Below are 72,089 nucleotides of genomic sequence, written 5' to 3' on the forward strand. Positions count from 1 at the left end.
ATCGAAAAGGTGGTAATGCCACCACCTGGTGCCTGTTCTGAAGGTAAGAAATCAGCCAGTCCCGTGCCAAACCTGCTACCCCGGCCTCCTCCAGCCTGTTGATAAGAATGGGGTGGCTGACCGTGTCGAACGCGGCCGACATGTCGAGCAACACTAAAAAGGCTGGTCGACCATTGTCTACCCGAGATCGAAGGTTGTCCAACACGACCACCAGCGCCGACTCCGTACCATAAGCTGGCCGGAAGCCGAACTGGGCCATCTCCAGACAGATGTTACTTTCCAAGAAGCTGGAAAGAGACCGGGTCACAAGTTTTTCCATGATCTTAACTGGGAAAGGAAGCAATGAGATTGGCCGATAGTTAGACAGACAGGTGGGGTCAAGTGTAGGCTTCTTTAGGAGAGGGGAGACTACCGCTAGCTTCCAGCTATCAGGAACCATAGCAGTGCTAAAGGACTGATGACAGATGGAATATAAAGGTTGCAACATTACTAAAAACTTGACCAGGGGCTAAATCAGTAACGTATACATGATTCTTAATATTATATAGAATTTGCGGTGCTGCATCATTGAAGCACTGCTCCCAAAGACTGATCAAAGTAGTCGACATATGCTTAAGGACATGCTGTTGTACAAAAGTCTTATAATCTTTCATCACACTCCACACACTCAGCATCCTGATTAGCTACTACCCTTTTCTCCTCCTCTCCCATATCAGATCGGACAAACGTCCACCCCATCCATTCCTTAAATTTAGTCCAGTCTCTATCCACATACTGGTGTCCCCCTATTGGGTAATGTCGGGGAATGGAAGAACAAAGAGGGAGCAGCAGGCACTAATGTTGCTGCCGGTTGCGTCGCAGATGTAAGAGCTGGCGAAAGGGACGCAGAGGCAATAGGTGTTGCAGGGGTACTAACAGTCATAGTTACCACAGACTGCAAAGGCAAAGAGAAGACAGGAGGTACTGTGGCCAAGGCAGTCCCATCAACCGTAACATAAGCAGAGACAGAAGAAGTGTGTTCTCACAGCCTGTTAAGGAAGAGTGGGATATATCCTCTGTGAGGCATAGGGGGGTGGGGGTCGAGTATCTAGCAATTGTTCTACAAACGTATCATTTTATTCTTGGGCCACATAAGATTTATCAATATTCAATCGAAACCTCCTATCTTCACATTCAATCCCTATCTCTTGTTTATTTCTATCATGTGCTATAGCTTTCTGAGTCAATGTTTGCATTCTCCCTTCCGGGCCTCATTCTCTACTTTCATTCGCCTCTGTTTAGCCTCCTTTTGCCACGTTCAAAGAGAATCAAACATAGACTGCCTACTTCTTTTTGCATACAACTTCTCCTGTAAAAACCCTATTTTTTGTTCATCAAAAGTGCCCGTCAAAAGTCACTGCAATCAGCATTGTCCCTTGTATATTTGTGCCATAGCGTACTAAACATAATAGGGCTAAGGCCATGTTTCACATACATATCAAAGTTTGGAGTGCATTCTGGAGGCGCCGGCTCACCTTCTTCCAATCGAGCATCTGCAGAGCAACAACGACAACAAGAAACCAAAAACCTACTAAATCCAGGCATTTTCAAAAGTAAGCCAAATTTGTTATGTTGCCTGGCAAAGTGTTCACAAACACTTTGTACCAAAATCGGTCCTCAGACCGTGCCAAATACAAACCAAAAGGGTACCATATCCAGAAAGAACTAAAACAAACTCACCTGGTGAACACAGGTCAAACAAATGTATTCTCCACTGCCGTCTCTTTGGACCAAACGGTCAGATCCAAGGGTTTCGCCATTCAGGACCCCAGTCAGGATGACTGCTGGACAAGGCCCATTCTGGTGGGACAGAAGGGGCAGCTGCGAGCAAACAATACTCCTCATATAGGAATCCCTGATCCGTCCATCTGACCTGCCGATGGCCCCGACCTCCCCACCTGTCCACTAAGAAAGTGACCTGATTAGTGCCACCCAGGTCACTCGCGGCCACCTCTCAGCCTTCTATGCAAATTAAGAGTTGGTCAGACAGTAGAGAATACAAACCAAGTATATTTCTGCAGGAAACCTCGAGCTGAGCCCAGTCTGCCCTGTCTCTGTGGATTGCTGCAGAGGGACTGACATAACAAAACATGGTGATACATTATGTATGATTCAGAACCAATGAAGGCCGGCCCAGACTGGAAATTTCCAGATGGAGACAGCTACCTACACAAAGAAGGTACATAAGGATTAGTTCCAATCCTGAGACCGGGCACACACTATCGCTAAAGCAAGGTGGTTCTTCCTGCCCCATCGCTGGACTAGTGGGAGAAGGCCGCTATCTAGGAGAAAGGTATGCGCTAATAAGAACAGTGTATTCATTAGTACAGCAGGACCAACCTTGGAGAATATATATATATATATATATATATATATACGCGTTTCGGACAGTAAATGTCCCTGTTCACGGTTAACCGTGAACAGGGACATTTACTGTCCGAAACACGTAGGTGGGGAATACCTATATGAAATAAAAACGAAAAGAACTCTTGGAGTGGTGTGCGGCGTTCTTCTTTTTTGAAGGTTCTTTGCTTCTAAATATATATATATAGGTGGGGAACCTATGGAGAAGTAAATTAAGTTTTCAACGTGAAGTGGTGTGCGGTGTCTTCTTTTCCTGAAGAATTTTTGCTTTCGACATTAATTGCGGGGCCGTCCCGGGCCCGGCCACCAGCACCAGCCAGAAAAGCAGCTCCTCTCGTACTGGGACATTTGCTTTTTGATATATATATATATATATATATATATGTGTGTGTGTGTGTGTGTGTGTGTGTGTATATATATATATGTATTTCTTTATTCGGATGCAAAGCAACCATAAAATATACAGTACATCATAAAATAAATAAGCAAACAATTTGTGCTGTTACACAATAAAATATGAGACAATACAAATGGATATAAACAAGCAGCACAAAATCAATCGATTCTAGATGATCTGGATCTAGAAGCGGCAATCAAGAAACTTAACACTGCGCAGAATGTGAGAGGGTTGAGTAACAGCTATAAATGCAGGAGGGCCACTTTAGTGTGCCTAGACTTCAAGCCTTGGAGAATAGGAAAGTTACCAAAGCTGCTTCTCGCAGACACAGAGAGAGATCAGTTTTGCCCATAGGTCAAAATGGTGGCTAAACATAAAATGGTGCTGCGAATGCTAACTTATGCAGAACAATATGTAATATACAAATAAACAACTAGAGAGTCAGGGTTATTAGGTCACTCCTGTACCCCTTGATTAACTATTTTACAACAACAAAAGAGTGACAAAAAACTAAGAAATCATAAATACACGATTCCACAACAAGTGCCACAAAATAAATTGGGTGAAAAAGAAAAAGAAATGTTATCTTTAAAAGAACCCTCACTCACCAACCTGGTTGGTGACATGCTTCATCATTGGGTTCCACTGGGGAGACCGAATGTCCCCCCAGTGTGCTACAATGCCAGGTTTACAGTGGAGCTGGTTCTTTTCTTTGTGAAAAAGTGACAAAAAAAGAGTGATAATGTGAGTGATTTCAAAGATGACTGATTGTAACCTATATTCACTTTAATACAAGGCCAAACAGTATTGGTTAAAAGCAAGTGAGAAACGGACTATTCAGAGCTTTTAATTTGAAACCCCATGTCCTAAAAAGTGGTGGTTGATCCTCCGGTGGTATGCACACGCTAAGGCGCACCCTAACGTGAGGATATATGTGTAAAAAAACAATCTTACTCACGGAAATTGCCCGTGGGGGCTCACTCAGACCTCTCTAGGGCCCGTAATTGCAATCAAACAAATTCTGTGTTACATGGGCTCAAACGGCAGGGGTAATCTTCACGCCGCGCTCCATTTGCAAGCCGACGACTCCCCGTGGACTACCTATTTCGTAGCACTTCCGTGGCCCGAATGCAACAATATGTAACAACACAGCAAAGAATTTTTTTTTATATTCTAACATAACATTGCCTTGCCCTACGCCCTACCTTTTGACTAGGAGATTGCGACTGCAAGTTGAAGCTGGTAGTGAGCCGTCTGTTGGAGCCATTGTGGTGCCAATGCAGTGGGTGCAGTTGATGCAGGTTTTCACAGCAGTACTGTACTACTGCTTGAGCCTTTGTTAGCACCCAATACCAGTGTGTCTGAGGAAACCTGCCCGCAGGTACTAGCATTTCTAAAGAGCTTGTGTGCTGTTTTTTTAGGGGCTTTGGGGGTACTTGAGAATATGAGGACACTGAAGAAACTACACCCTGGGTATGGAATCCCTTTCCCCCTAATCAAAAAACAAAAGTACAGAAATTCATGTAATACATCGGAAGCTCACAGCAGCATCTTTACAAATCTCACTGCTCTATTTCTGGCTTCTTTCAGAAAATGCATAAGGTTGTTACTCAGTAAGTGGCGGAAGCTTCCAGTTCCTGTCTTCCTGTGCCTCCACTTCTGGTTTTGACTTCTTCGCCCCTGGTTCATGGATGTATAAAGGCGGTTAGTGCTGATTCCGGTACTTTGATAGTTGGTAGAGTATAAGAGTGTCTGGTTCATATGCCTCCGACATTGTCCTCTGAGGAGCCATCCGCAGTTGACCCTTTAGTATCTTCTAACTCCCCCGATAATGTGATTGCAGATTGTATCTTAATCATACCCCAAGAAGGTGACTATTGTGAGGGTTATGTGCAGCTTCAGAAGTGTCTCAGAGAAGGTTAAATTGTGATGAAGCTGCTACAATTGTCAACATAGAGGTTCCATTTGGTGACGATTTCACTCTGCCTGACACTGACTTTGACTTGCATATGAATGTTAGAGTAGTTTCCCCCGACTGCGGTTCCTCTTTGAAAGCGCTGGATGAAGGGGGCCAACCTAACATAAATGCCCCCTCTCGATCTTCGTGTCTATCATTACCTCAACTGTACTGTAGTTATCTCTTGGGGATCCCTTTCCGAATTAGCCCCTGATGGCTTTCTCCCGAGCACACAATTGAACACATACAATGCAGGGGGTGGTGCTTAATCTCATATTTTACTTTGCATTGACATTTTGTTTATTCTATTCTGTTTTGTCTTTATTAGTAAAATCTGTAGGTCTTTATTAGTAAAATCAGCGGTAGTGTATCTGACCCGTGCTCCATTGCAGTCAGCATCAATTTGCGCCTAGGTCCCAGGCTACTGCGGCCATTGACCATTATTGCCACTTTTCCCTTCTTGGCACAATTTCTACTTAAAACCTTAACAATTCCTTTCTCTTGTTCTCCTTATTGATTTTTTGTCATTTTCTTTATTAAATTGTACTCTATTTTTCTAATTCTTTTTAGGATTTTCTTTGTTTTGGTTGTTTTGCATTTTGACCTTATTACTGTTTTAGTACTGCATGGATACTGCCCTAAGTTAAGCCTATCTGCTCAGGGCCATACTTACCAGGGGTTGAGCTCAGGTCAATTTAGTGACTTTGAATGGCACCTTGTTAAGGACTGTAATTAATACTTGAGGTATCGGCTTAGCCGCATCGCCGCAGCCACATCACACCCCCACCTGAGAGACCTGCACTGGCTCCCCATCAACAAGAGGATAACCTTCAAGCTCCTCGCCCAAGCACACAAGGCACTCCATAACACCGGACCTGCGTACCTCAACAGACGAGTAAGCTTCTACACCCCACCCGCCAGCTTCGCTCCGCCGACCTCGCCCTCGCCACAGTCCCCCGCATCCGAAGAGCGACCTCCGGCGGCAGATCGTTCTCCCACCTAGCCGCCAAGACCTGGAACACCCTCCCCATCCACACACAGCAGACCCAAGACCTGCTGCCCTACAGAAGACTCCTCAAGACCGGGCTTTTTGAACTGTAGCAGCATTCCCCCCCCCCCCAGCGCCTTGAGACCCTCATGGGTAAGTAGTGCGCTTTACAAATGCTATGATTGATTGATTGATTGACTACCCTCACCCAAGGACCCAATTTCTTACAGTAGCGAGCCTATCTACATGTGTTTGGCATATATGAGATTGTTCTATGTGAACGCGAGGAAAAATTAACTTGAGGAAACAGGTTCTAAAACCCCATTTTCGTCAAAACAGTTACCATATGTTTCCACTGAATGGCGTCAACCAGCTTGGGGAACACACTTTTTCCTGAAAATTCCCCCCAAAAATGTAGCTTTGTTTTTACCATGCCTTGATTCAAACCCAGGTCCAATGTGTTTTTCAACAAAAATCTTATCATTTATTTTTGTAGAAAATATGTTTCTTCTTTCTGACATTTTCCCAAAATACAATTTCATCACAGGAGGCATTCTCAGTTATCAGGTTTCATCATAATGATGGAATACTCTATGTGACAAAGTCCACTCAATTAATAAGGGTTGGTTAAGTGCAGCTACTTATTCACTCAAGGCGCTTGGGGGGCGCGGCTACGTTGAGTGCTGGGGTCATCTGAAGAGCCAGGTGTTGAGGCTATTCCTCGACAGGGGCAGTGTAGGGACTTGCCAGAGGTGGGGGGGAGGTTTTCCCAAGCCTTGGCTGCGAGGTAGAAGGACTTTCCTCCCGTTCTGGTCTTGTAGATGCGTGGGATGGTGGCTAGATAGAAGTCAGCTGATCGGAGGTGACTCTTGGGTACGTGGAAGGAGAGGCGATTGTTTAGGTATGCAGGTCCGATGTTGTGAAGGGCCTTGTATGCATGAGTGAGGAGCTGGAAGATTATTCTTCTTTCGATGGGGAGCCAGTGGAGGTCGCGGATTTCTTGGGTGGTGTCGTTGTGACGGGATGTTAAGGTTCAGTATGGCTGCGGCGTTCTTGGCGGTCTGGAGGTTGTGAAGAAGTTTGTCTTTGCGTTTATTCAACAAGAATGTGATCCAACCCTGATAACTTTTTTTATAACCTAATAGGTATTCGTAAAAAGCTGCTTACTAATGTGAGAACATTTTAGGTGTCCTGTGCCAATTCAACCACTGAGAAAGAGCACAGTCCACATGGGCAGAAAGGACCCCTACAAGGAAGAAAAGCATGTCAACAAGAGCCAGAACAAAGATACAATCCCCAGGACATATCTCCCAGGGCACTAAAATCTTATTATGACTGACAGATTCAAAGACATTGTTCAGTGCCCCTAAATATAACCAGGAGCGACCAGAAACTTTAAGATTAAGAAAAAAACATGTTTTTACTTATAACTCTTGAACAGCAAGTGCCACAACCTTTGGTTTTCATTGGAGACTGTAGAGCATCATTTCAATGGTTCTGCTACTTGTTCTGCCCTGGCTGAGAGTGCAAAAGAAACACAGATGATGTATGGAATGCGGAAGAACTCAAACTTTCACACCCAGTCAAGAGATCTGGGTTACATCCATCTGTTCTTTTGCTCACCATGTCACCCCAGTTTAGGCCCAGCCATATGCAAATCAGTCTTGACCCTGCTCCTCATGGGAACAATCCGGCAAACTACCAAGCCAGGTCCTCCCTGGAACAGATACAAGCATCCTGGGACAGGTTTTGGGGCATCACCCCACATCAGCCAAAGTAGCTTTAATCCAGTGGCATGGTGAGCCAGGGGCCCACGTCTGAGCATACCCAGTGCACTTAGGGCGAGAAACAAAAGATACACAGATGATTAATGGACTGTGAAACACTTCAAACATTTACCCCCAGTCAAGATCTGGGTTAAATCAATTGTTCTTTTTTTGCTCATCATGCCACCCTAGTATAGACCTAGCCATATGCAAATCAGTCTTGACTCTGCTCCTCGTGGGAACTTTGGTTGAGAGTGGCTAGGACGGTTATGCACTTTTTATGGTACCCAATAAAATGCTGCACTATGGATTTTAAAATGTATTGGATGCGATAAAGAGCATCGACTTCGAGTATTGCCATAAAAATGGGGCATATAATGCAGAAAATCCGCCGTGTCCCATTAAATACTAGGCCTTTCCTGCCATTCTATTTCCTCAGTTATGCCCTGCTCGAATGTATCAGGGTGCTGCACACTGTATTTGCCAGTGTGATAAATGTCGCAACACTTGTAATAATGATCCCGTGTGTTTTAGAATACAGGGTCGTAACCGAGGTCTCAGTTTGTACTAAAGAGGTGTTATTTTAAAACGCAACACAATGCAGAGTCCGTCTAGCTTTTGTAGACAAAGCCTCAGATACCAGGGTCGGCGGTTCGAACATGCGAACCACATTAAAAACTGCTCTGAACTCCAACAGAATCCGCCGAAAAGGCAGGACTGTTCTATATGTGGAAAGTAATCGTGTTCAGGTGAAGCAACGCTAACATGGCGTCTCTGGCCTCCGTGTCTTCTTGTTACCTTTCCTGTTTGCTTAAATTAAAGCCACGAGAAGGCCATCGGGCTGATAAAGAGCACACGCTCGTTTTTTTCTGTCTGCTCCCCATAGTTGTGCAATGCCAGGCACGCAGTGCCCGCCAGGTAGGCTCCGGGCTCCTTCCAACGCTGTTGTCTGAAAGGGAACATTTCTGTGGACGTCTCCCGTGGCAACAGGTTGCAGCGCCGCGACAGCAAGGTCACGGAGCGGGAAGGTAGCTGTTGGTCTCTGTCATGTGACATAGTAACAGGTAAATGTAGTCGCCGCGTGGTGAAACCCAGATATAAACAAAGATCCCTGCAGAACTGCTCAGATCCGTTACAGCCGTCTACTGGCAGTCAGCGACTGGGCGAAACTCATGAATAAACTACAGATAACTATATGCATGTGTGCATATACATGACAAACAGAGGAAGAGAAAAAGTGGGAGCCATAAGAGTAAAAAAAGTAAAAAGGAACTCTTATATAATTGGGTGTGGAGGGAAACTTTAAGATAATATCCCAAGCAGTGAGCACTCAACACTTGGCACTTGTGAAAAGCACCTTTGCTAATGCAACGAGCTTGAGCAAGTAATCGTGGAAGCTTAATTCAATAACAATTGGGTTTTAATCAAGTAAAGTCATGAGCCCAGCCGGGCGCATTAATTGGTGCTTGGTTCACCTATATTGGGACATTAAATGTAAATTGATACTTGTATAGCACACTACTCACCCGCAAGGGTCTCAAGGTGCTTGTACGAATACCGCGGTGGAACCCATCCTGGCTTTCCCTGTGAGGTGTCCACTCATGGGCACCCCCAAGGTGGAAGCCAGGCATCCTTAGCGTTGTGGGGGCCGTTGTGGAGATTAAGCAAGCTATTGCCCAGAGTTGCAGAGTGGGACTCCATGATTGGAATAGGCACCGAGGCGAGAATTATCAAGTCGTGGAATTTTGAGCCCAAGACCCACTGAGGCGGGGAATTGAACCCTGGTCCCGGGCTAGACCTCTGCATCAGGGTCTGCCGCACTAACCATTGAGCCACACTTCCCCACGACATTGATCTAGGAGAGGGTTTGAAGCCTTGACCTGGATACAGAACCACAGGATGAGGGCTGTAAAAAGGGCCAAGAACCTACAATTTCTAGTTTAACTCAGAAATGAGGCATAACCTTTAATTTGGTGAGATTCTGAAGTCTTGCTAATTGCTGTACATTTTAACAAAGTAAACGTGCACCACATTTTACCTGACCTGAAGAAAAATTGCTGGGGGGGGGGGTGGCCTTTTAATTTCCCCTGGCAAGCCTCTTGGGAGGTGGCCATTCAAGTCCCTGCATAAACAGGCGTTTGCACATGGATCGAAACTAAGCCCTAACCTCTGAATTGGAGCCTTGGGAGTCTCATCCCCTCGTGCTCTCATCTCCCTAGGTAAGCTGTGGGATATGTCTAGATTTTGTAAGAGGTAGGTTGGTCCAGCTATGCTGGGGCCTTGTATTAGAGGTTTGCAGCACCTGAGCCTCTATTCATCAATGCGAAAGACAGAACCCATAATACCTGTCGCTTGTAAACTAATGCTGGTATTTTGATAGGATATGACAATATTGGAAGATTGATTTATGTTCTATGATTTTCCAACATTGTGCCTGCTATTTATATACAGCTCTGTAAAGCAGGTGCATACATCATTTCAGAGTTTATCATGTTGTCAAACATGATGAAATACTAATTTGCCTTTTTTTGTAGTACATACCCCCAGATGCATCAACAAACCAATTTGCGATTCCTTAATAGCGAAAAATACCGATTCGCTATTAAGGAATTGCAAAATGGAATGCATCAAGAAATCACTTAAAAAATAGAGATTTCTTAAAATTCCTTAATTGCGACTCGCAAATTGCGAGTCGCAATTAAGGAATACCTCCCCATTCATTCCTATGGGCCTAAAGGCCCATAGGAATGAATGGGAAGACAATCTCAATTTGCGAATCGCAATTAGCGATTTGCAAATTGAGATTGCGATTTCAAGGGTGCAGGGGTGTCCAAAGGACACCCTGCTGCACCCCTGAAATTGATATGTGCACATATGTTGCGCACACACATGGCCTTAGGGCATGTATGTGCGCAACATGGAACTTTGAAAAATGTATTTTAGTGCATTTTTCAAAGTTTTTGCAAATTACCACTAAGTTGTACTTCATGGTAATTTGTGTGCCCTATTAGCGAATTCGCTATTTTAGAAACTTTCATGCATTGCATTTAAGTAATCTCAAATTGAGATTCCTTAAATGCAAATAATCGCAATTTAGCGATTTCTAAAATTGCGATTTTTGCGTTTGGGATGATGCATCTCAAATGCAAAAATACCGCTCGCAAAGGGCCAGATTCTCAGAATCTGGCCCTTTGCGAGCGGATTTTGGTTTGCTGAATCTGGCCCATAGTATCAGAGATTTGCTGATTTTCGCTTCAAGAGTAACTATTACATAATGGAATGGTTTTCAATTTAAATGCCTCCCAACAAAGAATGCCCGATGAAGGGCAGGTCTCAGCTCACAGCAATATTTGATTGGAAAACATACTCATTTTTCAGGTTCCATATGAATACAGGGGCAAAACCACTATCAAGCAATCATGAGCTCATCTCATATTGGAGCCATGGTATGGGATATTTATGGAATATCCAGAGATGCAATGTACAGCCAGTTATATTGAGAAGGCTTATAGAATCTTCTATGAAATTTCGAGGTGCAAAGATCTCTTACATTGTTGCTTCAATATCCACTTTCACTCAATGCTGGAGAAATCATGATTTTGTGTTTTTAAAAGATCTGTGACACTTACTTGAATTATAATAATGTTATCATGTCTTTATACTAATTGTTACACATATATACTAGAGAAACCAATCAGCCTTCCTAGTCTGTATGTGTTCTTTCTTTTTTTTACTGAAAAATGGAAAGAGGGCATACTTAAATTGGCCCAAAAAGTTTCAGTCGTGAATCTCCGGCCAACATATAGATATTGTCAGCACTGGGGCATAAATGAGATTTCCATATGAAGCTTCAATTGCTGGAAATCGAATCGTCCTTTACTATAACCCGTATGTTTTTGTGATGAGAAGATTGTTGTATTGCATTTACATTACTACACAGATAGCTACCAAAGTGCCTTTAACTAAATGTGGCAAAGTAAAGTAACTCCACTTTTATTTTTACCCAGCATGAAAAACAAATGTGGATTCCAAAAGGCTGACCAAATAATAATTATGGATTAATACGGATGCAAATGTGGGAAAAAAATAGAAAACGTATTATATGAAGTCTGGTCTATTTTTTTACAGTTCTTGCTACCAGCTTTTTCCGCTTATTGCTGATTGGGGTTTTCAGGATACCACATTCTCATTTTACATATGTACATGGCTGTAACTCTATTTCCACGACTTAAGTAACGCCTTATAATATATATCCCATTGGTGTTGATTTGCTGGTGTAAATTGTGAACTATTGACTCAAGCCACCAAACCACGAACAATGAAATGGGAAATACTTGTTCATTGGGTCACTGGCTTCATTTCACTAAAAGATCACAGAAGTCCAGAAAGAGACACCAGTCATCGAACTACTAATGGCATACAAGGAAAGTTTCCCGATGACCTTTGAATAAGGTCACAGAAATACACTCTTTTCGAAAGGATCTACTGTGTTAGCTAGCTTACAAGTAGGCCATAGGGTTATGACACCATAATTGATTATCTTAGAAATATTGGAAATCGAAAAGGAGCATGAATTTAAGGATGACATAAAGGTTGCCCTTCCGATTTTGGAGGGTAAAGGAAGCTGGACTCCAGACATCCATCTTCATAAGAGATGTGGCAGCTAGTACAGCAAAGTTGAGGCAATTGTCAGTTTACTATAATGATGCTTCTTCCTGGGTTCTCACCGTTGGAAGTTACTTACTCCAATGTTCTGGAAATAAGAAGGAAGCATGGTGGCAGTGGCGTGACCTCCATGTTTATGGGCGTAAACTGTAACGTTTGCAGAAGACTAGCATAGTTTGTAAACCTACCATTGCAAGGTATTGTAAAATCTATCTTGTGTCTTTGTCTATTTCAATTGCAGACAGATTGTGGGGTAGTTTTACCCTATTTTGAAACTCAATGTAACAAACTTCTAATTGCCAATCTCTTGAAGTGTTAATAATGCATATATTTGCATCTTTCGTCCAGGCACTGTTGCCAGTAGTTTTAAGGCTGATGTACCGCCACAATTGTTGCACATAACCATAAAGTCCTTTGAGCTTCATGACTTCACAAGGAGTGACATCAAAGAATAGTTGACTCTCATGAAATTAAGTGATACGTATAAAATATTTAAGGACAGCATTTAAAAAAATGTACAGAAACAAATAAAAGGCAGAGAGCACTGCAAGTTCTGGAGACTGGTTATACTCATACCAGGAGTTACTATTTCACAGAACGTATAGCTCTGTTACTTCTTTTTTATGGGTGGGAGTAATGCACCAGAGTACATCCATCTTTGTTCCAGAAAGTTGAGAGTTTCAAGAATAGAAGTTGTTGTGTAAAGTATTGTGTGACAATTGTGGCTGATGTCGCCTCCGGTGTGATTTTTGTGGTGCCTAATGTCATGTACTGTTACGTATGTTCTTAGTAGCTGCACTTAGTCTGGAACTTAACGTCCCAAACATTGGTATGTGTAATGATTTCGACTTTTTGTATTAAGAAAGTATAATGTTGCTATGCTGTAACATGTTGTGAGTGTTGTGAAAATAAAATACTACAACCAGGCTGCTATAGGCTAATAAGCAAATGATATGCAGTTCTACATACATATACAACTTTGTTAGTAGCTACTATGTTTTCTCAAGTGTATGTTCTAATTTCATGTCGGCCATTTTAGGTACAGCAGTAGCACTATCCAGTCGAAATATTAGTGAACCCTCAAGCTTGCAAACATTTTGGGAAGTAAAGGGCCTCAATTTTGGGTTGGACATTTGAATTTGTAACGTTTGATTTTACAAGTTCGGACAATTTTACCATGCAATGAACATTCATTAGACTCAAGCTTTCCTTACAAGTTGGCTTCCGGTAAGCTTCTCAAATTGAGCAGGATCATGTAACTCTAACAAACACACTTTGCATCAACGTACAACATTCACAAAACATTAATCATGAAAAAAATGTAGAAAGGTTATCATTATTAATATTTATTTTGGAAAAATATTTTAAAAATGAATTCCTTCATTAACAAAATGGTAAAAAAAACTCAAATAGCATTTTCACAATATTTCATAAATACATTTATATACAAAAAAATATAGTCACATAGACCCGAAGTGCCTTTGTACATATTTAACAAAAATTAAATTATAAAAAAAAGAACATCACAAAATACTCAATCTTTACAAGTATCAAGAACGTATTTTTTACAAATTTCAAAAAATAGCACACATTTTTGACTTAGTAAAACACTTTTTTCTCTTTATCAAAAAAGACAACGAAGGCAGTGTCTGTGTGTCTAGTTCAAGAAAAGGGTGGCTCGTAAGAATCCAAACGATACACTTCAGGCAGTGTACATTTCTTATGTAGTACTTATAAAGTCCATTCATTACATACACATATATATCTATATAATTGAACGTACATAGATATATAAACCAACCGTCCATAGTGCAATGGAAATGTCATAAAAGGCAGTGCAACAGTTTGTCCGTGAACACCGAGCCTAGCTCAGGGCGTCCGTCGGGGTTTGCAGTCACTTTCCTAACTTCAGTGGAGAGCCAGCTCGCTCTGAATTTAGTTTCTCAGCAGCAGTCAGTGAAGGTACTCCCTCTCCTCTCTCAGCAGCATTCAGTGGGGCATTTCACCTTTGAGTTTATATATTTATATATAGATATAAAATAGGAATGTATCTTCTGTCACCTCGACGTTACACCTGTAGAGTGCAAAAGAAGGATGGTTTTAGTCACACGCATCTTGACACAGTAGAGAATATTTCAACAAAAGTGCAAACAGGGCCGGCGCATTCATAGCGTGATGATGTAAGGCATCAGGGGGCGGCAAAGGACTGCAAATATGTGGTTGGGAGGTGCATTGGACATAAAATGACCAATCACTAAACTCTATTGATTACAGGCAAATTGGGATGGGCATTGGTGGGGGTGGCGGGGAGGGGAAACTATTGCTTGCTAAACATGAATTCTCACCAAAAATAAGAAAATGTAATGCCCTTCTGACCAAAGTACCCAGCAAATCCCCCTTTCTGTTACCTTCTATCACATTTTTCATATTCCAGGAAGGGGACACAGCTGCCTTACAAGATTTTGATAAAAGCTGGCTGTACCCTGCCCCTTTGCATCCTCTTAAATTAAAAGGAACTCAGATCACACTAGGAAAGTAGGTGAAGAGAGTGCATTCCAGGCCTAAGGGTGCAATGTGACATACTGGTGCTGCTGATACACGCTGGAAGCTTCAAAAATACAGATGGCCTCCTCCAATCCTCAAGTATTAAAGGTTCCAGAGAAATTGGCATTTGCTTTTACTATATTAGTGGACAGCTATAAGCTAGTTCACAATCAAGTTGATAGTTGTATATGTACACCAGCAAAATGGATTAATTACATTCAGCGTTCTAGTTGTTCTATTTTTGTGAAAGTCAGTGCTTTAAATGGGCCGGGACTGTCTGCTATGGAGTACCGGCACTTTTTAATTTTGAGAGGGAAAGTACCGGCTCTTCTCAAGGGAAATGAAATACTTTTAATTGGAGAGTACCGGCAATTCTCAGAAACAAGCAGCTACCTTTCCATTTCAAGCACTGGAAAGAGTTATTGACTCTGTGTTTTCCTTGTAACCTGTTATTTGGCAAATAAAGAGGTCATTTTATGATAGAAAAGGGTCAAAATGTATGAGTCATTAGTTTGGGTGGAACTTTGGAACAATCCTGAATTAAGAGCTGGCTAAGCAACAGAAATTAGTGGAATTTGCTATTTATGTGTCTTATAAAGGAGCACCCAGCAAGCTTAGAGAGCCTGGATCCTGCATTCAAAGCCCACTTTAGTCAAAGGCCTTCAGGAACTTTTGTGCAAAAGTCATAGAATTAAATATGGAGAAAAGAATTCACAGTAAAAGGGAATTGGTAAAAAAAAAAGTTTTTTTTCCGTACTTGAGAATTGTTGAGCGGTTTTCCCAAAAGAAACATTTTTTATAAGTGAATAGTAGACAGGGGAATGGCAGAACAGGACTTTTTCCCTCAACCCCACTTTCAAGTAACTTATTGAACTGGATATATAGGCAAAAAGGCTAAGGTGCAGGGCGAAGGGAACAAGAGAGATTGGTCACTGATGTGGTGCCACTGCTAATATCCCATCAAATATTTGCCATGAGTGCTCACCTCTGTTGCTATGATGCATTCATCTTTTGCCTCTGATATGACATACACCGACTGGTACTTTGTCTCTTTTGAAGTTGAATATAAGGATTCCGGCCGCCTTCGTTCAGATGTTTCACTGCTAAAATTGAATAAACCCAAGGAAATAAAGAGATATGATTAGAAACTTGAAAGATTGTCAACTGCAGCAGTGCTCAAAAAGTGTGTCCAGAGTTTGAGTTATTTCCCCCAGTTGCCTTTAGAATTTACCTTTTTAGTTGCACTGGGTGCTTCTCGTCTGCCTCCGGGTCATTGGCTATGCACTTTGATTCGCGCTTGCCATGCTCCTCCTTCACAGAGTCCTCATGCTTGAGCTCGTGCACTAGATTATAGTCCACTGATGGGTATCTGGCTTTGTAGCCATTTTTGTCTGACGTGCTCTCGCTGTACAAGTCTGCTTTCTTGTTTGTGTTTTTGATCTGGGTCGCCCCGATGACACTAACAGAGATGTCCTTTTCACGCCTGCAGTTGGCCAGATTGTTCATGGTCTCAGACTCACCTCGGTAGGAGTCGGAGTCACGCTGGCGCTGCTTATGCATCTTCAGCCGGAAGCACACCACAACAGCTGCGCACCCAAACAGCAGCATCAAAACCAGGATGATGCCGGCACACACTGCAATCCAAGGAAACTGCCCACCTTGGTCTTCAGTGTACTTTTCAGTGTTGTCTCCAGTATCATGCTCTTGCGGCTGCTCAGGGAGCAGGAACTGGCAGTTCAATCCACCGTATCCCCTGGCGCATTCGCAGACATAGCGGTTGTTTCTCTCGTGGCACGTTGCCCCGTTGTGACAAGGGCTGTGTTCGCATCTGCTGACCGGCGTGCTGCAGTTCTTGCCGTTGTACCCTGGAGGACAGGTGCAGGAATAGTCATTGACCCCATCCTGGCAGGTGCCACCGTTGGCACAAGGGTAGGAGGCACAATCATCCAAGTTGTCGTCACAGTGTCGCCCGCTGAAGCCATCCAGGCACTGGCAGATGTAGGAATTTCCAAGATCGACACAGTGGGCACCTGCAACACAAGGTTGAAGACATGTTAGATAACTCATCAATTTCTCCGCAAAGACACCAGAATCCAATCTGCAGCCAGGCCACATAACATGAACTCGATACACAATCATTAAGAATCATTTTTCACTGGAGAGACAGGAGTATTATCTGACTCCGTCCCATAGCTGGTCTTGCAAAGTACAAATCACAAAATACAGCTATTTCGCTTGAGTCACAACCTCAGCTTCCTATGAGAAAATTCCCTGTTGTTAGGCGCACCTTTTCCTATATTAACAAGCAGGGCACCAAACACCACTAAAGGTGTGAGGAGATATCCTCTCAAAAAGAAAACAATCAAAAAAACTCTTGCTTTTTTCAATGTGGACAATTACAAGCTGCTTAACTCCTGCCCACAGGATAGTTAAAAATGTTCGAGTTGAAGAGAGAAGGAAGGCAGCCATGGAAAAGGGGCAAACAAAAAATCGCGTTCCTCTTTTAAGGTCCCACAATGTCTATTTTAGTATGGGGCAACACTTGGGGGGAAAGTGACTTGTGGAAACACTGCCCTTCTCCTTACCGTTGGAGCAGGGGTTGGAGCTGCAGTAATCGATTTTCTTTTCGCAGTTGAAGCCAGAGTAGGACAGCGGGCACCGACAGCTGTAGCCTCCTTCCGGGTTGTCGGAGCAGCGGCCTCCGTTGAAGCAGGGCCCGTCGGCGCAGGTCATGGCGCTCAGCTCGCAGTTTTTACCGTAGAAGCCTGGTGGACAGGAGCAGGAGTAGCTGTTTTCAAGGTCCTGAAGAACATAACAAAAGGAAGGCAAGATTAAAGGTGTGTAGCAGCACATTTAGGCTTGGACACTGAAGTAAATATGTTACATTGTCGCGGTATTGCAAGCGCTCAATCGCCCTAGCACTCAGGCGCCTGGGTCTAACATTATGTGCCACCATATCACGTCTCTCTGAAAAATGCACAACAGTGCCTCCTGTGTCCGACAGTGGAACTGCAGGCCAGTTTCAGGAGCACAAGTGACGCCTGGGCATTAATGGCGCCAGCGTTTTGTTGTTTCTAAAGATCCCAGGTAACATCTGTCACATTGAGTCGTGATTAATAAAAAAAAAACTGGGACGATACGAACAAGTTTGAGATGAAACGCGAAACTTCGCTCTCGACAAGGTAAAGATGCAGAGTACTTAAATAAACGCCATGCACCCTGCATACATTTGCATAGGAGCCCTGAAGCCCAACCTTTCCGTAAGATTATGCAACTGAAGAAAAAACCCTGTCTCCCGCCCAAAGTCTGATGCATCTGCAGATCTAAGACCCCAGGGTAGGCATCAGACGAGGACAGATAACAATCAGTGCCCGGGGACTCTTTCCACTTGTTGTAGAATGTGAATGAGCCTCAAGTGAATGAATTGCTCCCTCAGTTCCCTGTACTTTTTTGGGCACCTAGGGGGCTTCGTGTGGCATTAAAGTGGCCCGGTTATCTTGCGAAATAAGTGATTCCTAGAGTGTGGCGTGAGAGCCCGGTGCCAGCCTTTGTAAGGGCCCCCTCCCAGCTCCGAGCAGGTGTGCCATGCCCCGCGGCTGCCCCCTTCCTTACCGCGCAGCTGCCTCCGTTCTTGCAGGGGCTGGCTTCGCATTCGTTGACCTCGATCTCGCAGTTGGCACCAGTGTACCCAGGGCGGCAGGAGCACGTGTAGCTGCCCTGGCCGGTGTTGGTGCAGGTGGCGGCATTCTTGCAGGGCTTGTGGTGGGTGCAGTAGTTGAGATCTGGAAAAAAAATCGGATGAGAGGATTCACAAAGGTCCAGGCAAAGCAGTGAGAATTCGCGCCAAGATGCCCAGAGGAGGGGTACCGTCTACTATTGAAATCTGAAATCATTAGCGGCGTCCCTTAGCAATCCCAGCGCCCCCACTAGTCTCGTGTTGTGATCCTCGGCAAATCAGCCCGCCTCCCTCAACCCCCACTTGCCCAATGTATGAAATAAAGCACCGCATGAAAAGGATGGCGCTGCCAGCGCTGAGAGACTCACCTTGGTTGCAGAAGAGTCCGCCCCACCCTTCCTGGCAGTTGCACTGCCAGGGCTGTTGGCAGGTGCCATGCAGGCAGCCCGGGTATCGGATGCACTCGTCACAATAGCGCCCCTGCCAGCCCACTCTGCATCTGAAAGGGGGGAAAGACGCGGTTAGATGTTGACTACAAACAGCAGCGAGCATTAAACTCTGCAAACAAACCCACGCCGAGGGGGACAGGAGTCGGGTTTCCCTAAGAGTCCGCACTGGTGCCTTGATGTGGACCGGGGGGGGGGGCATTGAGTGGCACCGGCAGCCCGGGCTTTCAGCAGCCTCACGTACAGCTATTGTCCGAGGTACTTATTGTGTTTGCTATCATAACAAACAGTAAACCCGCAAGTACAGTGCCGTAAACTCATTAGGGCTCATACTGATGACAGGTCTGTTTGGCTTCCAGACTCTGCCCTTTTAGCTCTGGTTTCAGCAGGATTTCTCGGGTTACCCCGAGGCTCGTACATGGCAAGAAAAAGAGACGCATGTATACTGTCCCTCAGACATCTAGTTTGTTTGACTGTGTACTTTTAGCTATCTATTTCATGTGCCCATTATCTTTCCAATCAATTTACAAATAACGCATTTATTCGCGTGGGTAATTTGGAATGCCACTTCTATTAATTGCTACTTTGGTGAGCTGTTTCTCTCCAAACACACAGACAATTATTATTATTTTTATTTTTTTTAAAGCAAAAGTACTTACTTGCATTCTCCGGGCCTGTCGCAAAATCCGTGTTGCTCGTCGCAGCCGGGCAAACAGATTGCTAAAAGAGAAGAAAGGGAAGAGAGCGTAAGGAGGGCTGTACTATAACTCATCGCGGGTTAACAACAAGTCGTGCTTCTGTGCGCTCTTTTGTCACAAGAGGAGTTTAGTTAACACCGTCCAAACTAATCCCCGGGGCCGGGTGGGGTATTGAGCCCGCCTAGTAACCGGGGCCCCTTCCTTATCACCAGGGGCTAGCCTTCTGCTTAATACAGTTGCACACGGACAAAAGGGGGTCCCCGCCTCCCTCACACCCCTTCTTTTCTTCCCAGGGAGGGTCAGAAGTCCCTTTTTTTTTTGCTCTCCTCCCGCTTCTTCAGTTCTAAACACCCCCCCCGCCCCCCCTTTTTCTGGCCCAGAGTGTGTGCAGATAAGAGTGGACAGCTGGTGCGCAGGGTGCCAGTGCAGGACAGCTGCCCCATTGTCTATTCTCTCCCAGCAGCTGCCCCTCCGCGACAATGACCCGCCTGCCCCCCTCATACGACCGGGGGCCGGGGCTGCTCCCCCAGCAGCCTACAGGCGCCCACATCTAATCTATGCCACGCGCGTGGTTTCTCTGCAAACTTTCTTTCACTTCAGTAAACAGCCTGCAGTTCCCAGAAAAGGAGAAAAGGAGTGGGGGAGGGAGCGAAGGCGCATTCAAAGGGACGGAAAGGGGGGGGGGGGGTGGGGGGGCGTGCGCTGCTGCTCATTACTCTTCTCGAACACCATCAAGTGTGTGATTTCAAAACTTGCAATCGCTTGGATGCTGCCTGAACGAATGTAATGGGCCAAAAAGAACACAAATAGATGAAAATTGTAAGTTGTGGGTAAAGTAATGGAACCAGAGAAGAGGCCGGAGTGGGTGCTGCTAAGGCATGGTATAGGATTGTCAGCTCTTGTAAAGTGCCTACAGAAATTCCTAAAAGCAATTTAAAGAATGGTACCAGACTCCTTCGTGGGTAAGGAGGCTGCAGCGAGTACAATTTAGGTCTGGCCGGAAACTCAGTGGCGGGGCAGGTGGGAGCACCACTGGCACAGGCAGAGGCAGTTCACCCAGGGAAGGGCACTTTAAGCACACCAGAGGGGTGCAGTGGAACATATGGGGGATCCTGAACTTACATTTAGGGACTGTGCCACCTCTAGCCTACCAGCTGCGCAAGGGGGTACCTTATGAGGGGTGGGGGCTGACCCCTGGTTAAAATATCATCAAGAGTGTGGCAGTAGATGGCAGTAGATGAAGACATATTCTGGTTGCAGGCTTATGGACTGGAGTGGTTCCCAAGCACAGGGCCCGCTTTTCCTACCAGTGTTGTTTGTGTGGGGGTGTTTTGGTAAACAAAGTGGTTCGTGTAGGCCCTCCATGAGTACTCACCCTCAGTGCAGTACTGGCCCTTCCAGCCTTGGTTACACTGCTTCTCGCCTCGCTCCCCGCAGGTAAAGTGCCCAAAGGTGTCGTCCCGGGGGCGGCAGAAGACGGAGCAGCCCTCCCCGTAGTAGTGTTCGTCGCACACGAAGCGGTAGGAGTACTTGAGGTCGGTGCGGCCGCTGCTCTGCGAGTCTTGGGACCAGTCCTCGCCCACCGCCAGGTGGCGCTGGATAGCCATGCGACTGATGAGCCGGTCGGGGTTCTCTGCAGGGAAGGAAACAGGAAGTGAGTGTCATTCTCGCGGCAAACCACAGACATATAAAACGTGCATAGGTGTTTCGAGACGTGGAACAAGTGCTTGGGGCTGCATGCAACAAACCACTATGCCACTATCAGGATTGTCTATTTAAGCAGGGGAATGCTAAAGATGTGGCATCATCAGGCAAATCAAACATGGCCTCTTTTCAGGCCCCAGCGGTCCCATCCAGTAATCTAGTATCCCTCCTCCCAGTAGGCCGAGGCACATGGTGTCTGTCGGCCATGACTATGCGGTGGGCAACGTCCTCAGAAGTTCAAGGCACAATGTCAACAAATGCGGAGCGGCCTAAAAACGGACAACATTCGCACTTTATTGTGAGTCAGAAAGCAGTCTGAGGAGAACCGCCTTTATTAAAGGGCGGGGGGGGTAGTGCCCCAGGGGTACCAGTCTAGGGGTGCTTACCTGTACTGAGGTCATCGGGGGAATCCGTGTGCAGAGCTTCAATGATAAGCGAGAAAGTGCCCTGGAGGAGAAAAACAAGGGGTGGGGGAAAGACATTAGAAAAAAAGAGGTCACAGGCGTAGTAGTGTGCGCGCGGCAGAGGTGTGTTTATCAGCTGGGCTCTGTCTTGCTGAATTTAACTGTGTGGTGCATTTCTGATGTGTTTCCTGGCTTACTTTTTTTTACCGCGCCTAGTTAATTCAGACACCAGTGTGAAGAGAGAATAGGGAGCCCGGGGAGGGGGCGGGAAGTGACGGCAGTTGTCATTAATCTTCACGCTTAATTTCCCCAGTTTCACACACTTGGGGACGGCTGTAAAACCAAGCCTTTTGGGAATTTCACGCTGAGCTGACAATTACACAACCAGCTCCGGAGACACAAGAGGGGAGGCATGAAGCGAAACGCTTTCCCACACCACCAGGAATGACACTTGCTGTTTAGGGAAGTGAGGGGGGGGGGGGGGGGGCGCATAATCAAAAGAGAAAGGGAACTGGCCTGCCCCCTCCCCTTGTCAGCACCGCGACTCCCCATGGCCGCCGCTCAAGATGTAGCACCCAGCTGCCGAGGCCTCATCAGTGCATATCAGGGCGCTGTCAATGCCCCACTGTCTGCCATTTCCCTTTGCATTTGCGGCGGCGCGGCTTCTGAAAGGCGATCATCGCCCAGTCGGTGTGTGTGGGGGGGCGGGAGGTATTGACATACATTACTGCAGCGTGCTGCCTGCCCAGGAGCCCTCTGATATGGATCTAAGTGGGATTTGCATGAATAACTTGCCGAAGTCCCTTCCCGATTGAGAAACACCGAGCTACCCCTCAACGAATCTCATTTTAATAAACTAATCCAAAATCATACAGAATTATGTTAATCATTCCTGGCTACCCTACATTTCTCTGACTCTTTGACACAATATCACTTTTTTTTTAAAGAGATCTGTGTGGGGAAAAAAACTGTTGGGAACTTTATTTTGATCGACAACATTTAAGTGTATCAATCAATTGTGTGAGCTTTATTTGCGTAAATAATGGACCCAGAGGAAATTACGCTGGTCCACGGTCACACAATGTGGGCAATGTTGAAAAATAGGAATACAATCCAGATCTCATGGTTACATTCGAGATATGGGTCTTTCGCACTAGTTACTTATAGAATATAGCGTACAACTCCAGAGCAAGTGAGCACACTACACTGATACTTAGATTCAAATGAGATTGGGTGAGAGCAGCAGACTGCACTGCACGTTCAACTACAGAAAGAAATGACAATAGTTGAATTATTTAATCCAGCGAGGGCATGCAACGCTGCCTATATCATGGAAAGTCTCATTTTTTCACACAAATCTCTGCAGTTTCTAAATTCCATGATATGTGAATAAATTAGGTGCAATGGCATTCTCCACTGTATTGAGCTAAATCTCTCTGCTGTGTTCCTAACTGTGGACTGGAGCAGTGTGCTGGCTCATCCAGCTGGAAATGTGTCGCCTTCCCGCATAGCTGGCGAGACGGTTCCCCTGGCTTTACTGTCTCGCCGGGGACACGCTGGCTCTCCGGAGAGGCCAGCGCGCCCCCTGGCGCCGGTCAGAGGTACGCTTGGTGGTTGCTGCACTCACCGGCCAGGTGAAGCCGAAGGCGATGCGGATGGGGTTGCTGAAAGTGGCCTCGCCGCCCTCGGGCACGGTGAAGGAGCCCTGGCCCAGCACGGGCGTGACGGCGCCGCCGTAGGTGCAGGGCGGCTCGGGGGACACGTTGGCCTGGTAGTGCTTCAGGCAGACCCGGAAGAAGGTGCGGCACTGGCACTGCAGCAGCGCCCCCTGCTGGACGGAGCCGCGGCAGCAGTTGGCGTTCCCCAGCGGACCTTTCTTGTTCACAAACTCCTGCAGCTTCAGCTCGAAGAGGCCGGAGCACGACACCTGCCGGGGACAAGCACACAAGGGGTTAGAGCCAGCAGACTCCGCATTTCATCCAGCCTTGACTCCAAAAGAAGCACACGCACTCCAAAGCGCGCTGTAATTGACAGAGCACTCAAACAGACACATCAATGACGCAGTCACACACGGCACTCTGTAATGCACATATTTACACAACCTCCTCATATGTGCCAATATACGCGGATTATACACACTTCAGTACACACACACAGCGCAATAATACTCACATATTGACAAAGTACACGCCACAACACACACATATACAGAGCACATCTTAATGCACGAAGGGACGCAGGCCAAACAGATGCCAGCAAGTAGCAGGCGGAACACACCACAAACACCAATAATGTAGGACCACTTTCCAGAATACATACTACACGGAAAACCAACCAGTCTACACCCCTAGACTGCACGCGCCTGTGTCAAGTGTGTGTACAGAAAGCGTCACACATGTAGATAGATATTGCAGGCCAATTGTGTATAAATAGTGCATGTTCCCAATTCACACAAACATAGAGGGCAGCACTTCAAACGCTATCACTTACAGAGCGCCCACTCCAATTACGCCCAAAGTAAACCAAGCGCATTTCCAACGCACCACCTCGGACTGCACTGCAGTGCACATGTAACAACGTGAACTACTTCATACGAAGGTGATAACAGAAATTCGCAATCGTATCTAATGGAATAACATCTATCTACAGACGTATTCAACGAGGGCCCGAGTCCCCATCCCAATAATCGTGTATCACGTTAAATAATAAAAACAAACGTTTGATATGCGGACATCAATAGTTTCCAGAAAAATCGTGGCTAACTAAACCACACGCCTTTGCATGCTAATTGAATTAACTGCGTTATACAAACGCAATATTCACCACAAAATACATACTCAAACATAGCCTGCACTATTAAAAAACTGTATGCATTCAATGTTTTCATCAACCTAAACAGAAAGGAACTCAATGCAGGCAGCCATAACCCTGCCTTGAAGCAAAGGGGCATTAGAGCAGTAGTAACTAGACAAGGTGCCAAGCAACAACAAGCAAACTGCAAGTCCAGAGGGCGCAGGTACCCACCAACAGCCTGGGAGAGCTGTAAAAGTAGGTACAGACGGCCCGATCTGACGGAGCCCCACACAACCTGCGCGCACCCGCACGACCATGGAGACGGTAGAGATGACAAACTTCAGCTCCTTACCTGGCACAGCACGCACAGGAGGGCGGCACAGGCCAGCAGCGACTGGCGCTCCATCCCGCGGGGCTTTCCCTGCACAGGCAGAGGGCAGGTGGGATCAAAGTCCAGCAAGCTTAAAGGCAACGATGCAAGTGTGCAGAGAAAGCGTCCCGTGCCGGGCGGCGCTGGAGTTTGTCTCCTGCTGCCTCTCGCAGTCTCCGCTCCCCTCTCCTCGGGACCGCCCTCTCGGGGAGTGACAGCTCTCGCGAACGGCAGAAAGGAGGAGATTGGGAGATTGTCCGAGGCTTGCTTCTCAGCGATCCTTTTCGCCTCTCAGTCCAATCCAATCGTTGTGTTTTGGTAAATGTGTGTTATCCCCTCGCTCCTCCTATGCAGGAATCCAGGAATGCGAAAAAAAACATAAAATGCCACAAAATGTTTGCTCTCAAAAATCCCCAAAATGAGACAAGTCAGTGCAGCCTGTCCGCCAAGAGAAGTCCAAAGCTGAAAGCTGGTAGTCCATGAGGTGGTTTCAGCCTCGGGGGGGGGGGGGAGCAGTGGCTCTGCAGGTTGCCCCAATGTCTCTTGCTTCCTCTGTGTCTGCAGATCCAGGGGGTGGGGGCGCCCTGTGAGCCGAGCCTGATGCTGGTGTGGTGGGGGTGAGGTGATGAGGTGAGGTGCCCGCTGCTGTCGGCTCGGTGCTGCGGTAACTGTCTACCCTCGGCCGGCGTACGCCGTCCTTATATCTGGCCTTCCGCCCCGCTGCCTAATGACATGCAAATAGCGCCCGCTGCCCTCCCTCCCCTGGCCCGGGGGCTGTCACAAAGAAGCCACTTTCCCGAGCCCTCCTCTCAATGGATGGGCAAATGGGCAGTGAGCTGTAAAATGGCAGCCCTCCCTTCTTCCCGTCCCACAGAACGGCCTCATTTACATTCCTGAAAATTTCTAACCGCGGGATCCGCCTCCGCCCCCCCCTTCTTCTTGTCATTATGGAGGCCAACCCTTGGTCCTCCACACACGCGCTTCTCTCACCCCCACCACTACAAAAAAACACAACACACTCCCTGGTGGAAAACAACCACTCAGCTTTCTGAGCTCTATAATTACCCTTTGAATTAGCTTGTTGTTTTTTTTTTTTTTTGGTTGAAAGCATCAGTGTGCCCAAAAAGTAACTTAGTTCTGATGGCATCACCCTGAGAGGATATCCTGAGCATGTGGGAGGGAGGGAGGGAAGCAAGGTGAGGCCACCACCAGCATGCCAGCTGGCGTGCAGGATGAGCACGTTTTTCTTGGATTCCTACATCCCTAACAGGAAAAAAATGGAGGGCGTATTTTCAACAGTGTTTGGATATGTTTTGTTATGCTCCACCATTTTAGAAAATTCCTGTACAGTGGACCCCATCCACAACAAGGTGGGGCGATGCAGGAGGCACAGTAGTGCGGCAATACGTGCCAGCTCTTGGGATCATCAGAGTCGAGATCTTGCGTCAGTAGGTCCTGACCAGTCGCGTCCTGTTGGTTGTAGACTATTTTTTTTGGGGGGGGGGCATTTAAAACTGCTGTTTTGCTTTAAACGTAAGTAACTTTGATCCTAAATAGAAAGAGTTGGCGCGCATGCATTCCTGCGTACCTGCGCGGCAGAAACACCATACCACCAGGAACAGGAAGTTAAAAAAGAATATTCAGACTACAAAGCGGGTTCGCACCTAAAATGGGGCATCGCCTAACTTTCCCCCCAGCAGTATAAACAGTGCATTTAATCGAACAGAAATATAAAGAACCCCCCCTCCCCACCCCATAATAATAAAGAAGCGCGCAACTACCGCATGATCTAAATAGATGTCACCCGAGTAAAACTTTTTAAAACTCTGATGAAGCTTGAAAAATTGTTTAAAAACAATAGTTGATGGTGCAACAATGTGAAAAAAGAAAGGCACCATAGCAGCTAAAACATGAAGAAGGGGTGAGTCTGTTCTTTAAAAATGCGCATATGCACTTTAAAATATGTATATACAAGTATTATTCCATCAGAAGTGCCCAGGCGCACAGTGCCACAGATTCCGCAGCAGCATACGCGTGCTCCTCCGCGGCGTCGCTGCCGCATTGTGCGGCGCGCGCCGCCCCGGCCCCGCCCCGCCCCGGCAGCCGCGCTTCGCGCCGCCCTGGCCACGCCCCCGTGTTGCGCTGTGCGCCGGGGGTGCGCAGCTCGCGTGGCTGTCATTAGGGCGCGCTTGTTGTGGTGCGGGAGGCGCGGGCCCGTCAGTTGGCTCTTTGTGCTCTCAGCTGTATGGTAATGCCGGGGCGGGCAGCACCTGCTCCTGGCCACAATGCGAGGGCCCCCTCCCAGAAACCTACTCTTCAAACTGTTGGCCACATACCCAAGCCGCTCCCTCCCTTCCTCACACAGACACTTGTTTTCATACCTGTTTTTTTTGCAAGGCTTCTAATTTGCCAACTTTAATAAAATATGTTTAGCCTCAAAATACGCATTAAGTTCGAGAAGGTCTATTAGCCTTTTAAACTTTACACACCGCTTAAATTTTTATGCTGTTTTGGCGATTCTTGGCCCCACTACATCATTTTTATCCAGTCATTGAGAAGATGCAAGGTGCAGCTTGCCTGTACATGCCATTTTAATTGTAACTGCAATTAAAACAACGTCTCATATTGATTCCTTTCAGGGGCACAATAATACGCTCTGTTCCAATGCCATTACAAAAAAAGAATAATGATATGCATACCATGGAAGAATGATGGTATGTATACTCTGGGGATGCAGTTTACTCGTGCTTCACAACATCTTTATTTCCATCCCTCACACTGTCAGAAATCCCTCGTGAAGGTACTGAACTCAGTTGTTGCATAGACCGCCTTGGATGGGTCCTGTTTCTTCTCCGGCATCCTGGTCCTGTGAGTCCAGGAAACGGGAGGCTAAAACTCCAAGGATAGAAACCTGCCCTGGCTTGGCTAATAATAAAACGTGACGTGACGGAACTCAACTCCCAATGTCCTGGCAGTAGAATAAACAAGTTTGCTGCGTAAAAGGCCACCATCCTGCTCGCCGTGGATTGGCTGCGTGCCGAATTTGGGGATTTCTAGTTTTCAAGCGGCGACGAGAACTCAATTAAAATGTGTGGGGAGAGGGAGCGTAAAAAAGGGGGCAGGACTCCGCGTGCATATTTACTGTTAAATAGAGAGCATAATTGCGGTCTGGGAAGTGGCATAACACCTAACAGGTTTTTTTTTTTTTTAAAGGAATCTGATAAAGATAGCACGTTGGTTTATGTGCACAACCACCTCTTGCATAAAGAAGAAAAGAGACCTAAAAAAAACAATCCCATAAAAAGGTTCCACGCGCAAGGGCTTAAACCCACATAAACTTGCCTCAAATCTTTAACAACCCCCCACCCCCTTTCAGTTTGCAGGCATTTGTTAAGATGACATGGCACAGATTTCCCGATTACTGCTGCAAAGCGTAGCTGAAAAGCATGGTGGAATCTATCGCAGTCCTGCCCAGTGCACGTATTCTTCCTTGGCTTAATTTATGCCACGCGATTCTGTGCCAGTGAAATCAAGCGGAAAGCTCCTTTTTGTGTCCTCCTCCCCCTTTTGCCTTTACCGCCCCCCACCCCCCCCCCCCGAAGCCCCCTCGCCCCCTTTCTCTCCTTCACAGACCGTCCTGACGCGGAGACTGTTTAACTTAAGTGCTGCTCGGGGAGGCTGCAGTAGTTTAACTCTTGCCCACCAGTAGCTGGGAGGAACAAAGGGGGGACTCGAGCCCCAGCCATTCATCCTTTCTCTGCACTTTAATTTTCATTGATTGCGGAGACAAGGGCGGCCCTCCGGGAGCTGAGGCTAGGGGTGGAGGATGGGGGCGGAGACACGCCTTTAGACGCCATCAGCCCCCCTGGCCTGCCATCTGCTCCTCGCCAAATGGCGTTTTTTCACTTCCCCGCTGCATGTCTCCATACTACCCCGCTCACACTTCGGTTCCTGAGCTTGGTTTTGGGAGGCGGGCACAGGCTATACAGGGACCAAGTGGGCCCGCCCCGGTCAGCTGTAGATGCCAAGCAGCACCAGTGCTCAGGTCACGTCAAGAGCACTGCACACTTAAACATCTTTTAATCTTTCACTTCAACCTGCCAGTCAAAAGAAGACAACCGTAGCTGTTCGTCACGTATGTGTAAATGCGCAAGGGGATGAACGTGGACAGTGTGTGTATGGGCTGGGTGTCTGTCAAGATTAAAAGCTGCAGGTGGTTACTTTGAATTTTACAATATTCAATAAAAGTGAAACCGATTTTCTGATTCAAAGTGAGGATCAATTGGGTTTGGAGTTCTGTGAATGCACCGAGGAGCCAATGACCTCGGCGCTCACCTGAATATTTTGATGTCAGCAGACATCTATCACCAATGACATTAGAACAGCAGGGTCGAGTCTCTCCCATGGATAGCAGTCAATGCCAGTTTATGCACTGATGCTAGAAACCACTGCTCTCACCAGGAAGACAAGGCGGTACCTATGGATTGGCTCTCATGCATGCCCTTGTGGGCCTAGTCTACCCCCAGGGCTTGCATTATTGCATGAGCACACTTTAATCTTTGCAGCTCAAAATACAGCTGGCTGTGCTCATGTTATTTTTGTGATGTACAATGTACTAGTGAATGATATATATATATTTTTTTTTCACAAAAAAAATGCAAAGGTTACAGGGATGTTATAGTTAGGAAATAGAATTAAAAAAAAACAAAGAACTTCACTGAAAAAAAAAACCAAAGGTTACAGGGGCGTTATAGTTAGGTTCAGATTTCACTAGTACAAAACCAGTGAAATCCAGCAGTTATAGTTACCTGAGCTAACTATAAGTTACGCCCCGCAATGCATTGCTTATGACCTCACTTATTACATCACTCCTGACATGGCCATTGACATCACTGATGACATCCTCAAGTGAGTGTAAATGTTTTTAAGAGTTTCTTTTTTCTTTTGTGTGCTTGAATTTGGAGATTCTTTATTAATTTTGGTTCTTAGGGACATATGTATGAAGCAAATTCGCATTCGCAAAGGCCGAAATTCGCAGAATTTTGGCCTTTGCGAATGCAAATTAGCAAAATGATATGTATGAAGTAAAATCTGGTGCAAAATAAGGAATCGCAAAATTTGCGATTCCTTATTTTGCAATTGCACTTAAGGAATCGCAAATTTTGTGATTCCTTAAATGCAATGTATGAAGCCCAAAAAATTTGCAAAATGCCCTTAAGGAATCGCAAATTACCACCAACTTCTAGTTGGTGGTAAGTTGCGATTTCCTTGAAAAATGCACATTTCAGCATTTTTCAAAGTACCATGTGACGCACATACATGCCCTTAGGACATGTATGTGCGCCACATGTGCACCCATGCATATTTTAGGGGTGCAACAGGGTGTCATTTGGACACCCTGCACCCTTGAAATTATTCTCAATTTGCGATTTTCAAATTGCGAATCGCAAAATTGAGAATACCTTCCCATTCATTCCTATGGACCTCCTGGCCCATAGAAATGAATGGGAAAGTATTCCTTAATTGCCATTCACAATTTGCTAATCGCAATTAAGGAATACTAAGAATTCGCAAAAAAAAGCGAATTTGTACATACATACCAATTTGCGATTCTGAAATAGCGATTTCTTAAAAATCGCTATTTCAGAATCGCAAATTGGTACCTTCATACATATGGCCCTTAGTGAAGTACTGAAACCCCACTTTTAATTTTTTTTGTTTAAATCTCTTTATTGATATTTTTATTTTAACATTCCAGTACAACAATATGTCAAAAACTACAATTGCCAAACAAATACAGAGTAGATAATCCTTGAGGCGTCCCTGATAACAATTCCAGCAGTATACCATAGTGGTTATGGTGTAGCGATGGTATCTATGGGTGTGAAACACTTGAGAAGCAGTGTGAGCAAATGTGTAGACCAAGCACTACTTAATGTTTTTAAGAGTTTTTGAGTGTTAAACTGATATATATACCTACTACAAAAGTTAAATTAGTATACTAGGTGCACTACCTCTGAGTGATACTACTAACATATTAAGTGAGTAGCTGTGTGACTGTATGTATCCTTGTGTGTATGGGTGTGTAAGTGGCTGTATGGGTGTATACGTGGGTGTGTGAGTAGCTGTGTGGGTGAGTGAGATGCTGTGTAAGTGGGCGTAAGTGGTGGTATTGGTGAGTGAGTGGGTGGGTGTGTCAGTGGCTGTATGGGTAAGTGAGTGGCGTTGTGAGTGGCTCTATTGGTGGGTAAGTGGGTGTGTAGTGACTGTATGTATGGGTGAGTGAGTGGCTGTACTGGAGAGTGTCTGAATGGCTGTATGGGTGAGTGAGCAGATGTGTGAGTGGGTATGTAAGTGGGTGTGTGAGTGTTTGTATGGGTGAGTGAGTGGCTGTGTTGTGAGACTATATGGGTGAGTGAGTGGGTGTATGAGTGACTGTAGGTAAATAAGGGTGTGTGTGAGTAGATGTATGGGTGAATGTGTGGCTATGTAAATGGCTGCATGGATGAGTGACTGGTTAGATGAGTGGCTGTATGGGTGAGTAAATGGTTTGGTGAGTGGCTGTACGAGTGAGTGAGTGGGTGTGTGAGTGCCTCTATGGAAGAGTGAGTTGGTATATAAGTACTGGTGTGGGTCTGTGAATGGGTATATGAGGGGTTGTGTGGGTGTGTGAGTGGGCGTACAAAAGGCTCTATGGGAATGTGAGTGGGTGTGTGAGTAATTCTATTGATGATGTCATCAGTGAGATGTCATCAGTGATGTCATGTGATGTCACTGACCATGTCATGAATGATGTACTATGTGAGGTCATAAGCAGTGCATTTCAGGGGCGTAAGTTATGGTTAGCTCTGGTAACTATAATTGGTGAATTTAACTGGTTTTGCACAAGTGAAATCTGAGCCAAACTATAACGTCCCTGGAGCCTTTGTTTTTTTCAGTGAATATCTAAGGTTTTTTAAATTCTATTTCCTAACTATAACATTCCTATAACCTTTGATTTTTCAGCAAATTTCTAAGGTTTTTCAAATTCTATTTCCTAGCTATAACTTCACAGGTACCTTTGGGTTTTTTATAATGAATTTATATGGTATTTTAACTGGTAATCACGTTTGAAAAGTGGTGGAGAAAGGGGGCGGGCCTCCAACAAGCTCTCAGGAATCCTACTGTGCCCAACTAACTGGAGGTAACAGGAGGGCTTCTAGGCACTAAGAACCCTCAGCATCCAAAGGGACTTCCTCCCCCAAACAGCAGTGCGCAAGAAGGCACGTTTGCAGAGTGGTGGAGAAAGGGAGAATGGCCTCCGAAGACCTCTCACCAATTCCGCTGTGTGGGAGTTACTGCAGGTAACAGGAGGCCTTGTTGGGCCCCAAGGTCTATCTAGTGCCAAGGGGACTTCATCCCCCAACCAGCAGTGAGCCAGGAGGCACGTTTGAGGAGTGGAGGAGAAAGAGGTCGTGGCCTCCAACGTCCTCTCAGCAATCACGCTCTGTGGGACTTGCTGGAGGTAACAGGAGGGCTTGTTGGCCCCCAATGACACTCTAGTGCCAAGGGGACTTCATTCCCCAACCAGCAGTGTGCCATGAGGCACATTTGCAGTGTGGTGGAGTAAGGGGTCGTTGCCTCCAAAGTCCTCTCAGAAATCGCGCTCCGTGGGACTTACTGGAGGTAACAGGAGGGCTTGTTGACCCCTAAGGACCCTCTGGAGACAAGGAGACTTCATCCCCCAATCAGCAGTTCCCCAGGAGGCACGTTTGCAGAGTGGTGGGAAAGGAGGGTGTGGCCTACAAGTCCTCTCAGCAATCAAGTTGTGTTGGATTTAATGGAGGTAACAGAAGGGCTTGTTGGCCATCAAGGACCCTCAGCATCCAGGTGACTTCATCCCGCTACCAGCCGTGCACCAGGAGGCACGTTTGCAGAGTGGTGGAGAAAGAGGCCTTGGCTTCCGAAGACCGCCCTGCAATCTCGCTGTGTGGGACTTACTGGAGGTACCAGGGGGGCTTGTTGATCCACAAGGACCCTCTGGGGCCAAGGGGACTTCACCCTCTAACCGGTAGTGTGACAGGAGGCGTGTTTGCTGAGTGGTGTGTTGAAAGTTGGGCTGAGACCGTCAACATTATCGGCGCCCTCTTGCTCTCCTTAACCTTTTTGTGCGCGTAAAACAGCCGCCATTTTGAACACCATGGTTTCCCTGCTCTCGCCGAGAGCCAGCGCGCCTCTCTCCCCCTCCTAGCTTCGCCGGCATCCCCCGCATACTGACAACCCCCCTGCCTGCACCTGCCGCGAATCATAAAACCCCTCTTCAGCGCTGCTCTGCCCCGGGCCCTCGTCCTGTTCTCAGCGCAACACCTCCCCTCTTCCCATTTATGATCCCCGGCCCTTTGATGCAAACCCCCTTTTTCCCGTGTGCCCGTTCGTCCTCCTCGTTCCCAGGCCGACACCCAGCTCTGCCGATACTGTTCCTTGCCCCTCCCCGTACAATAGAAAGTTTCCCCCCAGCAAGGGATCCCCGGGTTGATCAAAGCCCCCCGCCCTACGAGATCCGATCGAACCCCACACACTCCGTGAATCGGCGGAATATCCAGCTGCGCGATGATCACCACCTGTTGTGAACGGGGCAGGGACTTCCACTGTAACCTTGCGTGGGAACGGGTTGGGAAGGGGGGATTCTGAGGATGTCTTTCCGTACATCAAAGTACCGACGAGAATGTGTTACATGCAATAAAGAGATAAACTTGTGTATAAGAGGCCAGGCCTCAGGGATGCAGTTAGAGCACCTCAGAACGATACCTTCTGTCCGTTTCGTTGTGTTCTCCTCTGGAGAGAATAAAAATCTTGTTTCCTGCCTTCCAGTCTCCAGCGCCTGCCTCTTCAATAGTTTAACTTCTTTGTGGGTTCAAGAGGCGACACCGCCGGGCAATACTTAAGGATCTTATATTCTGGTTGGTAGTGTCCCCCCATTTTTCAACAATTGGCGTCCCAAGCGTGGGGCCCATCAGCGACCCATGGATCCAGTGGGAGAGGTCCTGACGACAAAGTGAACGACTGCAACGATCGGGAACGCGTCTGTCCGATAGACCCTCGTCTGACAGCCGATCATCCGAACTTCACTGGTTCCGAACAGACCTCTCTCGAGTGATCTACGGTCCTGACTGGGAACCATAAGGAGTGCCGCGAGGATAACGGAGAAGAGAGGACGATCGGGCGCTGGATTCGGAAGACAAGAAACTGTCCATGCGGTCCGGGTAAGGTCGTGTAATCACGACAAGTTGCGAAATGATTGCTTGATTGCTTGATTGTTTAAAAATACTAGTATTGCTCTTTTTATTTATTTGGAGATTCACTGTCTGCAAACGGAGAAACAACGGGCTCTCTCTTTGCAAGCAGTGGAGGATAGGTAGGGCAGCAGCCGTGCTTATTTTTTCTCCCCCACTCAATAATTACTTGAAACTGAACTGTTGTTCGCAAAACTATTGTTTCCTGGAGATTCCCTGTCTGCAAACAGGGAAGAGACCACCCTTTTTGCAGACAGTGAAAAGGGTAGGTAACGCAGATCTTTGCGGACCTACTCATTCTCCCCATTGTTATTTATTGGTCTTTTGTTATTTTGATCCATGAGGTATTCACTGCCTGCAAACAACATAGAATAGAAATATTCTGTCCAGTCTTTGCACCTAGTGATAAGATAGGCAGTGCTGACTTTTTAGTCCCTCGTTACGAGCCGTCATGTCTGTCTTCTCCCCACTGATTAGTAGCCTGTTTAGCCCGGACCGCTTATTAGAGATGGACCATCCAGCCCCACTGGAAGGCACCCCTAATAAGGACATGTTCATGAAGCATGGATTGACCGCTATAGCCTATAGTAAACTATGGCATAAATATACGAAAAAGGGTCAAGAAAGTCAGTGGCCCCTGATAGGATCCTTCGATGATGATAAAATAAAAACGCTAGAAACTGCCCTGGGTAAAAACAAGACAACACCCACTATGCTTGACAGTTTCGGCATGTGGCGAAAAGAAACTGAACAACGTAAAAAGAAAACTGAGAGTAGGCTGGAAAAAGAGCTGCGAAAAGCAGCCCACCTAGCTGCCCAGAACTTAGAAAAAGAGATAAAGGAAAGAGAGAAAGCTAAACAGAAACTAGAAATGGAAACGCCAAGCCAGTGTCCGGTTAGAACTCCCTCCATGCTCTACCCTGATTTACCCTCGAAACAACGAGCCAATGAGGACCTGCTGTTAGGTCCTCCTATCATCTACATGCCCCCTCCATATGCCCCTTCTCAACCCTTGGCGCAGCACGCGCCACCCCCAGGTACAAACGAAGGTACCGCCACAGCGTCGGCCCCAATGGCCTCTGTGCCAGCCGAACCCCTTGTATTAAAACCCGCATCAACAACAACGTTAGACGACCATGAGACTCGAGGGGCTGGCCCTGCAAGAACAAACAGACTAGATAAAGATGAGCGAGCGGGGATCGACAAAATAGCAAGGACACTGGTAGAAAGGAAGGATGATGAAGAGTACATCACAGATATGTTCAGCTCGTATACAGGGAGTCACAGACGACATTTTACCGTACGACTGTGTTATCATGTCTTGAATGCATACGAGGACCGATATCGAGACAAAGGTCCCGAGAGCCTAAGGATTCTGTACCGGAAGGTCGATATCGGGGATGAGGGCGAGTGTGATGTGTCGGACCTCCTTACGCGTACGCTTGAGGTTTTCCGCCACCTCACTGAACGAAAGCCGGGAGCTAAATCCGCAACCTCCGTAGTGACCGAACCACCAACCGAGCAATCTAACACCATGATGCCGATACGAGAGGCTGCCCCTTACTGGGTTCCTCCTCGGGGTACAGGGACTCACGATGATGCAAACAACCAAGATGCGAAGGGAAGGGTAGTGTACAACTGGGTCTACCAGCCATGGGACCGGCAAGAGATACTGACATTCCGGAAATCTCTACCCGACCTACGTAAAAACCCCACTGCCTTCTATACTGAATTGGGTACAGCCCTGGGCTCAACGATTATGACCCTGGCTGACATCGACTTGTTCTTCGGGTTATGTCTACCAGCTGATGTGTGGAAGCAAATCCGGAAAGTCGACCACCTTGAGCTGTTTGGACATACCTGGTCACAACTCAATGACCTGGATAAACAACGGGGACCAGGACAAAAGCCTTTGAAATCCATTCTAGACCTTCCAGATAAAATCGTAGAGAAATTAAAAACCCTAATCCCAGAAAAGAAAGTGGACTGGTCGATAGTAGCAGCCTGTCGCCAAAAACCCCAGGAGGATGTATCGGAATACTTCTCCCGGTTTGAAACGGTGTTCTCCGATTACAGCGGCCAGGACATGACCACTGCAACCGGACACCATCTGTTTGTCCAGAATTATGTTAAGGGCCTATCATCGGAAATCTCCCAGAAACTACAGGCCAGCGAGAGTAGTTGGGCAGCCTCCAAACCTACAGCGATTCTCCAAATGGCCCAATATTATGAGCATCAGAAAAATGAAAACGATAGGGCGACAGAGAAAAAGAAGAAGGACTTAAAAGAGAGGGTGATGATTGCCAAACTGCAAGGGGTGACTATAGGACGAGACCAATACCGGGGAAACTACCAGACAAACGTCCCTAAGACTACATTTCCCCAGGACCGCACTCTGACTTCCTACAGTGGACGCACAGACCTTAGAGAAAACCAGTGCGCTTTCTGCAAAGGGACTGGCCATTGGAAATCCCAGTGCCCAGTTCTTCTGGAAATGATCAGAAACAAAGACCCCAGGGATGTAGCAAACGGACCGAGACCTAAGGGACAACAACGAGGGCCCCCAAATGACGCGACTAACGACAGATCAAGCAGACCAAATACGTTCGATCGACCCAGGCAGAACCAATATCAACAATCTGACTATGACGACACTCACACCTTCGCATAGGACAGCCAAGGGCGAGGGAGGGATCCAGTCGAGCTCTATGTTGACCAGCAGGGCCCTTATGTCACTGCTAAGGTCCTGGGTACCAAGTCTCCATTTCTGGTAGACACTGGCGCAACACGTAGTGCGTTATCTAAACGACTGATTCCAAGGGCACCCTTGTCTGGCTCACTCATAACATCGACAGGTTTCGATGGAACGCCCTCCACCAACCCTTTGTCTGCCCCGATTCTCTTTGACGTAGAAAACAACACCACGTTCTTGCTTTCCTCCAATAGCCCTGACGCCATTATGGGACTTGACTTACTGAAACACTTCCGAGCGACGATCAGGTGTTCTCAAGATGGAGTTCGAGTGTTTCTTTACGACAACCCCGTTCTGCTTAGACATTGCTCTCCCCGACACATGTTTTCCATCACCGACGTTGACGCGTCCCTGCTTGACACTCTACCTCCGTATCTGTGGGCCAAAGCGGATTCGGACGTAGGGCGTATGTTAATTGACCCAGTGCACATTACTGTCCGACCAGACGCAACACTCCCAAAACTCCCACAATATCGGATATCGCCAGAGGGCGAGAAGGCATTGGTAATGATTATCCAGTCACTGATAGACGCAGGAGTGGTAGAGGAAGTAGTTAGCAACGTTTGCAACAGCCCTATCTTGCCCATTATCAAGAAGCAGGGAGAGGGAGATGAGAAAGCATACCGTTTTATCATCGACCTCCGAGAGATCAACAAAGTGGTGGTACCCCAGTACCCTGTGGTCTCAGACATCACCACCATCCTGACTTTGATTCCATCCACTGCCACCACCTTTTCCGTCATCGACCTCAAGAACGCATTCTTCTCCATCCCCATCCACCCAGACAGCCGATATCTCTTCGGCTTTACCCTAAAAGCCCGCTCATATAGGTTTTGCCGAGCGCCTCAAGGCTACACGGAAAGCCCTAGCATTTACAGCCAGGCCCTCAAAAGACAACTAGACCAAGTCCAGTTACCCGACGGAGTGGTGTTGGTACAATATGTCGATGACATCCTTTTGGCAGCCGACACCACCCCTCTAGCGGTTACCGCCACCATTCAACTCTTGCACTTCCTTGCGGAAAATGGCCACAAGGTCTCCAAGAAGAAGTTGCAATTCTGCCTACCCCAGGTCACTTACCTAGGCCACCTTTTGTCCAAAGATGGAAGAAAACTCACCCCTGATCGAATCCAAACCATTCTAGATACCCCTGTCCCTAAGACCCAGAAGCAGGTTCGCTCCCTATTAGGCCTCACCTCCTTCTGCCGACAATGGTTACCAAACTTCAGCCTCGTTGTAAAACCACTGCTTTCTCTGCTAAACAAAGACGTCCCTTTCCCACTCCCTTGGACCCCTGAGTGTCAAACTTCCTTCACAGAACTGCGAGATGCCCTTTGCTCAGCCCCTGTCCTAGGTACCCCTGATTACAAAAAGCCCTTCTCCCTTTACACTCACGAGAGGGAGGGGTGCGCTTTATCTGTCCTGACCCAGGCCATCGGCCCTAAGCAACGACCGTGCGCTTACTTCTCTGCCACTCTTGACCCTGTCGCCAGAGCCTTGCCTGCCTGCCTTCGAGCTGTAGCTGCTGCTGCAATCTCTATCCGACAGAGTGAGGGGATTGTACTCTCGAATTCCCTCACGGTACTGGTACCCCATGCAGTCGACACCCTCCTGAACCAAACCAAGACGCAACATCTGACGAGTGCACGACTGACTGGATACGAACTGACCTTGCTTGCCCCCCATATCACCCTGAAAAGATGCACCACACTGAACCCAGCAACTCTGTTACCCTTGCCAGAGAACGATCCCAATGTGCACCCCGTACATGACTGCGTGACTCTTACGGACGAACAGACCAGGAGTAGGGTCGATCTCAGAGACACGGCTTTCCCTGACCCCGACGGGGAGCTGTGGGTGGACGGTTCTTGCATCAAACTCTCCGATGGTACCACTTCCGCTGCCTATGCAGTCACCACGGCTCGAACTGTAGTAGAAACAGCCCGCATCACCCAGCGATCTGCCCAGGCAGCGGAACTGATTGCTTTGACGCGAGCCTGCATCCTGGCAACAGGAACCACAGCGAACATTTACACCGACAGCCAGTATGCCTTCGGGGTGGTTCACCATTTTGGGCTCCTCTGGAGGGAGAGAGGATTCTTGACCTCACACGGCACACCCATTTTGCACGGGGATTTAGTCTCCGCCTTAATCGAAGCTGTCCTCCTCCCCAACAAACTTGCCGTTATCAAATGCCAGGCACACAAGAAAGTGACAGACATTATTGGACAGGGAAATGCACTAGCCGACATCACCGCCCGAACGACAGCTGAAAATAGAACGACAACACGTATGTACGTGACCAGGTCACAAGCAGAAAACTGGACTGACGCCAAGGACACAATTAGAGACATACAAACGGCTAGCACACAACACGAATTGACTGAATGGACACGGGTGGGATTGAAAGACGATGAAGGCTGCTGGCGGACAAAAGACACGAACAGATGGTTGCTACCTGATTCATACTTGATTCCCATATTAACCATGGCACACTCCCCTGCCCACATAGGATCAGCCCCCATGATCGAACTTGTCTCCAGGGTTTGGCACAATGACAAGATCCCAGATTCCGCCAAACGCCTGGTCCAACAATGCTTAATATGCCTGCAACACAACCCCGGGAAAGGAACTGTAGTACCCCGGGGGGGGATTTGGGGTCCCAAACCACCCATTTGAAGTCCTGCAGATGGACTACATCCAGCTAGACAGATGCCAAGGCTTGAAATATGTGCTCGTCGTGGTGTGCGCATTTAGCAAGTGGGTGGAAGCATATCCAACCCGTGACAACACCGCTATGGCCAATGCAAAGGTTCTGTTAAAGGAGTTTTTCCCCCGTTATGGCCTCTGTCGTGTTTTATGGAGTGATAATGGCCCCCACTTCGTAGCCAAAGTTATCCAGCTCATCCTAAATGGGCTGGGTATTAAACAGAAATTCCACGCAGTCTTCCACCCTCAATCTGCTGGGCTTGTCGAACGACACAATGCCACACTAAAGCTTAAACTGGCCAAAATAGTGGCTACCACGGGCCTGAAATGGCCAGACGCCCTCCCATTGGCATTGCTATCGATGCGCTCTACCCCCACCCGACATCACTTAACCCTTTATGAAGTTGTCTTCGGTCGACCCATGAGCGTCTGGTCTGCCCCGAAACCAACTTCCATTCATGACGTTCCGGACGTCCTAATGTCTGATTATCTGTACAAATTGACTGAAACTTTGTCTGTCCTTCATCAGCAGGTGCAGCAGGCCATCCCCGATGCTTCCAGGGGTCCGGGTCACGCCATCCAGCCGGGGGACTTCGTGCTGATCCGAAATTTTCAGCGATCAAAGAGTTTGGAACCCCGGTGGACGGGCCCCTGGCAAGTGCTGATCACCACTCGGACCGCACTTCGAGTGGAGGGGAAGAAACACTGGCTGCACGCTCATCACTGCAAAAAGGTCTCTCCAGCCCTGGCCACGACAGACACCGTCAACACCCAAGAAGAGCTCCTGAACCAGGACCGACCATCGTTGAACTGCTATCCTGATACTGAGACACTTGAACTTTCAAAACATCCTGACCCCACTGTGCCATCTCGAGAAGGGTATTTCCTGCGTCGAAAGGAGGGAGCTTCGGCTAAGTAGGCCACGGACTAGGTTAAAGGATCTCAGAACGGTGACCCAAACTACCAAGGGTTACCTGGAGAGAAGCTAAAACTAAGTCTGTGGTCCTGCCCACTACAGAGCACCTTGAAAACGAAGATGATGGAAGCGCCAGATAAGAAGATGATGGAAGCGCCAAACAAGAAGCCGACGGGGACAGCAGGAAATACCCACTACAGAAATCCGAGAACAGACAGACTCCATAGCTCAAAGACAATTGCACTCTTCATCACAATCCTCTTCTGTTTTCTCCTCATGACCACGCTCTGGATTTTGGAAGAACATGCACCTGCTCACGAAACATTCCTAACCACTGCTCAGCCTACCACCATGAAGGACCATTATCTAATTTCGCTCTCTCCTCAACTAAGAGAGAGGCGAAAGGAGTTTTGGAACAACTCTTTCATGCAGCTACTTCACCAGCACAATCTTGCCACCAATACCACCAACTGCTGGATCTGTGGGTTGCTACCCCATGCCACTGGACATTCAATACCATTCATCCCTTCACCCTTCTCTGTCCACGGCTCCTGCCTTGCTTGGCTGATCCTCCTGCAAGAAAGCTATACGGGCAATGCCACCTCCAGCAGAACTGCAGCACATTCTTCTCACGGGGCCGGGCGAAACAAGACAAAGACACACTTCTGCCCGCTGACCCCCAGCGACTCGATCCAAATGGACATCCCGGCTAAAGAACGAATCGAAATGCAGGTGTTCAACAATCCAACCAGACCCACCTTCTCCTATCTGCGGAAACGAACGGCTGCCACTCTGACTGTGGCCCTGTCGGTCATCAACGTCACAGGCCACATGTGTGTAGAAGGACTTGGGACACAGCTGGTGGGTCGCAGCGCTTGCCGCTTTACCAGAACTTTGGATTCCACGGATCCACCTTCCTTTGTGTCATCCCCAAACATGTATTTCATCTGCGGCACGAAGGCCTACACCTGGCTCCCCAAAGGCTGGGGGGGCACTTGCTACATCTCCTTCGTCCTTCCTCCGACTTATGTAGCCCCAGCGAATCACCACAGGCAAAAACGAGCCAAAGACATTGAACAAGCCGACTCAACAGGGGCGCAGTTCCTCGATGCTATGAAAGGACTCGTCCCCCTCTGGGGCCCGATGGCAAACAGCCGTGCCATCCGACATTTGACTCAGGCAGTCGAGACGACCATGAACATCACAGCGGGCATCTTTGCCAACAACACTGCCGAGCTCCAAGCGGTCCGTTTGGTGGCTCTTCAGAACCGCCTCGTTCTAGATGTGGTTCTGGCGGACCGTGGAGGAGCATGCCGCATTATTGGGTCCAGCTGTTGCACATACATACCGGACAACTCACCCTCAGTGTACAAAGCCATCGAACATCTTCACAGACTCTCTTCGGAAGTTCACCAAGAGCAAGAAGGATGGTCGCTTGGTGGTTGGTTCTGGGACACCGTCAAAAGCTGGGGCTGGAGACTGCTCACCATTATCATGATTCCCGTAGTTGTAATATGTGGCCTGTGCTTGGGAATTCAATGTCTGCCACCTATGTGTTCTTTATGTGCGAGTTGTATTTTTCCCAAAACTGTGGACTTTGGAAGCGAACACATGAGAGCATTGTATGATACCGAAGTTAGGAATTTGATGAAAATTGACATTGAGTAAAGCAAGTTGGCTAGATATGTTGAAAAGGGGGGACTGTTGAAAGTTGGGCTGAGACCGTCAACATTATCGGCGCCCTCTTGCTCTCCTTAACCTTTTTGTGCGCGTAAAACAGCCGCCATTTTGAACACCATGGTTTCCCTGCTCTCGCCGAGAGCCAGCGCGCCTCTCTCCCCCTCCTAGCTTCGCCGGCATCCCCCGCATACTGACAACCCCCCTGCCTGCACCTGCCGCGAATCATAAAACCCCTCTTCAGCGCTGCTCTGCCCCGGGCCCTCGTCCTGTTCTCAGCGCAACACCTCCCCTCTTCCCATTTATGATCCCCGGCCCTTTGATGCAAACCCCCTTTTTCCCGTGTGCCCGTTCGTCCTCCTCGTTCCCAGGCCGACACCCAGCTCTGCCGATACTGTTCCTTGCCCCTCCCCGTACAATAGAAAGTTTCCCCCCAGCAAGGGATCCCCGGGTTGATCAAAGCCCCCCGCCCTACGAGATCCGATCGAACCCCACACACTCCGTGAATCGGCGGAATATCCAGCTGCGCGATGATCACCACCTGTTGTGAACGGGGCAGGGACTTCCACTGTAACCTTGCGTGGGAACGGGTTGGGAAGGGGGGATTCTGAGGATGTCTTTCCGTACATCAAAGTACCGACGAGAATGTGTTACGTGCAATAAAGAGATAAACTTGTGTATAAGAGGCCAGGCCTCAGGGATGCAGTTAGAGCACCTCAGAACGATACCTTCTGTCCGTTTCGTTGTGTTCTCCTCCGGAGAGAATAAAAATCTTGTTTCCTGCCTTCCAGTCTCCAGCGCCTGCCTCTTCAATAGTTTAACTTCTTTGTGGGTTCAAGAGGCGACACCGCCGGGCAATACTTAAGGATCTTATATTCTGGTTGGTAGTGCCACCCCTTTTTTCAACAGGTGGAGAAAGGGTGTGTGGCCTACGAAGTCTTCTCAGCATTCCCGCTGTCTGGGACTTACTGTAGGTAGCAGTTGGGCTTGTTGGCCCCCAAGGACTCTCGGCAGCCAAGGGGGCTTGATAACCCAACTAGCTGTGCGCAAGTAGGCGTGTTTCCTGAGTGGTGGTGAAAGGGGGCAGGGCCTCCAGCGACTTGCCAGTGTTTTTTTCCCTTACTTTTTTTAACTATTAGGGTAGGGGGGCCATGTGCCCCCTTTCCCTGGGCCCTTTTTTGCCCCAGGGAACCCATTCTCCAGTGCAATGCCTTTTTTCAATGGGGGAAAAAGGCAGCGCAGCTCCCCTCCGGGGCCGGTTCTGCCCCACGGACTTCATCCTGTGGTGCCGGGCCTCTCTTCTGGGTGCCCTTGTACCCACAAATGATGGATGGAATGCTGAATGAATCAAACATTCAACCCTAGTTAAGAGATCTGGTTTAAATCGATTGATCTTTTGCTCACTAGACCACCCCAGTTTGAACACAGCCATAAGCAAATCAGCCTTGATCCTTCTCATTATGGGACCAATCCAGCCCAAACTGCCAAGCCGGATCCTCCCAACACCCCTCATCAGCCAGGCTAGTTTAAATCCAGTGTCACAAAGAGTAAGAGACCCACGTTTGGGCATACCTATCCCACTTAGGTCAAAAAGTGCTGCAGCAGCAAATGATGGACGGAACGCTGAATGAATCAAACATTCACCCCCAGTCAAGAGATCCGGGTTAAATACATTGTTCTTTTGCTCACTACACCATCCCAGTTTGCACACAGCCATTAGCAAATTAGTCTTGACCTTGCTTCTCATGGGAACAGTCCAGCCTGAACCTCCAAGCCCAGTCCTCCCTGGACCGGAATCAAGAAACTTGGGCAGGTTTTGGGGTGACAACCATCATCAGCCAGTCTAGCTTGAATCCAATGCACAGTGAGCAAGGGACCAACATCTGGGCATAACCATCTCATTTAGGGCAAAAGGTGCTGCAGAAACAAATGATGGATGGAATGCTGAATGAATCAAAATTCACCCCCAGTCAAGAGATCTGGGTTAAATCCACCGTTCTTTTGCTCACTACACCACCCCAGTTTGGACTCATTCATCTGCAAATCAGTCTTGACCCTGCACCGCATGGGAACAGTCTAGCCTGAACTGCCAAGCCAGTCCTCCCTGGACCGGAAACAAGAATCCTGGGCAGGCTTTGGGGTGACAACCCTCATCAGCCAGGCTAGCTTGAACCAGTGGCACAGTGAGCAAGGGACCCACGTCTGGGCATAACATTCCACTTAGGGCAAAAAGTGCTGCAGCAACAAAGGATGGACACCCGTTTTCTTTTGTTGGGGACTGCAAGGTGAGCCTCAAGGACTCCGTGGTCTCTGCCAGCTCCCCGCCTCCTGTGGGAGCCAGCATTTGTTGGACAGAGAGGGAGCTGCTAAACATGCAGCTCCCTCTCTGTCAAAGTAACCTTGCTCCGCTACTAGCAAGCAAGAGCATTTTAATGCTAGAATTGGAGCAAACATTGCTATTGCTATGCAAGAGCGTGATAAAGCTCCTGCATAGCCATAGCAAACAGCTATGTCCCAGGGGTGGGCACCCCGGAACTTAGCAGGAGCGGGCCTGGGGGGACGGCGATCCCCAGGGCCATCTATGACTCCAGGAGGGGGGTTGCGCAACCCCGCTTTCAGTTTGGCAAAGTCCCATGGAAGTGCTGGTCTCCGGGGCTGTAGGGGGTCTGTGAGGCCCCCTGCATTAATTAAAATTAAAGCCCTGGTAAGGTAGAGGCCCTCTGGCTGCTTGTGGGTCTGCCTGCCACCCGCATTGTTCAAAGAACAAAGATAAAGGCCCAGGGAAGTGGCAGTCCTCAGGCTGGGGGTCCAAGAGGTCCCCCATTTGTAAAAAAATAAGCCCGGGGAGGTTGTGGGCAGTGGGAGAGGCTGTCCAGCCTCCCACATATTTCTTTATAAACAAGCCCGGGGAAGGTGGTAGTCCCCAGGGCATCAATAAACCCCAGGAGGGCTTGCCAGTGAGCTGCCCCTTTATTAAAATGCCCCCGGGACCGGGCCTACCAATTAGGAACGAAGTACAGGAGCCAGCACTTCATTAAGAAAAACATTTTGGCTGAAACCACAGATCCATTGCAACTCCCTACGTTTAAAAAGAAAAATGTTTTTTGGGCCCTGCCCGGTCCTTGTGAGACCCCCTCAGGAGGCCTAGGGGTCAGGGTGTTCTGCAGCACCTTTTGCCCTAAATGAGATGGTTATGCCCAGATGTTGGTCCCTTGCTCACTGTGCATTGGATTCAAGCTAGACTGGCTGATGAGGGTTGTCACCCCAAAACCTGCCCAAGTTTCTTGTTTCCGGTCCAGGGAGGACTGGGCTTGGAGGTTCAGGCTGGACTGTTCCCATGAGAAGCAAGGTCAAGACTAATTTGCTTTGGTTTTTTGAAAAAAGTTTTTTCTGTAACTCTGTTCAAGTCGGGTCACAAGATGGCTGCCAACACTTCCTGGCTCAAAGTGTAGGCAGCCAATCAGATCCCAGCACGAGATTGGGAGGGGTCGCGGATCTTCTGCGTCCCTATAAATCCAAATTTGGATTTTCTTTAATATTCCAAAAACTACTTAACGGATTTACACCAAACCATAAAAAGGCACTTCCCTGAACCATTATATACCTTTCTACCAGATTTGGTGTAATTCTGTTCAGCAGTACGGCTGTAGTCGTGTCTAAAGTTTCTATGGAAATTAACATGAGGAAAACATGTTTTGGGACCCTCCCTTTTTCTCGGCTCCCGCTTGACTGATCACCCCGAAACTTGCAAGACAGAAGCTGAAGTGATTGCAAAACTAGTTTTGAAAATTTCGTGAGGACTTATTAAACAACATCAAAGTTATTAGCAAATTAAAGAACCACTCTTCCTTTGGAAACTACATCCTTACTATAACTACCTACTAATGACCGCCAGTAGATAATATATATGTATATAGAAATTTGTATTTTTTTAATTGAAAAAATGAAAATTCACAGAGACGTTACAGTTAGAAACTATAAAAAGCCTCTAAATTCACGGAAAAAACAAAGTTTATAGTTAGATTCATATGGCCAGAGAGTAGCTGATGTCCCATGAGTACTTACCATTACCTATACTCCCAAAGTCACAACAACGCAGTGAGACCATTTCTTATTTCTTTGGGTTAGGGGTCATAAGATCCCCATTGCATAGGGAAAAAAGTGCCTCGTAATGTTGGGGAAGATCTTATCCACCTCCCTAGGCCAAGAAAATGGAAATCCCTCTGCTGAAAACAGCAGAGGGATTATGCAGTGGTGTGCCGAGGAAGTAACGGTTACGTCCATGGCCCACCAGCGCTACAGCCATGGGCATAGTCGTTACGTCCATGGCACGGAACTGGTTAACTCCTTGCATTGATCTCCTTATGTGTGCCATTCCAATTAAGGAGATACATAATTTCTTAGTTATTATTTTGAAGGAACTATATACAAAGTCTCCTCTTTCATCATATAGTTCAACTTCCTGGTATGCCAGTAACAGTAGAAAGGCTAAAACTGCCCTTGTCTTAGCACTACAGTTGTGTAATCCCTCTGCTACCAGAAAAGCAAGAGCCAACTCTTAAATGTCAGGACCTCCTTCAAACCACTAAAAGGATTGATAGGAAAACTTTTTTTGCCATGTAATTGCACATGAGAGTTGGAATGGCAGCACTGCCACTGAATATTATATACAGCCCAAAGTTTGGATAAAATATTTTGCTATTTTATACTCTAATTGTGTGGGCAAAGTTACCCAGCATCCCGCCCTTCAGTTTTGACCCCAGCAAAATACATTCCTATTTTTCATTGACTAATACACTCAAAGCAATACATTTATTGTTGAATACATTTATTTCTGCAACCCTGGTATGGGGCGGAATTGTTTTAATGAAATGTGAGAGAAGTGAACCAGCAAATGATAGACCAACTAGGTTAATAGATCACCTACAAAAAATATTTCACAGACAGTTACATGTTAATCTATTAGAGTGGATGGACGATACCCAGGTTTTGTCACCTTATCAAGCAGGATTCTGGAGTAAAACCAGCACTATTGACCCGGTATTTAGATTGTCTTAATTCGTTGGGACCATTTCAAATATTAAAAAGGCACCTTTGTATAAGGCCTTAGTTGATTTTTGTGCTTCCTCAGGGCCGGACTGGGCATAGTGGGCACCGGGTAATCCCCCGGTGCGCTGGGGGCCATTTTGTTACAGGGCAGTTTTTGCAGCATACCCCCCCCCCCCTCCCCGGGGTGGAATCTAAAACAGCCGCAAGTCAATGGGTATCCCATCAAATATCTTAGATATCACAATCAGCCCCATGAAAAAGTTAATGCTCAAGTGCATTGGGGCATGCATGGACATTTAACTGACCGTATTCCTGTAGACTGTGTTGTAAGACAGGGTGCGTCTTAGCCCCAACCTCATTTTCTCTTTATATGGTGTACAGTCATAATATCGAGTCAATTATTTCGACTGGACAGAATATCGAGTAAAAAATATAGAATGGACATAATATCGACTAGACATAATATAGACAACAAAAATATCGACTAGAGAAAATTAATATCGAATAGAATGGACATAATATCGAATCAAAAATATAGAATGGACATAATATCGACTAGACATAATATAGACAACAAAAATATCGAATTTAAGGTAAGTTAATAATAATTTTTATTTTTTGTGTAATATAAGTCTGTAGCGGGTTGTGGGTTTATAGGGGAATAGGGTGGGAAGTAATTTAATTCTAATTAATTAAATATGTTAATTTATTTATTGATATATATTTAGAATTAATTGTTAATTAATTATTAATTGGTAATTAATTAAAATATAATTGGTAATTAATTATAATTGATTAATTGATAAATATTTTAATTTTAGTAATTTATTTTCTGTAGCGGGTTGTGGGTTTATAGGGGAATAGGGTGGGAAGTAATTTAATTATAAATAATTAAATATGTTAATTTATTTATTGATAATAATTTAGAATTAATTGTTAATTAATTATTAATTGGTAATTAATTAAAATATAATTGGTAATTAATTATAATTGATTAATTGATAAATATTTTAATTTTAGTAATTTATTTTCTGTAGCGGGTTGTGGGTTTATAGGGGAATAGGGTGGGAAGTAATTTAATTATAATTAATTAAATATGTTAATTTATTTATTGATATTTTTAAAAAATTAATTGTTAATTAATTATTAATTGGTAATTAATTAAAATATTATTGGTGATTAATTATAATTGATTAATTGATAAATATTTTAATTTTAGGGTTCAGGGTCAGTTGTCAGTTTTTGGGTAAAGGGGTATTTTTAGGGTTCAGGGTCAGTTTTCAGTTTTTGGGTAAAGGGGTATTTTTAGGGTTCAGGGTCAGTTTTCAGTTTTTGGGGTAAAGGGGTATTTTTAGGGTTCAGGGTCAGTTTTCAGTTTGTAGGTAAAGGGGTATTTTTAGGGTTCAGGGTCAGTTTTCAGTTTTTGGGTAAAGGGGTATTTTTAGGGTTCAGGGTCAGTTTTCAGTTTTTGGGTAAAGGGGTATTTTTAGGGTTCAGGGTCAGTTTTCAGTGTTTGGGTAAAGGGGTATTTTTAGGGTTCAGGGTCAGTTTTCAGTTTTTGGGGTAAAGGGGTATTTTTAGGGTTCAGGGTCAGTTTTCAGTTTGTAGGTAAAGGGGTATTTTTAGGGTTCAGGGTCAGTTTTCAGTTTTTGGGTAAAGGGGTATTTTTAGGGTTCAGGGTCAGTTTTCAGTTTTTGGGGTAAAGGGGTATTTTTAGGGTTCAGGGTCAGTTTTCAGTTTGTAGGTAAAGGGGTATTTTTAGGGTTTAGGGTCAGTTTTCAGTTTTTGGGTAAAGGGGTATTTTTAGGGTTCAGGGTCAGTTTTCAGTTTTGGGGGTAAAGGGGTATTTTTAGGGTTCAGGGTCAGTTTTCAGTTTGTAGGTAAAGGGGTATTTTTAGGGTTCAGGGTCAGTTTTCAGTTTTTGGGTAAAGGGGTATTTTTAGGGTTCAGGGTCAGTTTTCAGTTTTCGGGTAAAGGGGTATTTTTAGGGTTCAGGGTCAGTTTTCAGTTTATGGGTAAAGGGGTATTTTTAGGGTTCAGGGTCAGTTTTGGGTTTTTGGGGTACAGGGGTACTTTGTAAAAATAAGGTAAAATTACATTTAAATTACATTTATTTAATAAAATTAAATTATATTAAATTATATTATAATATTTTTTATTAATTTATATTCAAAAAATTATTATATACTTACCAATACTTATGTTGTAATGGTATGCGTTGTAAAGGTATATGCGTTGTAAAATCTTGCGTTGTAAATGTATGCGTTGTAAAAGTTTTTGCGTTGTAAAAGTTTTGTTGTAATGGTAGGCGTTGTAAAAGTATGCGTTGTAACGTCATACATCCCTGGAGTGGGAATAGTAATTTTAACCTCTACGCTATCCAGCGCTTTCCCTACTGTTGCACCCACTGGAGTGGGAGTAGTAAATTTTACCTCTACGCTATCCAACACTTTTGCTAATGTTGAACTCACTATAGTTGTAACAATAAATTTTAAACATTTTCTAAAATGTTATATATGTTTATTTAATAATATGTTTAAATATATATATATATATATATATATATATATATATATATATATATATATATATGTGTGTGTGTAATTTTTGGTGATATAATTTTTTTAATTATATAAATTATTTATTAAAATTATATTTTTTTAATAATTATTTCTAAGTTTATATTAAATATATTTATTACTATATTAGTTTTAACTTACTTTTAAGACATTTTAAAAAATCGATATTTTGACAGTCTATATTTTTGTAAGTCGATATTTTGGAGTCGATATTTTGGTACTTACCTGTTTGAAGATAGGGAGTCGATATTTTGTCAATCGATATTTTTGACTCGATATTTGTGTATCTCGATATTTGTGTCGTCGATATTATGTCAGTGATCCTCTTTATATCAATGAAGCTATTGGCTTTTTAAACAACTGTGTCCATTACGCTTCTAAATTTAATGGCAAACCTGTACTTACATTTATTTGCGGATGATACTCTTCACATATCACGTGCCCCATTTACTAGATCAATTCCGTGCCCTGAAAGGGTTGGAAATGAATGTCAACAAAACTAAATACAAATACTTTAGGAGGAGAGTGTGGATGGGTGCACAAGTGTTAGACATGGTTGATAAGTTTGAATATTTGGGGAATATGATTGATAACTCATTCCTGTGGAGTGCCAAAGTGCAGAAGAGTAGAGCATTGTTGAGATCCTGACACACACACAGCGCCACACACAGCCACACACACAGCCACACACACACAGCCACACACACACACAGCCACACACAGCCACACACACACAGAGCCACACACACACAGAGCCACACATACACACACAGAGCAACACACACACAGAGCCACACACACACACAGAGCCACACACACACACACAGAGCCACACACACACACAGAGCCACACACACACAGAGCCACACACACACACACACAGAGCCACACACACACAGAGCCACACACACACAGAGCCACACACACACACACAGAGCCACACACACACACAGAGCCACACACACACACAGAGCACAGAGCCACACACACACACACAGAGCCACACACACACACAGCCACACACACAGCCACACACACACTCTTACCCAAAATAGTCGCGGAGAACAGACCAATCAGCGAAGAAGCACAGCACCCGCAAACATACACAAACCAAATCCACAAAACAAAAACACATCATCTCTGCAACTCCAAGTAACACGCATTAACAATCGAACAATTAAACGAACACAATAACCACTAAACAGGAACGGCCACGAGTATTGTGTGGCAACATTGGAGGTCCGTCGGAGCCATAAGACTGACGACGCCTAAATAGTGTCGCCCAAACACCGACTCTTGGCGGGGGCAACCTGCGCCGCGCAATAGAAGCAGAGGAAAGACTACCGGCTCAGCAGCTCTGCTAATGTCAGGACAATGAAAGGGGAATGACAATGCTGCAAAGTACATTTCAACCGAGCTAAGCAGGATGCTGAAGTGAACGTTCCATCTTTCCACCTGCATTTTGAAGTACGTGCACCCCCACCCCCGGCTCAACCCCCCCCCCGCACCGCCCTTCGCCAATCTACAGTAAGGTTCAGACGGGCACATTATTTTTAATCTGAACTCTCCCCCGGTCAAACGGTCAGCAGGGGATTACTGATTAAAATGGTCCCCTTCGCACTGCACTTAAATAATGGAGGTTTTATGTGTGCAGCCTGGCACACTGTTTCCCCGCGGCGAAAACAAAAAAGTTCGCCTGCGCAGTGAACGCCAGGCGAAACCTAAAAACAGACACTTGAAGATGCTGAAAAGCTCCCAGAAACCGGAAGAGGCGCCCGTGTATGACACAGGAGGCGGGCACTGCTCAAGGAAACAGGAAGTGCTCAGAGGCACAGGACACAACTCTGTTCTCAAAACAAACCAAACAACATCATGCACCCCAAGCGGAAACCAAAACACAAAACAGAAGTAAATGGATTGGAAATCACCGGAGCAGGACAGGTCCTCACTGGGAGATCAAATAACAGACAGTAAAAGACCAAAGCCAGGCTCAGACATCACCAATGAACCGCACCAAGGCCGAGTGTGCAACTGACGGCAGGGGCCCTCACGCACCGCCCTGCAGGATGAACAGCAGCCCCTCCCTCCCTCGCGATACCATCCTTCACACACCGCTCTGTGGAATGAACAGCAGAGTTGGCCCCTCCCAACCCCTGTGAGATAGATTGCATTCTTCACTCACTGCCATGCATGATGAACTGCAGAGCCAGTCCCTCATCGGAGATAGCATCCTTCACATACCACCCTGCAGGATAAACAGCAGAGCCAGCCCCTCCCCCTCCGACATAGCATCCTTCACACACCACCCTGCAGGATAAACAGCAGAGCCAGTCCCTCCTCCCCCTCGAGATGGCATCCTACACACACTGCCCTGCAGGATGAACAGCAGGTCCATCCCCTCCTCCCCTCAAGATAGCATCCTTCACACACTGCCCTGCAGGATAAACAGCAGAGCCAGCCCCTCCCTCCCTCGAGATACCATCCGTCACACACCGCTCTGTGGAATGAACAGCAGAGTTGGCCCCTCCCAACCCCTGTGAGATAGATTGCATTTTTCACTCACTGCCCTGCATGATGAACTGCAGAGCCGGTCCCACATCGGAGATAGCATCCTTCACACACCACCCTGCAGGATAAACAGCAGATCCAGCCACTGTATCGAGGCGCTCCAACCACCTCACAGGTCAGGGGGGGTCACCAGGGCCGACGCGTAGAAGGCGGAAAAGCAGAACACCCTGTTCTCCATTATCGTGGCTGTGTGAGGACTGCGGTCTGTCGAGGATCACAGAGGAGTGCGGGGCTAGCCGTGAAGAGGCGGCTAGTTAAACAAGCGCTCTGACACCTTCGGGTAAAGTCTGGCTACATAAAAACGCATTAAATTAATTAAAAAAATAAACAAGTCTCCAATTACAAAGGCAGACAAGCTGAGGCGGCAGCGGGGAATTTCTGGGTGAGGTAATGAGGTGGCTCGCATGTCCGAGGGCCAGCAGCAGCTTCAGACCACAGCTGAGCAGAGGGAGGGGGGGGCGAGAGCGCGACGGAGGACGGCAGAGGGAAGGGAGGGGAGGCGAGCGGAGCCAAGCAGCTCCTGAAAGACACGGACAGCGGGAGGGGGGCAGGATTCGACCACACGGGACCGGGAGACACGCAAAGACGTAAAACAAACAGGGAGACGACATGAGATGGGGTAGACGTACAAAGTGAAAAGAAAATTATAAACAAAATGCTGCTTACCTGATCGCAAATACAAAGTACATCCTGGCAACTTAAATCTCGCAGCCCACTCCGGCAAAAAACACTTCGAAAAACACCAAAACATGACGGGAAAAAAAAAAACATCCGCCCACCGCCGCAATGACGTTGTTAAAGGGGCGGAGAGCGAAAAAATCGCCGGAACGCCCACGAATCTGCTCGGACAATGACTGACGCATCTCTGTTCCAATGGCTAGCCTCCATTTATGGAGCTAGCCAATGGAACAGAGAGGCGGGTTAAAGCCCCATACTGAATCTCAAAAGATTTCGCCTGCGCGATACTGCTTGCGCAGTAAACGCCAGGCGAAACCTAAAAACGGCTTAAAGCAAGAATATTTTTGCCCTTAAAAAGCATGCACTGTCATAGTAGTTCCTGGCACTTAACAGAACTACTTTGTTTATGGACGTGCTCCTTGTGAAAGAGCTGAATGCTGTCACTGACGGTGAAGTTAACCAAAAGCTGAAGCGGGCTGACCCACTGTCCCATTCTGTATGCTATAGTGGATGGACGAAACATGTAAAGGATAAAACAGCACGCTAATAGTAGAAGAGGGCTGGCTGGAAGCCTCTGTAGGCAGGGCCACAGGAATTTATGCGATTCTACAGACTCTGTGTTTTCTACATAATTTGGATTTGCTGCATTTTTTGCATAATGACGCATGTTTTGCATAATGATCTGCTGCATAATATACAGATTTTAACAAAATATTTGTTTCTAACTCAATGGGAGGCCAAGTTATGAAAAATGAGGCAACACGTGCGGCTGTGCAGTGAAAACCTCTTCGTAAAAATTGACTGGTCACCTTTCAGTTGATTATTGCTGAATTTGAATGTTAAACGGATGTTAAACTGATGCTAATTATGTGAAACATTTGCCCAAACAATGTTAACATGTGTAACAAGCATTTGCAATGCAATAGGTCTCGCATTATGAAAGTTTGAGCTATTGGTCTTGTAAATGACAATTTTTTTATTTATGTGTTGGTTTTGAAAATAGCTAATTTAATAGCTTTGTCATTTACAATGCCAATAGTTATAACTTTCGCAAATGTGACACCTATAGCATTTGTAATGCAACATGTTTTGTATTTACGTGACTTAGATGTATTGATATTACAAATAACAATGGCTTTTAATTTTTTTAAATAATGAATACTTAAATAAAAGTGATTGTAATTTATAATGGCAATAGCTTAAACGTTTGTAAATAACTTTTGTGAAGATTATGTTCAGTGTATTTTATTGTGATGAAAATCCAAGAACAGAAGTGAAATATTAACATCTTTCTGTGACATTTGTAATGAAGCTTGAAACATTGAGAGAACATATTTGAACCAGTTGTTGTTGAATGGTTGCACAGATTGATGATGTGATGGCGCGGAGTGATGTTGTGGTGGCGCTGAGTGATGCTGTGGTGGTGCTGAGTGATGCTGGGGTTGCGCTGAGTGATGCTGTGGTGGTGCTGAGTGGTGCTGTGGTGGTGCTGAGTGATGCTGTGGTGGTGCTGAGTGGTGCTGTGGTGGTGCTGAGTGATGCTGTGGTGGTGCTGAGTGGTGCTGTGGTGGTGCTGAGTGATGCTGTGGTGGTGCTGAGTGGTGCTGTGGTGGTGCTGAGTGGTGCTGCGGTGGTGCTGAGTGATGCTGGTGTGGCGCTGAGTGGTGCTGTGGTGGTGCTGAGTGGTGTTGTGGTGGTGCTGAGTGGTGCTGTGGTGGTGCTGAGTGATAATGTGGTGGTGCTGAGTGATAATGTGGTGCTGCTGAGTGGTGGTGTGGTGGTGCTGAGTGATCCTGTGGCGGTGCTGAGTGGTGCTGTGGTGGTGCTGAGTGGTGCTGTGGTGGTGCTGAGTGATGCTGTGGTGGTGCTGAGTGGTGCTGTGGTGGTGCTGAGTGATGCTGTGGTGGTGCTGAGTGGTGCTGTGGTGGTGCAGAGTGATGCTGTGGTGGTGCTGAGTGGTGCTGCGGTGGTGCTGAGTGGTGCTGCGGTGGTGCTGAGTGATGCTGGTGTGGCGCTGAGTGATGCTGGGGTGGTGCTGAGTGGTGCTGTGGTGGTGCTGAGTGGTGCTGTGGTGGTGCTGAGTGATATTGTGGTGGTGCTGAGTGATAATGTGGTGCTGCTGAGTGGTGGTGTGGTGGTGCTGAGTGATCCTGTGGCGGTGCTGAGTGGTGCTGTGGTGGTGCTGAGTGGTGCTGTGGTGGTGCTGAGTGATGCTGTGGTGGTGCTGAGTGGTGCTGTGGTGGTGCTGAGTGATGCTGTGGTGGTGCTGAGTGGTGCTGTGGTGGTGCAGAGTGATGCTGTGGTGGTGCTGAGTGGTGCTGCGGTGGTGCTGAGTGGTGCTGCGGTGGTGCTGAGTGATGCTGGTGTGGCGCTGAGTGATGCTGGGGTGGTGCTGAGTGGTGCTGTGGTGGTGCTGAGTGGTGCTGTGGTGGTGCTGAGTGATATTGTGGTGGTGCTGAGTGATAATGTGGTGCTGCTGAGTGGTGGTGTGGTGGTGCTGAGTGATCCTGTGGCGGTGCTGAGTGGTGCTGTGGTGGTGCTGAGTGGTGCTGTGGTGGTGCTGAGTGATGCTGTGGTGGTGCTGAGTGGTGCTGTGGTGGTGCTGAGTGATGCTGTGGTGGTGCTGAGTGGTGCTGTGGTGGTGCAGAGTGATGCTGTGGTGGTGCTGAGTGGTGCTGCGGTGGTGCTGAGTGGTGCTGCGGTGGTGCTGAGTGATGCTGGTGTGGCGCTGAGTGATGCTGGGGTGGTGCTGAGTGGTGCTGTGGTGGTGCTGAGTGGTGCTGTGGTGGTGCTGAGTGATATTGTGGTGGTGCTGAGTGATAATGTGGTGCTGCTGAGTGGTGGTGTGGTGGTGCTGAGTGATCCTGTGGCGGTGCTGAGTGGTGCTGTGGTGGTGCTGAGTGGTGCTGTGGTGGTGCTGAGTGATGCTGTGGTGGTGCTGAGTGGTGCTGTGGTGGTGCAGAGTGATGCTGTGGTGGTGCTGAGTGGTGCTGTGGTGGTGCTGAGTGGTGCTGCGGTGGTGCTGAGTGATGCTGGTGTGGCGCTGAGTGGTGCTGTGGTGGTGCTGAGTGGTGTTGTGGTGGTGCTGAGTGGTGCTGTGGTGGTGCTGAGTGATAATGTGGTGGTGCTGAGTGATAATGTGGTGCTGCTGAGTGGTGGTGTGGTGGTGCTGAGTGATCCTGTGGCGGTGCTGAGTGGTGCTGTGGTGGTGCTGAGTGGTGCTGTGGTGGTGCTGAGTGATGCTGTGGTGGTGCTGAGTGGTGCTGTGGTGGTGCTGAGTGATGCTGTGGTGGTGCTGAGTGGTGCTGTGGTGGTGCAGAGTGATGCTGTGGTGGTGCTGAGTGGTGCTGCGGTGGTGCTGAGTGGTGCTGCGGTGGTGCTGAGTGATGCTGGTGTGGCGCTGAGTGATGCTGGGGTGGTGCTGAGTGGTGCTGTGGTGGTGCTGAGTGGTGCTGTGGTGGTGCTGAGTGATATTGTGGTGGTGCTGAGTGATAATGTGGTGCTGCTGAGTGGTGGTGTGGTGGTGCTGAGTGATCCTGTGGCGGTGCTGAGTGGTGCTGTGGTGGTGCTGAGTGGTGCTGTGGTGGTGCTGAGTGATGCTGTGGTGGTGCTGAGTGGTGCTGTGGTGGTGCTGAGTGATGCTGTGGTGGTGCTGAGTGGTGCTGCTGAGTGGTGCTGCGGTGGTGCTGAGTGATGCTGGTGTGGCGCTGAGTGATGCTGGGGTGGTGCTGAGTGGTGCTGTGGTGGTGCTGAGTGGTGCTGTGGTGGTACTGAGTGGTGCTGTGGTGGTGCTGAGTGATAATGTGGTGGTGCTGAGTGATAATGTGGTGCTGCTGAGTGGTGGTGTGGTGGTGCTGAGTGATCCTGTGGTGGTGCTGAGTGTTGCTGTGGTGGTGCTGAGTGGTGCTGAGTGGTGCTGTGTTGATGTTGAGTGATGCTGTGGTGGTGCTGAGTGGTGCTGTGGTGGTGCTGAGTGATGCTGTGGTGGTGCTGAGTGGTGCTGTGGTGGTGCTGAGTGGTGCTGGGGTGGTGCTGAGTGATGCTGTGGTGGTGCTGAGTGATGCTGTGGTGGTGCTAAGTGATGCTGTGGTGGTGCTGAGTGGTGCTGTTGTGGTGCTGAGTGATGCTGTGGTGGTGCTGAGTGATGCTGTGTGATGCAGGGGGCGGGGCAGCAATGAACAAGACCGGGGCCAAGAATACTCGGGTTCAATGACATGTCGCCACGAATACTTACTGAAATGGTGACGGTGAAGCAAAGAAAGACTACAAATACCAACCCCATTAAAGGAAAGCGGTGACTTAAAGTGATCACACTACCTTAAATGAACGCTATTAAGGAGGAGATATATAAACAATGATAAAGATAGTCTTTTGCAGCTAACCCAACGATGCAATAATGGGTCACACAAAAAACAAATACAAAGAGACAAAACAAGTTAGGATTACATTAGGTCTGGAATTCAACGCATCTGCGCTGCAGGCTTGACCTAACAAGGCAAAAGCTAGTAGGATTAAGCGGCCGGACGGACGGAAAGCAATAACTAAACAAGTGCACGCTGGAGAAGCGTGAGCCTGGTGGGGGGGCGGGATGCGAGCGAGTGGGAGGGAATGGGCCAAGCGCGCGCAAAGCGGCCGCGAAATGAAATTAAAAGCAGCCGGGAAATGCTCTCAGCAAAGTGTGACGCAGGGGGCGGGGGAGCAATGAACAAGACTGGGGCCAAGAATACTCGGGTTCAATGACATGTGGACATGAAGACTTACTGAAATGGTGACGGTGGAGCAAAGAAAGACTACAAATACCAACCCCATTAAAGGAAAGCGGTGACTTAAAGTGATCACACTACCTTAAACGAACGCTATTAAGGAGGAGATATATAAACAATGATAAAGATAGTCTTTTGCAGCTAACCCAACGATGCAATAATGGGTCACACAAAAAACAAATACAAAGAGACAAAACAAGTTAGGATTACATTAGGTCTGGAATTCAATGCATCTGCGCTGCAGGCTTGACCTAACAAGGCAAAAGCTAGTAGGATTAAGCGGCCGGACGGACGGAAAGCAATAACTAAACAAGCGCGCGGTGGAGAAGCGTGTGCCTGGTGGGGGGGGCGGGATGCGAGAGAGTGGGAGGGAACGGGCCAAGCGTGCGCAAAGCGGCCGCAAAATGAAATTAAAAGCGGCCAGGAAATGCTCTCGGCAAAGTGTGATGCAGGGGGCGGGGGATCAGATCCCTTTGAAGTGAAGCTCTCGGCATTTGTGCTGCCGGGTCTGATGCAATGATGCGAGGCAGGCGGCTCGTTCAGATGCCTGTGGGAGGGAGGCTGATGGGTTTGATGTGGACGCACGTTCCGCACGAGTGCACCACATGAACTGGACGCAATCCACGATGGTTTCAGAGCTTGGTTTGCCCACTATACTCTCGTCTATTTATCCCTGCGGGATATAATAGTCAAGACCTAAAAAATGGCAAAATGATGATGGGGCTGAGGTTCCACCTATGATTTACTCTGGAACACTCTCTGGCGGATGGACCGTAGGTTCCTGCTTGGCAGTGTAGAGGTAAGAGATATACTAAAATCACTATTTACAACACAATTTGTGGGTCCAATAATTCATTGCTCCTAAGGATCACAGACTCCAATTCCCAAGTTAATTGGTTTATTACAAAGCCAAAAATAGTTGGACATACAGACACCTGAAGACAAGGTTATAGAAATACACCAGAACTAATACAAAGCCAAACCTACGAGCAAAGTTGACTCCATGAAGTATAAACAGAATGACAACTTCTACAAACAGAACGCAGGCAATAAGTGCCCCCACGTCTATGTCTGACTTCATCACAGATTCATTAGTGAAAAGCATTAATCTATCCCTACTCTATCACTAAGGGGACTTCCCTACTTAACATTTCCCCAGGCAAATTATGTAAAAGGCAAAGGTGTCACCGCGTGGAGACTTCCTAAGAAGTACACTCACGTTGTATGGGTCAAGTAGCATAAGCTACGGAGTTCGTTCTAGGATGCTCCTCTTCGTCTAGTGTCTCCAGCTCTTCCTCTCACTCAACCTCCGGGACACTGTCCGTAATTCAAACTTCAAGATCACAAAACATGCCCATTCATGTCTCCTCATTGACCTATCCCAGAGGGTACCTTCTCATAGGTGAATTTCCACTCCACCTCTGCTCTCCCAGCTCCAGGCGCGATGACCTTGCTTCCCAGGCCTGTCCCAGCAAAAAAGAACACTGTCTCCCGAAATCAGCTTCTCATATGCTCATTGTATCCTCTGCTCTCCGAGCCCAAGTCCTAAACAAAAGCGTTATTCTAACTAACAATGATGAATTCACCAACTGCAATGGAAAATGGTGAGAAAGAACAAACTCAACATGCACATAAGATTCAAACCTACACATCAATTCCCTCTAGAGAGCTACCAGGGTAAAATAAATGTTCAGGCCTACAGAAATCGGCCAACATAGGGAAATGGAATACAAGCCTCATGAAATTACACATAAATGGATGCTTGCTAAGCACTTCTAATACACCACGGTACATGAGCAGATCAAATACGTGAATAACTGGAAGTAGGCATACACGATTCTCTGCACATTAGGCTTTCAACTGAGCACAACTCTTTTATAATGCAACATCTTTCACATTCATGTAAATACAATTGTAACACGACACTTTTTCATGTTATTAATGCACATTTCTAATACCATTATTTTAATATGACAAAAGAAATAATTGCAGGTGCAGCCTACTCGTGATTATAATGCACCCCTACAAATTAAAGAGCATATCTGCGCTCGTTCAATGACAAAAGAATGAAGTAATATTATCACAAGATGTGCCGCATTATGCCACATAATTTGCTTTTTCTTGCTGCTTCAATTAGTCAGCCCTGCCATATAATTTGGTCCCCCTCTCCCATGAAATGTCAGCGTCTCTGCTTATACATAAGCTTATTATACATATAATTTCAGTAAAATCAAACGTTCTAGGTTAATGCCACACCTAAAAATAAAATCCTGACTGGGCCTTTACATACAGAAAATGCTTTGGTGTCAAATCTATCTACAGTGCTGTGTTAAGGAAATTTGAAAGCAGAGCCTTACTACTGTACATTTGTCAAAATGACTGTGACCCTTGCGGATCCTCTTTCAAAACCCATGCAACCCTCCAACCATCTGCTCCACTGCAACGGAGAAACATTCTCTAATCGAAAAACGTAACACTGTTTGAGTAATATTTTGATACGTTTTTCTACCACCTTATGCATCTAGTGAATAAAACCATCCAACGCTCTCCTTTCAAAAGGATTTAAGCCCGCCTATGTTTGATGCTGAATATTTATGAGCTAGAAGAGGAAGTTGTAGGGGCTACACAGGGTTCATATTGCAGAAAATCTCAATGGAAAATGATAAGTGCACAGAGTCCCATTGAATATCCAGGTGACATTCCCTGCTGGCTCTGGTGGTCAGCCGTGGGGGCCTGAATACTGGGTGTAACCAAAACTCACACCCTGTGCCCTAAGCCCTCTGGGCATGGCTAAAGGACTTTACCTGCTTGATTTTAGTGGAGTGTACTTTGCACAGATAATGGCTGTGGTGGTCATGGATCAGAAAGCCCAGGTGCAGATCATAGCAAAAGGCAACATGGGCTATCACTATGGGGCTATTTACAGTAGACAATGAGGACTGAAGAACTTGGCTTTGCCCAGAAGTCACACCCTGTGCCTAGAGGCCACTGAGCAGTGCCATTAACGATATCCACTGGACTCTGAGAGACAGGTGCACTCCAGGCCACACGATCCGCAAAGAACCTGCTGGGCATGGCTGAAGATTTTGAAGAAAACGTGCTTACACTCTGCTACATAAAGCCTTAAGGCTGTTCCTTGCTGCCTTTGGTAGCAGTTGGACTGGGCAGATGGCATGGCCAAAGTCCAGGGCCTGTGCCCAGAGCATTATGTTCATGGCAATGGTACTCGCACTATGGGCTCTGACCTCATTGGAATAGGTCAGATGTTTTTCCAAAGGGCACGCTCTGTGGCAAAGTCTGCTGTGCATTGATGTAGGCCAGATGAAATGGACTTTTGCGGAACGCACTGTGCTCCCAGTGCACAGTGGCTTCTTGGATTATGGGCACTGGACATGCCACGCCCTGCTCCAAGAGCCATGGATATTCAAATGGGGGTAAAGTATAGCATTCCAATATCAAATAAAATAACTAAAACAAGTTTGTCTAAGAGAATCTGTGGTCATTTACACATATTGTAAAATAACGCTCATTATTAAAACACATTGAGCCCGGTTCACAAACTGCACTTTGTAAAAACTTAAACTTTTATAGTAAGTCCCCACCTTAATTATTTTATATGGGAGGGTGTTGCAGTACCAGGGGCTGGCCACGTGTAGTGGTAGACTTACTACAAATGTCTAAATTACTCCAATGGTACAGTTTGGGAATCTTGAAAAGTAGTAAACTTACTCAAAAGTGTAAACTTGCTCAAGAATGTAAGTTACCTTTGTGAATCAGCACATAGAAATTCCAATAAAAATGTTCAGTAGAGCAACTTTATGGTTACAATGGAAAACAACCCTAAATGTCCCCCGCTATGATTAGCTATCCCCCTTAATGCACCACTCTTGGATTCACAAAATAATATCATGAATGAGACTGACTTCACTAGAGATATCACTTGTAACACAAAATGTACAACAGCCACAGTAGGCAACTAGAGAGTCTGACTTGCATTATCCCACTAAACAGATATCCTCGTGGGGTGGGGGGGCAAAGTGAATAAAGCCTGGTTCACAATTTTATTATTCATTAGTACTAGATAATGTATTAATATTTAATACAACTACGAGTAGTAAATGCACTTTTCTGGTACATAGTGCACACACACACACACACACACTATGTACCTACATTTTGGTTCATATTTCCTTCATGGTTGATGTTACACAAGATGATATTTTCCAAGGAACTCTTTTGTAGTGTACGTATTCCACGAACTATTTTGAGCACACTTTAGTGCACCTCTAATAATGAGTAGGGTTCTACTCCAGCTGCGCAACTCGCCGGGATAAAAAACGAGGCATAGAGAAATGGAGCTGATAGGTACGGTGGCCCTTGGGGGTCATTGTCTTGTGAAGAAACGTCCCCTGGGCCGCGAGAGCGCCCAGCCCCTGCTTCGCCTGGTGCGCGTGAGGTGAGCGGAGCGCTCGGGCAGTTTGCGAAGGCATGCGCGCGGATTACAATGAGAAAGGGCCGGTCGCGTGGCTCAGCTGGCGCGAGGGGGGCAGATGATGGATAAGCAGCTCCCTCCCTGCCTTTAAAAACACACAGAGAGAAAGAGTGGGGAGAAAAAGGATCGCAGATCATCTGCCCGACCCTGATCTCCATGAGAAAGGGAGCTGTTTACCTGGCCGGCACCGGCGGGGCATGCCTTTGTCTCGGATCAGATTACTGCGCCCAGCTGCTCCGAGCAGACCGGCCCGCGGCCCACTGGGAGACTGCACGCCGGGCGCGCTCGGCTTCACGTGTCCTGCGTCCAGGCTCTTTTAAACATGCCAAGAACACACTGGCTGCAAAGTGCGTACATCGATTGTTGGGCAAACTGTGGAATTCAAATAATATAGGAGCTATACAACTCTTTATTTCCTGTATGTTGTGTAAAATGAGCAGTGGTTGTGAATGCACGTGCCCTTGTATATAATAGGGCGTGCGTGAGTATAGGCGAATCATGCGGTCGAGCCTGTAGCACGTGTGTGTGGTGAACCTGTGAAAGGGTAGTGTGCACGTGAGAGAGTAAGAATCTACTGTGTGTGTCAGTGTGCCTGTGCACTATATTTGTTAGTGTGTGCCAGTGTGGCTTGTGTACGGTGTACAGTTTTGTCCGCGTGCAAGCAAGAGTGTTTTGTAGGCGCGACTGTGTGTGCATCTATGTGTGCCGGTGCACACCTGCTTTCGTTTTTGTGTGTCGGTTGTGGTTTGTTTCCGCCCCAAGTTTCTGTCTCCGGGTCTGTTTCTGTGTGAGAGTTCATATGCACCATTAAGTGCGTCAGCGGTTATGTATCAATAAACACTCGTTATAAATGTTGTTTTTCTATTTGAGTCTGCGTGCTTTTGTGACTGTGCGTTTGAGTGCGTGCAGGCATGAGGGTATGAGTGGTTGTGTTTGTGTGGCTTACGTTTGTGTGTGTGTATATGCATACACACACATGGTGAGTGTGTCTGGCTGAGGGCCCATTGATTATTCCTGCTAGGGTGGAGGTCAGTCGCGTGCCGATGTCTGCCAGGGAACATCTGTCGGCCCCTGGGGGCACACGCAAGCAGTGTGATGCGCAGGATTACAAATACCTCCGGGCCACGGCGAGAACAAAACCCGATGCCCCCTGCTCCCCGCGCACAAAGCCGCCATGACAATGGGCCGGCCGAGCTGCTGCGCCCTCCGCGCCCCCTCCGCAGCCGCTAACAGATTGCCATCGACTTTAGGGAGGGCGGATGGAGTGTGAGCCGCCCGGGACGGCTTTCACACGCCGTGCGTGCACGCTCCCCCGCTGCGGGACATACCTCCACTCCACACGGCCCTCCTTAGGGACGCGCTGCGGGCCTTTTCAAACAGCCCAGAGCGAGGGAAAAACGCGGACCACGCAGCCTTCACTTTAAGTGCCTGCGCAGGGCCGGAGCTGACGACTTTTGGAACTGGAGAACCAGGTTCGAGTCTTGTAGAGGCTCAACATCGTGTGATGATTCTGGGCAAACCGCTTAAGCTCCCGCGTGCCTTAAAAAAAAAAAAAAAACACAAGCATTGGCAAAGCCAATGGTTTTCGTCTAGTGAGAGCTATTTTCTTTGCCACTGTCTTTTCACCATCTTGTACAGCAGTGAGGAGTGTAGTAGAGTGCTTTAACGACCATACACTGACTGATCCCACCTTCATTATAGGTTGGAACACAGTGTTCTACCCCATTTTAAATCATACCAACCTAGGAGCAGTAATACATTTGTTGAGGCCCACTAGCACGGTATTTTTAAATCACTTACACCCACTCCACTACACCTTGCACCACACATACTCCTTCACTAAAAAAGTGCTCCTACGTAGTTCGCAAGTCGTAGCACGCCCCAGTTCGTAGAGAACTGGGATGGCCCCAATGATGAAGCATGTCACCGCGGGGCAACCCCGGTGAGTGAGGGGACTCTAGAAAGACATTTTTCTTTCTTTAGGGCTCTGTCTGACCACATTGGCCGGTAGCCCTGACACAAGCTAGGTCTTAGAAGCCAGGACTCTGGGCTCTGTTTTTTCACGAGTGGAGTGGACTGACAGAGTGGTGTAGAGTAGAGTTGAGAAGAGTGGGGTAAACTAGAGTGGAGCTAAGCTGCATGGTATAGACAAGTAGAGTAGGGGGTGTAGAGTAAAGTGGCACTGTGTGGAGTGGGGTAGAGTGGCATGGTGTGGAGGGGCGTAGAGCAGCACAGAGTTGAGTGCAGCGGCATAGAATAGTGGGATGGAGTGGCATGGAGTGAAGTGGAATACAGTGTAGTAGTAGCGACAGTCCCGGCTCCAGAGTTTGGGATCAAGGAGGGCCATGGAGAAGCATGGGAGGGCCAGAGTCTCCCAGGTGTCCGAGAGCTGGATCTGGGCATGCAGGATGGTCTTTTACGGATGTGAGCTGCATACCATACCAACTGCCAGGTTCGGTCTGATAGTTTTAACTGTGTATTTTTAGAGGTTTAAACCTACAGGCTTCATCTCTTCTCCTTGCTCCATCCTCCTTTCTCTCCTGATTTCACCCAGCTGTCCTTTACTTCCTCCTAACTTCCTCTCTTCCTCTGGTTGTATGGCATTACAATGCGGGCTTTTACCCCGCGTGCCATTACAACGCTGTTTTTACAAAGCAAGTCGTTACAACGACTTGCGCTGTAAGCGCTGGATTGTGGAATAGTTTAATTTTCTATTCCAACTCCAGCCCACGTTACAGTGGGGAAGGTGTTGGAATAGAAAATTAAACTATTCCCTATCCAACAGCGCCCTCCAGCGCAAGTCGTTGTAACGACTTGCGTTGTAAAAGCAGCGTTGTAATAGCAGCGCGGGGTAATGCCCACGTTGTTATGGCTGTTTACCCATATTCCTCTCACCTCAACCCCTCTTTCCACCTCACCCGAGTACCACTCTCTCCTGACTTCGCCATCCTCTCACTGTGCATCAGCTTACTATCACTCCACTGCCCCTTCCATCTACACCTCACCCGTCTCTCTTTTCCTATTTGTCCTCTCTTCCTAGTCTTTTTTCACTTCTTCACCCACCTCTCACACTTGCTCACACTCATCTGTCTTTGACCCAGCTTCTCTCTCTCACCATTCCCTTTTTTCCTCACTATCCCCTCTGCCTCAGCTTCTACCCTATTAACCTCCTGTCTCTCTGCTTCACCCTCCTCTCTCTTCACCTCACCCGTCAATCTCTCCACCTCAACCTGCACACACTGCCTCACCCGCTTCAGTCAGCCTCACCTTCAATGTTGCTGCCTATGGGGTTATGATTTTGTGTATGTGAAGGATGGGCATTTTGATAAAAAGGCCTCTTGTAGCTTGTCGTGTCCCTGAAGTCATATAGAAGGTCAGCCAATAGATCCCTGTAGTGCAGGTACTTGTCCTGGATAAAGGGGGGCAACTCTAGTCCTACAAGGCTCCTCAAAGGTCACAGACAGCAGGTCTATTCCTCTTCTGATCTTCTACTGGTACAGTGTTCTGAGAAGGGTGTCTTGGGGTGACACATTTATGATTGGCTCTAGCTAGTGGGTGGGGGCTACCCGTAGGTGAGGTAAAAGTTGCCAGGTGTTGGCCTATCTACTTGTTTCAGTCGTTCCTGTTTCCTTACTGCAAACACGGCCAACATTGTATCTGGGTAATTCTACAGCAAGTAAGTCTACAACACATTAAGCTTGGGCACTGATAGCTGTGTGTGGAGTGTGCTATGGAAATGACTATTGTCCTGCCACATATGACACTGTTTAAAAGAGGCTCTGGGCCCACAACAATAAATGGGACGGAAGCCTGGTAAGACAAAGAATGGTCCTTCAGCAATCAGAAGCGGACACACAAGAAATATGATCTTATCCTGTTTGATCCCTGTCAAGGGCGCAACATGTTTACATGTGACCTGGATAGGCTTCCAGGCAGGATGTAACACTGTGTACCAACAGAAGGAGCAGTAGCCTTCACCCTGAATGTCCAGCTGAGCTCAGTGAAGTCATAACTGCCCCTTCCGGTGGAACTGTCTATCAAAGGGATCTAATGTTTGGCTCCTTGAAGGAATTTCACACCTCATTAAAAGCAGAGTAGCGGGTAGGGATCTGAAAGAGAGCTAATGTAATTTAGCCTCCAGGAGCTCCAGACATGGTAAATGTAGTTTCTAAAAGTTACCTTTCCTTAATACTTATTAAAAGTCCAACTTTACAGTTAAATTGGAGTTTTAATAACTATCTGTATAGGACAGCCAGGCCTGCCACTGTGAAAATAGCTTTTGGGGCCTTGTTACTTCCTATGAACATGGTGACATTAATTAGTTATGTATCCGGCTTTCAGAAAATAATGTACTCAACCCTGTGAGCTACAAGGCTTACATAGAGGAGACTCTTTACCATTTACAGGGAGTTCTTTGCCTGTCAAAAAGGGTTATTTTAACAGGTTGTATCGCAGCTGTTACTCTGCAGCAGTCAGGCTGCAATGGTAGGTCTGAAGCCATGTTTTGCAGGCCCACTTTATGGATTGCATAATAGGTGATGCAGTCCACAAGTGACATTTAACTGACAGTTAACTTCCAGGCCCTAGGTGGATTTTCTAGACCATATAGTACAAAAATGTTTAGGCAATTTAAATGGGTCAATTAGTAATAAGACAATTTAGCCATATTTAAAAGGAGATCACAGGCACTTTACTCCTGCTTAGCAATGTACGGTGTACAGATTTCAAAAACCACAAAATAGTTTCCTGAAAAAGGTGCAAACATTTGAAGTGACCATGCAGAAAAGGCAGATTCTCAACACTGCTGCATTCCTTTTTTCTTCCAGAAATGGAAGGCTGACTTGCAAGGTTTGACCTATTGAAACCAGAGATTGTAGAAAGATCTCCACAGCAAGTGCATGAGCCCACTATATTATCTTATCATTTTAGCATCCAAGGGGTAACAGCTGCACTCAAGGCCATCGGAATTATGTGGGGGAGGACCAACCTAAATAGCAGGGTTGACTACGTTAAGTAGCGCAATATGGGGTCGTTTTTCATTATTATTTTGACATTTTTTACACAAACTGTCTGGAGCAAAGTTTCATTTCATTAGTACTAGTTTAAAACACAACTACAGCAATAAGCAACTAAAAGATGACGAGTAAGTAAACCTGTGTGAAGGGACATTGCGTTTTTAGTAGCTTTTGATATGCTTATGGTGGCTTTTTGTTCAAATCTGTAACTTATGAAGCAGAGGACGGATTATGCCGCAAATGTGACCATCCATAATAAGGCAAAAAAAGCTGCATCTGTAAATTACATAATTATAGTGGCCCTGACTGTAATCCATTTCAGTCTATTTATGTGACAAAATGAGAGACTCTTTTGGGAGAGAATAAAAGCGCAGTCACCGGCGCCCCAAAGTGTGGTGTCTGTTCTTAAATTTGGTCTATTTATATCAGAGAGCTCAGCCTTCTGCGAGCACTTAGGGTGTCTCAGGTACCCCCTTCAGTTTATACGTGCACATTAATAGCAGCCACCATCCTGTGACCCCACTCCTCTCTCCAGGCACTTAAAGTAGCCCTAGACATTAGCGTTGTAGATTAAAGTTGCACAATTTAGCGCTTAGATACCCCTGGGTGATAAGGCGCTTTATAAGCTTATGATAACATAACATAACATAACAATTACACTTAGATTGCAAGTCTGATGGTCTGTGTGATTTTTTTTTTAACTAACAAAAAGAAAGAAGATGTTTTCTCCTTGTGCATGGGCCTTGGGTAGGCCATGGGGCTATCGTGGGTGGGCCTGGCCCACCCTCTAGAACCGGGCCTGAGTGTAGAGTGCAGTGTTGGGGTTTGCAGTGGTGAAGAGAAGAGTGGTGTATAGTGCACCAGGGAAGAGAGGTGTAGAGTAGAGTGGTGTAGAGTAGAGTGTGGTAGAATGCACTGGTATAGAGTGCAGTGGTGCAGCAGCGCAGAGTGGTGCAGCAGCATAGAGTACAGTTGCGTTGAATGGTACAGAGAAGAGTATTTGCATTTACTGCAGTGGTGTAGAGTAGAGGGCCACTATGGCTTAGAGTGCAGTGGCATATAGTGATGCAGAGTAGAGAGTATTGGCCTAGAGTGCAGTGGTGTAGAATAGAGTGCAGTGGCACAGGGGGGCCCAGAGTTGTGTAGTGCAGTGTTGTAGTATAGTGTGCAGTGGTGTAGAATAGAGTGCAGTGGCATAGAGCGAAGAGGCTGAAAGTGGTGCAGAGAAGAGCAGAGAGGTGTAGAATTCAGTGGTATAGAGTGGTGCAGTGTAGAGTGCAGTGGTGTGTAGTGCAGTGGCATAGAATAGAGTGCAGTGGCATATAGCTCAGTAGAGTAGAATGGCGTAGAGTGCAGTGGTATAGAGTAGAGTGATGAGTAGATTAGAGTGGCGTAGAGTGCTGTGCTGTAGGAATGGAAGTAGAGTGGTGCAGAGTTGAGTGGAGTTGAGTGCAGTGGCATAGAGTTGTGCAGAGAAGAGTGCAGTGGTGGAAAGCGCAGTGAAATACAGTAGAGTAAAATGTAAAAAAAGAAAATGTAAATCCGCATTTGTAAAGCGGGAACTACTCACCCTTCCGAGTCTCAAGGCGCTGGGGGCCGTCACGGAAATTAAGTGAGCTATTGCCCAGAGTCACATGGTGCTGAGCTGAGCTGCCACCAGAGCCAGGGATCGAACCGTGAACCCTGTGCTCCGAAGTCAGCTGCCCTGGCCGCTGCACCACACTTCTCCACTGAGTGGTGTAGAGTAGAGTGGTGCAGATTAGAGTAGTGCAGAGTCATAGAGTAGTGCAGCAGTGTAGAGTGCAGTGGCATAGAGTTGTGCAGAGAAGAGCAGAGTGGTGTAGAGTGCAGTGGTGTGAAGGGGTGCAGCGAGGAGCAGAGTGGCGTAGAATGCAGTTGCTTACCGTGGCTTAGAGTAGAATGCCATAAAGTGCAGTGTTATAGAGTGGTGCAGAGTAGAGTGGAGGGGTGTTGAATTGTGCAGAGTAGAGTGCAGTGGTGTGTAGCACAGTGGCACAGAGTGGTGCAGAGAAGAGCAGAGTAGCATAGAGTGCAGTGGCATAGACAGCAGAGGCATAGAGTAGTACAGAGAAGAGCATATTGGATTGAAATGGCGTGGAGTGGAGTGGCATAGAGTGGCGCAGAGAAGAGTAGAGTTGCATACAGTGTAGTGGTGTAAAGTGGAGTGGCGTAGAGTGCAGTGGTATAAAGTGCAGTAGAGTAGAGTGGACTGGTGTAAAGTAGTGCAGAGTAGAGTGCAGTGGTGTAAAGTGGTCCAGAGTACAGTGCAGTGGCAAGGAATGCAGTGGCAGAGTGCTGTGGCATAGAGTGGTGCAGAGAAGAGCAGAGTGGCGTAGAGTGCAGTGGCCTAAGGAGCAGTGACATAAAGTAGAGTGGCGTGGCATAAAGTGGTGCAGAGTAGATTATATTGGCGTGTAGTGCAGTGGCATTGAATAGAGCGCAGGGGTATAGAGCGAAGTTCAGTGGTGCAGAGTAGAGTGCAGTGGCATAGAGTACAGGGTAGGGGGTGGGAGGGAAAAGAAGCAACATCGAAGGGGATATGAGAGATGGACTGAAAATAAAAGCACTGACATGGAGGGCTGTAACACAAAGAAAAAAGTAGCCCCAAAAACGATAGCAGTGGATGTACACAAGTATTTTGCCCGTGCTCCAACTGAGAACAGCCTGGGAACAGCATGGTCAGCAATGAGGTGGCGGAGCTCTGGCAGCTCAGGAAGTGGGCACCTGTGCCTACTCCAAGCAGTCAGACCACAGAGCATCCAGCCAGTCATTGTTACTGGAAGGTCGCAACAGACATCCCAGCGCAAGGCGGCGGTGCCCAGGAAATATCGGCCTTGTCGGAATTTATGTTCACAAAGTAGGGTGGGGGGAGCGTCCCCTGGCGTACCAGAGGCGTCAGGCAGATGCAGTGGTTAGCTAAAGGTGAGAGGCGTTGGAAGAGGTTTGAGATATTGTGTTGTATGGAACACCGAAAGTGAAATCGCTACTTTATTTCCCGCTAGATGCAGCCTTAGGTTAGTGGGTGTAATATGATGCTCAGCCATTATGAATGTGTTTTAGAATGCTGGGATTTAAAATGTTAAAAACAAAGCTGTAGTCAGTTGCTGAAAGGGCTGAGCACCATACAGGCTGCTCCTGGTGGGGCTCATTCTTTATATAACTTATCTTATAAATACACCTTCTTGAAAATACCACAACTGAAGAAACTTCATATTATTACAATTGGCGACGAGGATGGGATTCTTCATTTTCTTTGGTGCATTCTCTGTTTTCAGAAAGGATTCTTACTTGCCTCACCAAACCCCTACTTTTGCTGCAAATTGCATTTTACTGTGTCAAAGTTTAGAGAAAAGGGGGGTAATTATGCAAGTACAGTCGCGCTGAGACGGAAAAGAGCTCCACTGCTCACACGGACAACAGACGCTCACCGGCCCAACAATACCCGACACCTGGTCAGGAGGTGGGGAAGCTACCAAGCAGCGAATTTATGGGCTTGCCAACCGATCACACCCTCGCTGAGGTATTTTTACCAAATTAGCCAAGATCTCCTATGTTTGGCGATCATTCTATTGTTGCGGTCTGACCCTAAACTGGTGGCTACAAATTTATAAATGCCGAGACCGTTGTGCCAACTATGAGGGAATTGAGCTGTGAGGGGCGGGTAGGTAAGGAAATAATACAATTGTTATGGAAGCAGTACGAGGCAAATGTGTGAAGCAATATGGAGCGGGACCACTCCTAGCTCTATGTCGCCCTTCAGCTGATCGTTGCCTGACCTTGTTATGGCTGCCAGGAGAGGTTGATTTGAGCACTATTTCTCCGGTGTGTGATCAGTGCTTGGACTCCCGGTCCTTCTCTTTATAACTAGCGCTTTACAGCACGTTGATCTTGTGAGCAAGTATAGCTTTTGCCAAAGTACTCTGTGCCTAAGTGAGAACCAGTAAAAAAAATGTATGTTCCGCACCTGTGAAGGTTCTTGTCCTAGTGTAGCCCTGCAGTTTGGATGTGATAGATTTCCTTTCCCTTTGTCAACTCAAGCTGTGGGGCGCCTTGTTTATTTCCTTCACCAGACTTCCATCCTTCATCCTGCAATGTGGAGGAATCATCTAACCTCATCTAACCTCTCACCGGCACCCTCAAGGGAAAGGAGTAGGAGCCAGGATCCAACTTGGCTGCTCAGAGCCTCTGTTCCGCTGAAGCCCCGCTTTCATGAACTAAGTGAGGTGCTTAATTCCCCACCTAAACAACTGTTTCAACCATCTCCGGACATCGGATGGTCGGAAGCGTCTGACGCTGTGGCCGCCGTTCCAACCGGTCGTAGCAACACAAGGTTTCTGGCGAAAATCTCACCCAGCATTTTAACCTCAAGATGGCGCCTGAGAAGGAACGTACCTGCTTTTTTAATGACTCGAAGCAGATCCATGGGAACTTTTACTGAACTACCTACCCCCTACCCCTCCCCACTCTACTCCTCTCCACTTTCCTTCTACTGACCTCTGCCTTCACCTGTCCTGGCCCTAGTCCCCTCCCTGTTTACCTGTGAATTTTCCCTCATAATTTGAGATCTAGCTATTTTGTCTGATGCCCGATGGAGCTACCTGGTTTACCTATAGAGGAGACAGGTCAGGGATTCCCTCCTTGGACGCCACCTACCCAGTCGGTCTTTAGCCAGACTTCCTTTCGTCTCTCCTGTCGTCTCTTCCCGCATCCTCCCTCTATTTATGTCTCTCCTTCTCTCCTCTCTCAATGTATTGAGATTGAACTATTTTGTATGATGCCCGATGGAG

The 72,089-nt window shown here is 47.0% G+C and overlaps 1 protein-coding gene across 1 annotated transcript; it reads right to left on the reverse strand.

Moving 5' to 3' along the window:
* Positions 1-13,506: 13,506 nt before the first annotated feature.
* Positions 13,507-25,489, reverse strand: DLL1 (delta like canonical Notch ligand 1). Its single transcript, XM_078646986.1, has 11 exons — positions 24,794-25,489; positions 23,276-23,575; positions 21,631-21,691; positions 20,916-21,173; positions 19,502-19,562; positions 18,765-18,895; positions 18,333-18,502; positions 17,306-17,522; positions 15,952-16,750; positions 15,706-15,823; positions 13,507-14,250 (listed from the first exon to the last, which is right to left on the reverse strand). Exons 1-11 carry the CDS (start codon positions 24,845-24,847, stop codon positions 14,245-14,247), a joined length of 2,175 nt encoding a protein of 724 aa, XP_078503112.1. The 5' UTR covers positions 24,848-25,489; the 3' UTR covers positions 13,507-14,244.
* Positions 25,490-72,089: the final 46,600 nt, after the last annotated feature.

This window comes from Lissotriton helveticus, chromosome 6 (genome assembly GCF_964261635.1).
Source record: "Lissotriton helveticus chromosome 6, aLisHel1.1, whole genome shotgun sequence".
NCBI lineage: Eukaryota > Metazoa > Chordata > Amphibia > Caudata > Salamandridae > Lissotriton > Lissotriton helveticus.

What these genes read in the sequence shown, in the direction of transcription:
- DLL1 (XM_078646986.1), bottom strand. Translation starts at nt 24,847, where the DNA reads ATGGAGCGCCAGTCGCTGCTGGCCTGTGCCGCCCTCCTGTGCGTGCTG. An exon ending in CCCCGATGACCTCAGTACAG is followed by an intron (nt 21,174 to 21,630) that starts GTAAGCACCCCT and finishes CCTTCCCTGCAG; the next exon opens with AGAACCCCGACCGGCTCATC. An exon ending in AGAACGGAGGCAGCTGCGCG is followed by an intron (nt 17,523 to 18,332) that starts GTAAGGAAGGGG and finishes TATGTTCTTCAG; the next exon opens with GACCTTGAAAACAGCTACTC.